The sequence below is a fragment of the Anopheles arabiensis genome, chromosome 3, assembly GCF_016920715.1.
Source record: "Anopheles arabiensis isolate DONGOLA chromosome 3, AaraD3, whole genome shotgun sequence".
Classification (NCBI taxonomy): domain Eukaryota; kingdom Metazoa; phylum Arthropoda; class Insecta; order Diptera; family Culicidae; genus Anopheles; species Anopheles arabiensis.
In genome coordinates this window covers 54,324,137-54,396,225 of record NC_053518.1, presented here as the reverse complement: position 1 = coordinate 54,396,225, position 72,089 = coordinate 54,324,137, and the positions used below count along the sequence as shown (strand labels likewise).

General features: G+C 40.4%; 2 protein-coding genes and 1 long non-coding RNA gene across 12 annotated transcripts; all 3 read left to right on the top strand.

The window, feature by feature from the left end:
• Nucleotides 1–16,469: 16,469 nt before the first annotated feature.
• LOC120902520 lies at nucleotides 16,470–18,238 on the top strand. Its single transcript, XM_040311338.1, has 3 exons — nucleotides 16,470–16,679; nucleotides 16,744–17,149; nucleotides 17,214–18,238. Exons 1-3 carry the CDS (start codon nucleotides 16,586–16,588, stop codon nucleotides 17,269–17,271), a joined length of 558 nt encoding a protein of 185 aa, XP_040167272.1. The 5' UTR covers nucleotides 16,470–16,585; the 3' UTR covers nucleotides 17,272–18,238.
• Nucleotides 18,239–24,644: 6,406 nt separating this feature from the next.
• On the top strand, nucleotides 24,645–60,645 carry LOC120902600. 10 transcript variants are annotated; one of them, XM_040311460.1, is made up of 5 exons: nucleotides 24,645–24,723; nucleotides 53,756–53,929; nucleotides 54,010–54,122; nucleotides 58,176–60,148; nucleotides 60,230–60,645. In XM_040311460.1, exons 2-5 carry the CDS (start codon nucleotides 53,777–53,779, stop codon nucleotides 60,463–60,465), a joined length of 2,475 nt encoding a protein of 824 aa, XP_040167394.1. In that variant the 5' UTR covers nucleotides 24,645–24,723; nucleotides 53,756–53,776; the 3' UTR covers nucleotides 60,466–60,645. The 10 variants fall into 10 exon arrangements, with proteins under 10 accessions (XP_040167394.1, XP_040167393.1, XP_040167391.1 ...); XM_040311459.1 differs by having other exon boundaries at nucleotides 60,227–60,645; XM_040311457.1 differs by having other exon boundaries at nucleotides 58,176–60,163.
• Nucleotides 60,646–70,047: 9,402 nt separating this feature from the next.
• Nucleotides 70,048–70,657, top strand: LOC120902601. The gene is made up of 2 exons (XR_005739439.1): nucleotides 70,048–70,241; nucleotides 70,303–70,657. It is a non-coding gene; the product is annotated as an uncharacterized LOC120902601 (long non-coding RNA).
• The last annotated feature ends 1,432 nt before the right edge of the window (nucleotides 70,658–72,089 follow it).

Here is a 72,089-nt window from a genome sequence, read left to right as displayed (position 1 = left end):
ATTCAGGTGTTTAGTATGCAACAAATCGCACTGTTATACCTGCTCTTGGGGTGCTATAATTATAACTGCTAAAACTAGGGGTGAAAAAACTACCAAGGCTCGCAAGCTCTTTAATGTGAGGGCTCTGGGGCGGTGAACTTGTATGCCCGCCATGCAATTGACAGCGATTTGCGAGGGCGCGCGAGGGCTCGCACGCCATACAAGTTCACCGCCCCAGAGCCCTCGCATTAAAGAGCTTGCGAGCCTTAGTTTTTTCACACCTAGTTTTAGCAGTTATAATTATAGCACCCCGAGAGTATAATGCGATTTGTAGCATACTAAACACCTGAATTTTGAAATTTTATTTTGCAAAAATCCACTAAACTGGATATGGTTATCTTTTCGACGAATAACACGGCAAAAAATATAATTTATGAATAAAAAATAATATTGTTGAAAATACCATAAGATCTCAAGCAGATGATAGAACTCGCAACCCTCGCAATGTTTGACGGGTGGCGTGCGAGCCTTCGCGCGCCCTCGCAAATCGCTGTTGCGAAAGATTTTATGTGCTCGAAATCTTATGGTATTTTAAAAAATCCTTGATTTTTATTCAAGGATTATTTTTTGTGCTGTAATATTTGGCGAAAAGATCACTATTTAAATTTTTGTGGATTTTTGAAAACTAAAATGTCAAAATTCAGGTGTTTAGTATGTTACAAATCCCGTCAAACATTGCGAGAGTTGCGAAAACTTTCATGTGCTCGAAATCTTATGGTATTTTAAAAAATCGTTGATTTTTATTCAAGGATTATTTTTTGTGCGGTAGTATTTGGCGAAAGGATCACTATTTAAATTTTTGTGGATTTTTGAAACCTAAAATGTCAAAATTCAGGTGTTTAGTATGCTACAAATCGCACTGTTATACCTGCTCTCGGGGTGCTATAATTATAACTGCTAAAACTAGGGGTGAAAAAACTACCAAGGCTCGCAAGCTCTTTAATGCGAGGGCTCTGGGTAGCAGGCTGCTACCGACAACGTTTGTTGGGCCAAAGAAAAAGAAGAATTAATGGCTGACGCCTTACGCTGAACACTCTCAAATCTGGCCATCGCCACCGAGCCGAGGTACAATTTGTTGGCATTATTAAGGAAGTGTTCAATATGAACATTAAATGATAGCGTATCATCTAGCCGAAATCTTCAAAATCAAAATGTTACACGACTAATATGAGTATCGCACTGTAGTTGTGGACAATACTGTGGGATCTGACAAACAAATTAACAAAACATTAATCCGGGACATGTTTAATTTTACGGGATATTGCAAATTATAACTTCATATGCGAAATAACCCCGCAATTAGAAGTAGTTTTAGATCTATAAAATTATTTTTTCATTTATGTATTTATTGTTCAGTAGGGACGGCCCATCCGTATTGTTTTAGTTATAAAATTATATGAAGTTTAAAAAAAAGGTATTTGAAGTCGTTATGCTACGGTACAGGCTTGTAGGTGTTCCATAATATAAACTATTTTGCAACATAATGCAATATTTGTTGTTTTTCCCACAGTTTGAACCGGATTGCAATAACGAATCTTTATACTACTTCCTGAGAGAAAAGGCGGAAACACCATATACGTAACCTGTGATACGTCGTATGGAATGTGAAAACTTTCAACGAGATAGCATGTGCGCTAAAAGTAATTAATTTCACACACTCGTTTAGCTTCGTGGCATAAACTAGTTGGAATACTTTGAGGAAGCAGAAATTTCTATTCCGGTTTTATAATGGGAAATGAATACTTTCTGAGTGGGTTTGATGTGCTCAATAAAGCATTTCACGAGATGTGATAGGATGCCTGACCTATTGGGAAAAATCATTATTAGTCTTTCATTTATGTTAAGTAACAGGTGAGTAGCAACGTAAACTTTTTTGTAAATTGCTGCTAAAACATTTAATGATTTTTTATCAGGTTTGTATAACCATGAAAAAAAAAATTAGGATGAGTTGTGTTAAATATGTGCTAAAATTTTAGTGTATTAGATTATGAGAATTAATGGTTTCTAATGAGACAGCTGCTGTAATTTTACAAAACATGGATGAGACGGATTTCTTGTGCTGATCCATCATTGATTTTTGATGATAAAAGACACTTTTTGAACCAAACAACGGTTTGATAAGAGTTGTCCGGACATTCATACATTAAGTGTTGGTTTGGTTAGATTAAAAGTTGTCGTAGAAGCACAATCGATGCATAGGCAACTGATACAAAAATTAACATGCTAAGAGGATCCAGGTGCGCTCACCATCAATCAACAAAAACCGTTTCACAAATAATTAAAAACTATGAAATTGGAATTGAAAACGGTGGTGACACAAGTTGGGACTCGAAATAGGGTTCAACTACCCATGCCTAATCTTCGTGTTTCGCCTCCGTATTGCTTCACGAAATTTTATGTCCCTTCTCTCCATCTCTTTATCGACTTTTATGTGCCACTCCTTATTTTGTCATTTTATTAATTTTAAGTTACTATGTTATACTTAAAAAATAACGAATTTTCACAAAATAACGTCACAAAATAAATGTAAAATGAGCACAACGCTATCAACCATCGATAGAAGAAAGTCTAATTTACTGACATACAAAATCTTAACGCTTGCAACACAGTTGGTCACACAAAAATCCACAATATCAGGCGTTTCGAGTATTAGTCGAACAGATGAGGACAAACAATGTCACTTGGATTGGGTAATGTTCATCTTCTACTTCTTCTTTTGTTTCCGTTCTCCATATTCCTCTATATTTCTATGAATGTTTCAACCACTACTATAGCATTTATTTTTTGTTAAACCATTTGGTAGACAAATAAAGGAAATGAAATTAAATATATACCTCTGTGTTTTGTTATAAACCGTTAAATACTTCAAATTCTTTCAACAATTAACTTGATTGTAATACGTCATTTAAACCCGGTGTAGGATTGATTAAAATTTATCTGCCGGTGCATTTAAAAACAACATTTTGTTTGGTTGTTTTTTTTTTACATAAAATAATATACAATAAATTAAAACAAGTTTTTTAGGCAAATTTATTTTTGATTGTCTGTGGCATTGCAAACCTGTTTTATTTTTTTGTTTTTTTTTTGTTTTTTTTTTAAATCTAATTTCGGTTGATAATTGCAGTCAACCTACTAAACGTATCATCAGACATTGTACCATGATGTAACATTTATGATTTTCTGAACATGGTTACATGGATGATTTAAAGTACAGTGCTCCAAATCCAACGTGAAGAGAGAAAGATAAACAGGAATAGAGAAATAAGAAAAAAATCACCCTAGTAACGAATAGAAACAGGGGAGAGCGAAATCTAGAGCATAAGGTGCATGTGAGAGAATTGTCGAGAATAATGCTCACAAAACACGGCGATGTGACTAGCAATACATTTTCATAACCAAATATAAGCAATTTCAATAAAAAAAACATGTAAAAATAAACAAACACATGAATAAACTAAAATGAATGAAACAAAAACATTTCGGTTAGCCCTTTGAATAAAAAACTTCATATCCTTGCAACTTATGAGGTTATTACATTTTTTTCAAATTACAAATAAATAATTAAACCTTTTTCTTAGGCACTTTCAGTGACTTATTACCATAGCAGGATAGTCAGTCCTACGTATGGGGGCATTCGGGGCTTGAACCCATAACGGGCATGTTGTTAAGTCGTACGAGTTTACGACTGTATCACGAGACCGACCATACAAAAATTAAATACTAATAAAATAAATTGAACAAAACGATCAGCAACAGCACGTGTGTTCATGTTGGATGGTATTTTTCAGACTAGATGATCTCGGTTTTATTTTTTTTATTATTACGAGAAAAAGAAAGTACAACGTCCAAATGATGGAAGATTCGTTCAAGCATGGAGTATTGTTTTTTCAAGCGTATTTATTTTACATTTTGTTCCATAGCACTTATGACAAAACAGGTTTCTGAACGATGTTGCCCAAGGGTTAGTTGTTTCGTTTAATGATGCAACTTATCTGATGTTGACTACAAGTAAAAGTGGAGGAACGGAATAACATGATTACACAACCGATCCATTTAAAGACGTAACAAGAAGAAACGCATGCAGTGAAACTCTCTACGACCTTAACACGTGGTAAAGGTTTCATTTCCTGTGTATGGTCAAGGTTCTTTCTGGTTTTGAAGTTACAGGTAGTCCCCGAGATTAACGATACCTTTTATACGCATATCAGAGATACGTGGTATTCTAAATTTCTTTAGCAATTTGTACTGATTTGACACATCAATTGTAAAATGTCAAATAATTTCCGTTTTCATCGAATGCTAAAAACCATTTCGAAAGGTTTCAAACTGTAATATTTAGTCAGAATCATATCAAATAATTAAGAATCATATCAAATCAAATAATTAAGTGGCTAAAACCACCCCGTACTAGCATAATTTTACGCACATTAGTGATATTTTGGCTGTAAATGACGAGATTCGACTTACCCGGAAATTTGGATACGCTGTATTTTGCGGCCGTTTTTGGTCCCCATTAACCGTGTATGGGGCCCTTTCCGTTTGAAGCTCGTAGGCTGAAATTTCAGCCTGTCAGCTGTTTGCATTGTATAGCAGTTTTCGAGCAGCTATCTAAGTGAGTATAATATACAGGTGGGCTTATCCCAAGGTGTATGAATTTAGAAGGCTGATTTTTATCGCTTCTGCTTCTGAATGAAAATTGTAAGAGTATTTTGAGTATTCGTCAAGCCTCCAGAAAGCTCGTTGGAGCAAAAGTTTTCACTCGTTCTGTCAAAAAGTGATATTAAAATTTGGTTATAAAAAATGCTATGAGACCACCTGGACTACATACACTTTGATTCCAGATTCGATCACCTGATTTCTTCAATGCACCTTGGGATAAATGTAAACAAACCCGTGTTTTCGAGCAGGTACTCGAATCTAATTTTAGCTTTTAGGCTAAAATTTTCTAGACTGAAAATCGTAGGCTAGTTTTTTGTGTGGTTTTGTATGGATTGTTTACATGATTTCAGCCTCCAACTGTCAAACTCCATACAAAAAACTAACTAGAATCGTGAAGGCCCCCTATATCGGAAACCGTCTGTATAAAGATTTCCGCAAATCCTGCTCACCTCATTTCATTTGGTTTGTAGATTGTCTTTGTTACAATTTTTGTAGATTATCTTTTCTACTATGTTCGGGAATCTAAGGCCTATTCAAATAAACCGCAAGATGAATTATTGTGTACATCGTAATGAGGGTTTTGTTGAATCAATTTTATACTTTATATAAATGTACTACAGCTTAAATCCCTAACAGATTAAATCCCATTACAAACAATGGATATACATGTTGTAGCGAACTCGACACCCTAATTTTTTAATCATTCAGCTGGTTACAACTCGGCTTGCTATAATTGCTGCAAATGCTGTGTGGTGTTGTCGGCTGGTGAAAAATAAAATATAATAACCCGCTGCGCAAATTCGAGCAGTTTCCAGCGCAAGAAATGTACCAAAATCTGCGCTGGCCAGCGCAGATTTTGGCCCGATCCCCGCGCTGGACTTCAGCGATTCCTGCGCTGGGTCGAGCAAGTTTAGCGCCATCTGTTGGCGAAATGGATGAACTATTTATGGCGGCGGAGCAAAAAAACGGTCAAAAAATTTAAAAATATTGGCGCCCATTTTTTCGTCCGCTTCTTCTCCCTCCCTCACTCTGCCCTTGCCATACTTGCGCTTCTGCCCGTGTCTTCCGCCGCCAGCTGATTGGCTGTTGCGGTGTATGCGTTGATACTCATACACTGGTGGACATTAAAATAGGAAAAAAAAATTTGTGTGTTTTTTTTGCATACACTAGGTGTGTCATCGCCAACAGTTCGAGGCGTACTGAATTTGTAATAGCCGAATTTTGCCTTTTATACTCTCATTTTTGGTGCGCTACTTATCTGAGTTTTGAGTGCCGGCAGCGTTTTGCGGCAGTATAAAAGGAGAGCCAAACCGTGTTGTGCTTCATTCTTCCATCAGTGGTCAAGGTGAAAGGTTGCTGTTTAAAAATTCCACAAAATCATCATGGGTCGCGGAAAGCACTGCACACCAGAGGAGCGAAAACACATTCAGGGGCTGTATCGTGAGAACGTGCCAATCAAGACAATCTGCAAGGCGTTCGGCCGTTCGCGGACGTTTGTGGACAACGCCATTCGTAGCGAGGCTACGGGTAAATCGACAGGTCGTCCGCGAAAAACAACGGCCGACGTTGACGCGCGGATTGTTGAGATGATCAGGGCGGATCCTTTCAAAACTTGCACTCGTATCAAGCAGGAGCTTGGTTTGCAAGTTTCGGCGAAAACGGTGTCTCGCCGTTTACACGCCGCTGGGTTCTGTGCCCGGAGACTGAGGAAGGTTCGTAAGCTGCAGCCGCACCACGTAGAAGCGCGCATTCGGTTTGCCGAAGAACATTTAGCAGCATCCATCTTTTGGTGGAGCAAAATCATTTTTTCGGATGAGTCCAGAATCAATCTGGATGGTTCGGACGGCATTAAATACGTCTGGCGCTTTCCTAATCAGGCGTATCATCCGAAAAATACGATAAAAACCCTTAGTCACGGAGGCGGCCACGTAATGGTGTGGGGTTGCTTCTCCTGGCACGGCACGGGTCCTTTGTTCCGTATCAACGGGACACTGAACTCGGAAGGGTATAGAAAAATACTTAGTCGTGAGATGTTGCCATACGCCCGACAACAATTCGGAGACGAAGAGCATTACATCTTTCAGCATGATAACGACTCTAAGCACACATCGCGAACAGTTAAATGTTATTTGGCAAACCAGGATGTGCAAGTTCTACCGTGGCCTGCGTTGAGTCCTGACCTCAACCCGATTGAAAATCTGTGGTCAACTCTCAAGCGTCAGCTTAAGAACCAGCCTGCACGTTCAGCCGATGATCTATGGACACGCTGCAAGTTTATGTGGGAACGCATAGACAGAAGCGAATGCCGTAATCTCATCGGCGATATGGCCAAACGCTGTCAGGAAGTGATAGCGAATAACGGTCACCAGATTGACCGTTAGAATGTGTTTTCGCTCAGTGGAACACCGCAACACCTCCTCCCAACAACCACTTAAACAGTCCTTTTCAGGGCTACCAAATATTTCTGACAAGAACTATGTCTTTCGGTCACAGAAAAAAGTTCCTATTTTTATGTCCACCAGTGTATGTGCATTGCGGTTGTGTATTGTTATTGGTGGGCAGAGTGACCAGAAATACCGATTTATCTGTATTCCTACCGATTTTTGATATGCCTACCGATTCACAGATGAGCCCCCTAAAACTACCGATTTTTGATTTATCCTACCGAAAATCACAGATTTTTTCGTAATACTGACCAAAAAAGTCATATTACCATTTCCCAAATCACTTAATGTATTAAAATCTGTATGGAAATCACTAGCAACCAGAACCAGAACTTCAACAGAGACAACTAAGGCACGTGTCTGCACTTCATGAACTCGAACGCGCTGATAAAATTTTATATGTAATTTGACAGATAATGTAACCCGGCGCTCTAGCAGCAATAGAACACGACATCGAACATGAAAAATGTATAGGACTTCCCAAGCGCCACAGATTAAGCTTAAACGACTGGAAAATTGAATATCCATAGAAAAAAAATGAAAGCTCCACGGCTTCATTGGTTTGATCAATAGATGGCGTATTACAACTCATCATTATATTGCTATCCTTATCTTGCAATGTGTTTCGACAAGTTTCATCTTATCATGACCTATATATAGCCTTCTAACTTTCTGAGCAAAAATCTCTATGAATGGTCGTGTGGTCAGATACGTGGGTATCAACACCAACGACCATTACTCTAATCTCACTTGCTTTTCAGTGCTGGTGATTTCCGTTGGTGTTTAGTATTTAAATAATCGTATCGCCGTTCTAGTTCTAGCGATGCATAACTTCAATGCGAAACCATACAACAGTACAGAGGAAATGAGAAAGCTCTCCTCCAAGCGATGAAGCTCAACTGGTTGGGGTATCCCACCAACAGATAGCGCCACCAGCTTTTTCGCTATTTTTAGAATGCTTGAGTCGTTTGCCGTCTGCTAAACGAAGTCTTTCTATATTCCGTTTAGGTAGAGAACTTGAGTCGTTTAGAAGCCGTTTAGTGGTCGTTTAGTGGATTTGTGGCACTTGGGCTACCCGTGTAGGCGGTTGTACATGTAAAGGGTATGTTTAATCTCACTATTTCGGATAATTTATTTTCCGCGTTTCGGTGTAACTTTCAAACGTTTAATAATTACCAGCAGTTATTCGTTGTGCAGCAAAAATGAAAGAGAGATTTTATTCGCGACATTCACGGTTATTTATAAACTACTCGATCGAGCTGAACACTCGAAATTGAACGAAGAATGTTCGTGTTTCGTTAAGCACGATATGAAGTGACAGGGCTGTGCCTGAACATCCTCCCCCCTTGACGCGTGTCAACAATCCAAACAAAAACAATCAAAATGAAAAGAAATTAGGTGCATGTGCTCTCGTCGGCCTCTGCCACAGGTAAGATACAAATTTTTGTTATCGGACGAGTTACGATACCTTTTGATGTTTTCAGTGTTACTACCCGTGTCAGCTTGTCGTCTCCGGTGTGCACATGTACGATACGTGCGAGTGGCCAACGGGTTGGGGGGAGGAAATCATCCTTCAGGATAACCAGTCTGCCAGGTAAGATGCTGTCGTTCCTCTTCGCCATGGTGTTATCGCGTTGCATCTCTTGCAGGTATTCCGTCGTCCAGTGTTTCCAGAAGCGCTGCACCATTACTTGCCACTTCTGCAAGTCGCTGAGGGTGCAGGAACGAAGATGGGTGTAGTCCGGCTCGGGGACAGCATGTATCGATGTGCCCACGAAGAAATGCGCTGGAGTAAGTGCCGATAAATCGTTAGGGTCGTTTGACATAGGTAGGAGAGGACGCGAGTTCATCGCCGCCTCAATCTGATGTAGTACAGTTGTGTAGCCTTCGTATGATAGTCGCGTGCTGCCTAACTACCCAAAAAGGTGTCGCTTGGCGGTCTTCACAGCTGCTTCCCACAATCCGCCGAAATGTGGTGCCTTGGGACGGGTGAAGTGCCAATTGATGCCGCGGTTAGTGCAATCTGTCACAATTAGATGTAGCTGCTGTTCATCGCGAAACATTTCGAACAGCTCGTGAAGCTCCCTCGCCGCGCCTTCCCGTTGTCCGAATGTATGTGTGCCGGTAAACCGCGTCGTGCTGTGAATCTGTGTAATGCAGCTAAAAACCAGCAGTAATTAGATCACTTACCAGCTCCAAGTGTACGGCCTTAGTGGAAAAACAAACAAACACGCAGAGGTAGCATTTTACCGGGGCGGCTCGTTTATGGGGCTGGCTTCAGGTATAATGGACCGGCGTAATCCACTCCGGTAACACTAAAAGGCCGGCTGGGACTGATGCGCTGCGCTGGAAGCTGTCCAAGTTGTTGCTGTTCAAGTGTCGGTCGCTGTCGAATGCACCGAAAACAATTCTGCACAATGTGCTTAACAAGATGCCTTCCATCTAACGGCCAAAACTCTTCGCGAATTCGAGATAAGAGCAGCCTTCCTCCTCCATGACGAAGCACCTGAAACAGGATGCTTCGCTTGGTAGGGAAGTTGAGATAGCCGTAAACGTCCCCCTACACGGATAATCCCTTGTTCGTCAAGGAATGGACTTAGTGCACGTAAAGGTGATTGCCTCATGACTTCGTTTCCCTTTTTGAGCTGCCCGAGTTCAGCTGAAAATGCATCCTGCTGTGCTAGGCGGCTTAACACATTGTTTGCTGTTTCCATGTACTCGAGTGTGACGATTAAAGGTGCGGGGTGCTGTGCTGCTGTTCGCTGAGTGCGTGCCCTTTCCTTAGCGTTACGTGTGAAGCGAATGCAGTATGATACGATACGCAGCGATCGCTTGTAGCTAGAACACAACGCAAACCAAGGGTGATTAGTGGTTGTGTTTACAACGGCAGCACTCACCTGGCGAATCTCTAGATTCGTTTCGTTGGCTGGTTCCGGGTTAGAGTTGGGCCAGATGGAAGCGGGCAAAGATAGCCAATCCGAGTTTGCTTTTCAGGAAATCAGCGGCTGACATGCCTCGTGAAACCAGATCAGCAGGATTAGACGCGCCGGGTACATGTCTCCACTGCCGCGGGTGTGAGTAATGCTGCACTTCAGATACCCGGTTAGCCACAAACGTTGCCCATGTGTTGGGTGTGGCGCTGATCCAGGTTAAGGTGATGGTGGAATCCGAACAAAAGAAAGATTCTGCAACGTTGATCCCCATCGCCTTCTTTACTCGGTGATGCAGGTGTGCTCCTAATACAGCAGCGCATAGTTCAAGGCGGGGTAGTGTGACGCGCTTGAGCGGTGCCACACGCGATTTGGAAGAAAGCAACGTTATGCGAATCTGCCCACCTTCGCCTTCACAACGCGCATAAATGCAGGCTCCATATGCTGCCTCCGATACATCACAGAAGGTATGTAACTGAATACGCGCACCAGGTAGAAGCGCATAACGACTAACCTTGAATTCAGAGATGAGTTGCCAATCCTCTTGTATTGTTTTCCATTTCTTACAGATAGTATCTGGAACATACTCGTCCCAACCAGCTTTCTGCAACCATAATTCCTAAATCATCATCTTGGCCCGAATGACAATCAGGAAGATTAGGCCCAGCGGATCGAACATGCGAACTACGTTAGATAGAATGGATAGCTTTGTCGGAATGGACACATCACTGGATATTGCGGATTCGAAGGATAAAACGTCAGGCTCTGGCTCCCATGAAACACCAAGAGTCTTTACCGTCTCGTGTGGTAAGAATTGCCGCGCTGACTGTGTGCCGATTTGATCCGCATTTAAATCGGCGAGCACCTCGAGCTGATTGGATGTCCACTTTCGCAGCTCGAAGCCGCCTTTGGCGAGCAATTGAGAAAGCTCGAAGCCGCCTTTGGCGAGCAATTGAGAAAGCTCGATTCGCAACTGTCGAGCATTTCCGATGGAATCAGCACCACCGATGAAATCGTCAACGTAGAAGTTAGTTTTCAAAGCAGCTGCAGCATTGGGACAAGAGGCGCCCTCATCGTTTGCAAGCTGCAGCAATGTTCTGGTTGCCAAGAATGATGAGGGGGCTAAGCCATAAGTAACCGTATTCAGCTCAAAATATTCGATTGGCGAGTGAGGCGAAAATCGAAAGCAAATGCGTACAAATTTCCGGTCGTTAGGATGGAGCAATACTTGTCGATACATTTTCGCAATATCTCCAACAACGGCTACCTTATATGTGCGGAAGCGCAAAATTATGTCGAGCAGATCGTCCTGCACGACAGGGCCGACGCATAACGCCTCGTTTAGCGAAAAGCCGGTGGACGTCTTAGCTGAACTATCAAATACCACGCGAACCTTTGTTGTGGAGCTAGCGGCTTTGAACACGGGATGGTGAGGCAGATAATACGCGCGTTCGTCGTCGGAGGGATTTTTTATGCGTAACATGTGCCCAAGCTCCAGATACTCACGCATGAAATCATGGTACGCCGCTTTTACGTTTGGATCTCGTTCTAACCTCCTTTCTAGAAAACTAAACCGCCTTAATGCTGCTGCCTTCGAAAGGCCAAGCTTATCATCGAAGTCTGCTTGTTTAGGTAAGCATACCATATAACGACCAGGTTCATCTCGCTGTGTTGTATCCTTGTAAAATTGCTCACATTTGCGATCCTGAGGAGAATAGCCATTGTTAACCTGTAGTTCTTCTACTTTCCAGAAACGCTCTATTGATTCGATGACGATTCGATTGATTGAAGTGTGAAAAGTATTGGATGTTGCTGGCTGAGAGGTAGATGCTGATCCACTCACGACCCAGCCAAATACGCTCTCCATCAGGACTGGTAGATTCGATGACATTTTAAATTGCGCCCCGCTTACAAAGAACGTGTGATAGTGCCGGGCACCGAGAATAATGTCGATCGGTGCCGACTTCTCGAAATGGGGGTCGGCGAATATAATATGTGGCGGTAATTTCCAGCCGCTGGTAGGCACATCATGTGCGGGCAGGTCAGCAATAAGCTTCTCGACTCATCAAATCTGGCTGGGAGGCACTATCTAAAAGCGCGTGCAGGATGCATTATGCCATGCGCATCAACAATGTTTACAAGTGCAGTTTGAAGCAGAACTTGTTCCGTAGTTTGCCTCAATGCTGCTTCATAAGTGCGTTGCGTGTTTGCCGTGTGATCGTCTGTGTTGTGTGTGTTGCGTACGGAAGCATTTTGCGCAGCTGACGTGTTCGCAGTGGAAAATGTGCCGTAATTTTGTGAAGAGTGTAAAAGCGAGTGGTGTGTTGAATTGCAGTGTCTGCACTTGTATTGCGATGAGCTATCACGCACAAGGTGATTGTCGCGCAAGCAATTCAAGCACAATTTCAGTGTCATTGTGTTTCGGTACCGTTCCTCCGGTGACATTTGCATGAAACGGGAGCATTTTGTTAAATTGTGATCGGAGTGGCATAAAGGGCATGTGCGTGTGTCGTGTGATGTTTACGGAAAGCTTGCTAAGCGCATAGGCGGAGCATGTTTATGTGCATAGTGCGTTTGGTTCACGGTAGAGGGAGCTTCGGTAATGTTTACCTGTAGGGTTTCCAACACTCGCATACGGCGCTGTAAAAATGCGATTAATCCTTCGTAACTAGGATTTTGGCTAGTTGAGGCATTTTCCTCCCAATCTCTTAATGTGGAGATAGGCAATTTTGTGCACATTAAGTGTTCTAACAAGCAGCTCCATGCCTCCGTTTTTTCGCCTAGATGATTAAGCGTTTTCTTGTGACGCTCGAACTGGAACGCACAACATGGTGAAGGGTTGATGCACTCTCCTTCTTAACGGTGGCCATACCACAAAGTGCTTGAAGATGCCGTTTCTTTAATAAATACTCATTCGAGTGTCGTTCGGTGAGCATTTGCCAGGCTAGCTCGTAATTGGCTGCGCTAATCGTGATTGCTTCGATCACCTTTGCGGTCTCGCCTTTCACGGAAGCTCGTAAATAATGAAACTTTTGTATCGGTGATAGTTTCATGTTTTCGTGAATTAATCCCTCAAAAGTGTCCCTATACGTGAGCCATTGCATGTAATCACCATCGAACTCAGGAAGTGAGATGGTGGGAAGCTTTATACCTGCCAACGGGTTAGTGTTTGGCGTTGTGCTTGCGGATCGCGGAACCTGCACCCGTTTAGCCTTCAAATGGGCTTCAAGGCGTATCAAACGCAAACCAAAATCGTCTCGTAACGCGGCATTGTGACTTATCACTTCCTCGGTGGCCGCTGCATCTTCCAATTTGGCCTGAATTGCTTCCAAATCGACGGAAAGCTTCTGGACCCTTGCAATGCGAATATTGATTTCGATTGCATCCCGTTCCGGGTCAAATTCTGCCAAAAACTTTTCATGCTTAGCCAATACTGCTAGTAAAACTGTCCTTCTGGACGACAAAACGTTTATCGGAGCAGTCATAGTGCGGTTTGACAAAAAACGCTAAATTTCGCGGACACAGTGAACTTGGTCGATTGTGAGGCGACTAAAGCACAGTTACACGAGCGCAAACAGTGATTATCGCGAGAATAATTAAGATTTAGAAAACCAGATTCGTCTTGATCCTGGTCACGGCACCAATGTTTAATCTCACTATTTCAGATAATTTATTTTCCGCGTTTCGGTGTAACTTCCAAACGTTTAATAATTCTTCTTCTTCTTTGGCTCAACAACCGATGTCGGTCAAGGCCTGCCTGTACCCACTTGTGGGCTTTGGCTTTCAGTGACTAATTGATTCCCCTCCATAGCAGGATAGTCAGTCCTACGTATGGCGGCGCGGTCTATTTGGGGATTGAACCCATGACGAGCATGTTGTTAAGTCGTACGAGTTGACGACTGTACTACGAGACCGGCGAGCTACCGCTAAATCCAAAGGTAGCTGAGAGCGATCCAAACGTTGCTGAAAACGATCCAAACGTAGCTGCAAACGATTCAGACGTAGTTGATTGCGATCCAATCTCATGGATTGCGATCCATAGCAACCGGATAAAGATTCAGAGGAAAGTGAGAACAGGTGTAATTTCCAATTTTGGCGACACCGCATTAACCGTAGAGTTGGCAACCAGATTTACACACGTAAGTTGGCAACCGGCATACCCGGGTATTCCACACGTTTTGATGCAAAAAAATAACGATTTTCATAGGTAAACAATGCTTTCTATATTTTAATGCTGTAAGCAAGTAATGCTGACCATATATTTTCTTCTATTTCATTTATTCATTAAGTTTTTTTCATTTTATTATAAAAATAACGGTCAAATTGAAATTTGGAATCGCTTGAATTTGACTCGAAAATAAGCACAATACGAAAAGAGGAAGAAGAGAAACGTCATTCTCCATACAAAATGTAACTTAAAGATTAAGGCAGATGCCGATCTCGAGAATCCCCCCTCCACCCCCCCCCCCCTCGCCAGCAAACCATTACGATGAGTTTGATTCAAACCCAATTGTAATAAAATTCTCCCCCCCTCCCCGCTCGACACCAACAGGGGACCTCAACTCCTTTTACCGCTTAGGGCCCCCGATACCATAAATCCGCCACTGCACATAGCCAGGAAATGCTGTACGAACATGCGCATCATAATTAAAGTTCAGATTTCTAGAAAAGTGTAGCTGAGCAAACTTGCAACAAGAAAAAGGTACATTAATCAAACAATTCAGTATAGCCCAAATATCACATCGTTACCCAAACGTCCAAAACGCGATGAATGGGTAAAACTATGGACCTGAGATGGGGCCCTATCTCAGTACCCAAACTGCCCAGTCAGACAAATCGGACTTAATTTACCCCTATCTTACCGCTAAATTACCGGTAATTTAAGAGTAATTTAATGGTAAATTATCAGTCGTTAATTTACCCATTCGAGCAGTTTTTACAAATCCTATTCCTATTTTTATTTTTGTCGGCCAAATTGTTTATAAATAACACGAAATGTATTATATTACAGTTGAATGCTTTTATTCAATCATTGTCCTTAACTTATACAAACGATTACAATGTATTTTTTTAAGCAAACTCGACTTGAACAGCCGCTTCACCCGGAGAAGGTGGTGCACAAATAGCACTAATAAATGCAATTTCTCGGCTGGTTTTTTACATTTTACAGTTTTAAACACACCGACGATGTCTTCTTCCACTAAAAGATCATTAAAACAATACTCTTTTTGTTCTAATTTACATCTTTTCACTGACAACAAACGACAACACTTCGTACCGCTAAATTGCTCTTAAAGTACTGTTATGACAGACACAAAACTGCTCGAAAGGGTAAATTAACAGAAGGCTGTCTGACTGGGTACTGGGTGGTACCCAAAGGCAGACAATTTTGGACTTATTTTTTGAGAGGGAGCTAAATAAAAGCTGATTCCTCCCCTCTTCTCCACTTCTCTCTAGAATTCCATTTGTATGAGTTCTAGGAGAAGGGGGGAAAGGGAAGGAGATGAGAAGTAAGTGAATTATTTTGATGATGGAGGGGAGGGACACATTCACCAGTCACCGCCAATATCGAGAATTTGACATTGGCTGGTGGTGTTTGGTTCATCGGCGTTCCGTGTGGACCACGGATGCTTAAATAAAATGCCCTGTATATTTCCGTACAGTATCTCATTGCGGCGGAACCTTACAAATGTTATTGCGCGGTCGAATCTGGAATCGCGCATAGGATCGATGGAAGAAGGGAGTACGAACGAGGGGGGAGAAGAGGAAGCACAGAGAAAAACGCTACACATTCACTCATACATTCTTACAGCAGCAGGCAATTCGCGAGAACATGAAATCGGGAGAGTATATTTTAACGCTCGCGAATGAGTGCAAGCAGGTGCGGTATAGAAGATAGAGCAAGACAGCCCAGTTTTTGTTCAAGCTAGGTCCAAAATGTTTCCTTGGGTAAGGATGATTATTGCTAAACAAGTGATAGCCTCTTAAAGGATCGGCATACAAAATAAGCATACAGGGTTTCTCAAGCCAGCTCAACATCGTAACACTATTTTTCGAACACGTTAAACGATTGTCCCCAGGCTGCAAATGACAGCCCGAAAGACCAATACATCTTAATTATAATACATGGTTGACGAGTTCACTTGCTTTTAATGCATATTTGATGACTATTTGGAATGAAATATTAAAGAAAATATTGAAATTTTGATTTGCTATTATTAATAAACACGTTCCGTCTCAATTCGGCTCGAATTTCTTTAGATTTGGCAATCTATACAAAACAACACGCTGTGGCAAACGTTGATCGTGTTTCTTCTTCTGAAAGCTTCATCTTTTTCATGGTGGTATTTTGACCGCAGCCGATTGTTTACTTTCAGATATCATATCACACATAAATTGATAGCGAGCCGTTGTTGCAGCCATATCTTGTAATTGAAGCGATTTGTCATTAAAAATAGTTTTGTCGTCGTTGTTTTCGTGGAAATCACTATAAATAAAAGTTTCTCGAAGCGGATGAAATATAAGTCTTACTTGTATCGCCACCGTGATGGTTTCGAACATGAAAACCAGATAGATGACGGTACCGGCCCTAGTGGAACTTCTAATGGTATGAGGTTTATTGCAATTATGTATTACTTCATTTATAACAACTATTTTGATACGGGTTGCAGTAGCTGAACAAGGTATGAATTCTTCACAAGGCAGTGATGCACTTGCACAGGATAATATCATCGGTGAAACTTTCTACGAAGGGGAAGCTGCTTATCTATCAGAAGCCGATGATGATGTAATCGACTATTTAATGGAAAGTTCGGATGATGATATAGATCCAGCAGCATCAGATGACCCATTCTCTGCTGAAGATGCTTTGCGTCAATGGGCAATATCAACAAACCAAACATACGACTCGATTGCCCAAGTGATAGATATAGTTCGAAAAGAGAGTTCCTGTAACCTACCTAAAGACGCTAGAACCCTACTAAAAATCAATCGAAATATTTCGGCTGATATCCTGACGGTAGAAGGTGGTCAGTACTGGTATTATGGAGTGCAGAAATGTCTCACGAACAAGCTAAGGTACATTCATGAAAATGCTTCTGTCTTACTTTTCATAAACAAACTAATTAATGTCTGTTTGCAGTGATACATCTCTGAATTCGGACACCACACTCTTGCTTAATGTATCCATCAATGTGTAGGAATATGAATAGAGAGAGAGGATATAGAGAGAGGGAGATCGAGACGTACTTGACAGGAGGTAGTTCGGAGACAGAGCAAACGGGCAGACAAGCGTGAGCGATCGAGCGCTACGGAAGTGTGTGCTTCAGCGGCGAATTATACAAGTGTTGGATAAGCGACAGAACAAACAGTGGATTCTACAATTGGCGCAGCCGGTATTCCTTTTTTATATACACATACATAGAACCCCGACGAGGTATGAAAGTAAGTAACGCATGATCGTAATCATCCTAATCACCGGTGAAATAGCTAGAAATAGAGTATACATGTACAAAGTGACAATGGTTGCTAGGAAAACGGAAATTAGGAAAGTTTGCTTTGCATTCGTAAATTGTTCAAACGGGTAAGTTAAGGCTTTGGAAAGCAGTAACATCGTAATGGTGAGACCGGCTTGGCCGTAGCACATGCGATTAGTCCGGTATTACTCACAGCAACAAAAAAATGCTCTGAGTGAGCCTTGTATGGGTGAATGTGACCGCGCACAAAAGACGAGCCCGGCGATAGCCGTAGCGTCGGGGAAAGAAGGTAACGAATTTCGAGAAGTGAGCCCGGTATGACCGAAGCACAAAAGACGAGCCCGGTGGTACCCGTAGCGTGCAAGTGGAAAAAACAATGACACTAATACTCCAAAAGACAAGACCGGTGGAACGTACCCGTAGTGTCAGAAAAAAACGATTCTCGAAAAGTGAGTCCGGGTCAACCGAAGCGCAAAAGACGGGCCCGGTGGTAGCCGTAGCGTCGACGTGAGAAAGCTCACTCACAAGTGAGCACGGTACTATCAAAGTAAAACAGACGAGCCCGGCGATAGCCGCAGCGTAGAAGTGAGAAGGATTATTTAGAAGTGAGAACGAGTATTCACGAGTGAGAACGGCATGATTGAAACCCGTCAAACATTGCGAGGGTTGCGAGTTCTATCATCTGCTTGAGATCTTATGGTATTTTCAACAATATTATTTTTTATTCATAAATTATATTTTTTGCCGTGTTATTCGTCGAAAAGATAACCATATCCAGTTTAGTGGATTTTTGCAAAATAAAATTTCAAAATTCAGGTGTTTAGTATGCTACAAATCGCACTGTTATACCTGCTCTCGGGGTGCTATAATTATAACTGCTAAAACTAGGGGTGAAAAAACTACCAAGGCTCGCAAGCTCTTTAATGCGAGGGCTCTGGGGCGGTGAACTTGTATGGCGTGCGAGCCCTCGCGCGCCCTCGCAAATCGCTGTCAATTGCATGGCGGGTTTCTCACTTCCTTCAACTCACTAATGAACAAGCTCAACTCTCATCTTGCCACGCATACTACTACACCGAGTGCTCATCATTCCGCGATTCCTGCTACGCACTCAACGACCACGAATCCAGTTGCGGCCTCTAAGCTCACCCATCAAGCTGTTGGTGAGAATCCTTCCAAACGTCGATTGATGGATCGCTCTCCCGACCAGTCGCCTACCAATACCGTTACACGCGTTATGCTGTCATCGGGTACAGGGTTGTCCTGCAATAATATTACGACCGTTCCTGATCGCCCACCCCGTACTTGGGTCTTTATCTCCCGTATTGCTCCTGATACTCCGATTGAAGCGTATCTTTTAAAATTGGTGTACCGGATTCGCACCGGGCTATTGCTTTGGCTGCTTCAACCTGGCCTCGCGGGAGCTCTTTTAAGGAGTTCATCGACCTTAATCCCCGCTCCGTCAATGTTTGGCGATCCACTACTGCAGCATCCCATGCACCTTCTGCGCCTATTACCCGTGAATCGGATCATCATTCATCCCCACCTTATATCAACCACACGACACAACTGCGAAACGCTGATTTCACTATTTCGCCCGATCATGGCCCTATGAGCTTGCCTTATACGCAGTACTTTCAGCAAGCGTAAACCGGCTGATCCGGCTGAAGATTTTCATGAACTACCGACTTTACCCGAATGTATGGAAGCTAACCCTGCATCTAATACACACAATCCGTCCGACTCTCTTCCGCCGTTAATAACTTGCAGCGAGCGCACTCCCAGCGCATCTCGCTCTCTCATTCCTTCGATCGATCGACTTAACATCTACTATCAAAACGTAAGAGGATTGCGCACAAAACTAGACGAGTTACGCCTCTCTCTATCTGAGCTTGATATGGATGTGTTGGTGTTAACTGAAACATGGCTCGATGGCTCAATTCCGTCCTCTCTTATCTCGGAGGATGCGTATGTCATCTATCGCTGCGACTGAAATTCTCTCAACAGTAACCGTTGCCGTGGTAGTGGTGTACTCATTGCCTGCTCTTCCGTGCTGAATACGTCAAAATTATCACTGCCGTTCGACTCACTGGAGTCTGTTTGGACAATTGTTATGCTTCCAAACCTTGCAATCTATATCGGCGCCGTTTACATCCCACCCGATCTGCGTTCTTCCGAAGTAGTCCTTGATGATTTACATGAGAGTGTTAGTTTCGTTGCTGGCAAACTTAAACCAAATGATCTTATGGTGTTACTTGGTGATTTTAATTCACCATCACTCTCCTGGCAACCGTCGGCATCGTGCGTTAATCAGTTCATTCCTACTGGTGTATCTCGTGAAAATGTTTCTCTGCTTGATGGAATGTCGGTAAACGGTTTGCTGCAATTATCCGGCATAAAAATTATACGCGGAAGACAATTAGATCTTCTATTTGCCAATGCTGCCTTCTTGGAGTGCTGCTCCCCCGTCATAGCTTCACCTGTTCCACTCGTCGCGCTAGACAATCATCATCCTGCTCTTGAGACAAGCGTGCTCCTTACGCACTCTCGCCCTGCATCCTCCCAACGAATACCTACGGCTCGTATGTTCAATTTTAGGAAGCTGGACTACCAAAAGCTTCATCGTATATTAGCCGATAAAGGTGAAGGACCACCTTTATTGATGCTGACTGTGACATAAATCAAGCTGTAGCAGCGTTTACTAATGTAATCACTTCCGCCTTCCCTTCCTGCTGTCCTCTCCTTAAACCCGCTCCTAATCCTATGTGGTCGAACAGAGCTTTACGTCTATTAAAATCGAACAAAAACCGCGCTCAACGCGCCTACCCTTTAAATAATACTTTACACAATCTTCGTGTATATAAATATGCGGCTAAGGCTTATCGTCTTCTTAATCGCCATCTGTATCGTCGCTACGTTCGGCGTCTTCAAATGCGCTTCACTATTGATCCTGGGTCATTCTTTCGTTTTGCGAACTCTCGGCGAGGCTCTGCTAGCCTTCCATCCACCCTGTCTCTTGATCTGTCCTCTGCTACGTCCAATCCTGATATATGTAACCTGTTTGCCAAACATTTCTCTAGTGTATTTGTCGATCCTAGTTCTTTTAAGGTTCCTTTGGACGTAGGCTTGTCTTACACGCCCTCTGATGTGATATCATGTAATTCAGTCGTTGTAAGTGAAAGCCTAGTAAAATCCGCTTTATCCAAACTTAAAACTTCGTTTTCACCAGGCCCCGATGGCATCCCTGCCTGTGTTTTGAAAAAATGTGGCAATACCCTCACTCCTATTCTCACTCGTCTTTTTTCTCGCTCGCTTAGTGTAGGGATTTTTCCTAGTCAATGGAAACTAGCTTGGCTTGTTCCCATTTATAAGAAAGGTAACCGCACACTAGCATCAAACTACAGAGGCATTTCTATTATTTGTGCGTGTTCTAAAATCCTCGAGTCAATTGTCCATTTATCTGTAATACCTTGTGTAAAAACATATATTTCTACGGAACAACACGGCTTTATGCCCAATCGCTCAGTGTCCACCAACCTAATGTGTTTTTTGTCTTCTCTATATCACTACATGTCTAGTGGTAAGCAAGTAGACACTATCTATACCGATTTCAAAGCGACATTTGACAGTATACCTCTATCATTACTTGTTGCTAAGCTTCGAAAACTAGGTTTCGGTGGCTCTATATTGCCGTGGTTCAACTCCTATCTTGAGAATCGTTCATATGCAGTTAAAATCTGTGGCTCTTTCTGTGAATGTTTTCTTAGTTCTTCGGGTGTCCCTCAAGGTAGTGTCCTTAGTCCCTTACTGTTCATTCTCTTCCTCAATGACTGTACTTCGATCCTTCCTCCTAACGGCTTCTTGCTATATGCGGATGACGTTAAAATTTTTCTTCCTGTATCTTCTACAGCTGATTGTCTAGTCCTTCAATCCTGGCTCTGTAAATTCTCTAAATGGTGTGCTTCTAACGGTTTAGTCCTGTGTCCTGAAAAATGTTCTGTCTTGTCTTTCTTCCGATCCTCTACAAGTATAACTCATGCTTATAGTGTCTGTGATGCCCCTATGATCGTGTTTCTGTGTTAAATTTGGTTCCATAGTGCACATTTTTATGTTCTATGTTATTGTAATCCATTGTAAAGAACTCATTGTAAAACATTGCTAAAATGGTTCGAGAGGGCATTATTGTCCATCGATAGACAAATAAACATAAACATAAACATATTCCCCGTGCGTCCTTGTCTAAGTATCATGGCGTCTTCTTTGACCCGAGCCTTTCTTTCAAGGAGCACACGGACTATGTCATCAACAAGGCCAACAAAAGTCTTGGTTATATTTGTTGCATGTCCACTGAAATTCGTGATCCTTTTTGTCTTAAGTCCCTTTATTGTTGTTGGGTTCGTTCCGTACTGGAATATGCCTGTGTCATCTGGTCTCCTGTCCAACTATCTCTGCTCCAAAGGATTGAGATAATCCAGAGACGTTTTACAAGGATCGTATTTCGTAGGTCGCTGGGTCATCACTCTATTCCGCTTCCTTCGTATGACGATAGATGCACTCTATTAGGCCTTGCCAAGTTGGAGCACCGCCTCTCGGTCGCTCAGGCTTCTTTCGTCGCTGGCATATTGCTCAATACAATTGATACTCCTTCACTTCTGTCGCGCTTACATTTGTATGCACCTTGTCGCACCTTACGTTATCGTTTTCGTCTCCAGTTACCTATATGTCGTACATGTTTTGCTCGCAATGAGCCTTTTGTAAGATCTATGTCGTCTTTTAATAGTACTTCTGATCTGTTCGATTTCAACATATCCTATCCTGTCTACCGATCCCGTCTTCGCTCCTTTTCCGTACCATAAACTCCTTCCAACTCCTTCGTGAATAATTGTATACTATAGTCAGTAAGCACTATTGCTGTAACCCAACGTGGCCGAGCAATTAATAAAATAAAATAAATAAATAAATAAATAAATAAATAAATAAATATCTATCGTTGAACTGGAACTACCTGTGTGGTACGTCGGACGAAATGGGAAAGCCACAGTGTAGGACCCCACCTGTGAGTCCTCCCACAATAGCCGCCCGTTTTTGTTGGCGCGGACGTTGCCCCATTCCTGATGAGGCGCGTTCAGATCTCCAGCTATGATGAATCTAGCTGATCTACGTGTGAGGATACGGAGATCATGTTGCAGCATTTGTGTTGAACCATCAGCGTCACGAGCCTGCTTCGGGCAGTAGACTGAGATGAAATCAATGTTGCCCTCAGCTGATGGCACTTGAATCCCAACTGCCTCAATAAGCTGTGTAGGGAGAGGTAGGGAGAGTGTTTTGCTGCACATCAAAGGTGTGTTATTGTTTCAAGTTTCGACAGGAGCCCACAGCATTGATCTGTCAAAAATCAACATTTACCGTGGTCCTATTTTCGGCAGTATTTAGAATGAATAATTATTTGTTTTTCGTGATTTTAAAATTCTTAACGGGCTAGAATAAACTATGCAACCATAGAATATTTCATTAAAACCACACTTTCATTGTTTTACTGTTCTGGTTCTCTTAATAACGAAAGCTGAAGAACTATTGGCTGACAGCAAATCTTCCGAAAAATTGTTAACTTTGCACATTTTGTTTGATATTTTGAAAAATATGCTAGGAAATGATGTGATATTGCGTATCTTCTTCTTCTATTTGGCGTAACGTCCTACGCGGACATGTCGGCCTATACAGGCTTTCGAGACTTAATTCATTACCACACAGTCGGATAGTCAACCCTTGCTACGGGAGGACGGTCCATTCTGGGCTTAAACCCATGACGGGCATGTTATTGAGTCGTTCGAGTTGACGACTGTACCGCGGGACTGCCCCTGATACTTCGTATATTAATAATAAATAAGCATATCTTTATTTAATAAATATGCGTGGAGACTATTTTCTACGCATTTTTTGCGTAATTACACGTTTTAGTTACCCTGCCGAAAACAGGTACACTGCCGAATACTGGTACAGTTACCCTATTAGGAAAATTATTTATTTTTCAAAATAAAATTGTTGTAGTACAAATCACTAGAAATAGCACAAAAATATCGTTTGTATTGGCTGTAGAAAAAACTGAAACAGATAATTTCTTTCCATGAACTTCCTTAAGGAGGTAATTATTTGAGCTTTATTGAAAGAAAATTATCACCTACTATGCGAGTTGTCTTTTGTCAGTTTTCCGGAATTTTCACCGTGGTGGATAAAGACATGCATGCAGGCTTGTTTTGAAGATCTACCTTGATTTTTCCGATTTTTCAGTTCTTCTTAAGTTTTCGCGAAAAAAATTGTTAAAGTAGAGATTGATTGACGTAGCGAAGCCTGTGGGCCCGATTTCTGCTTCCTGACAAGTTTTTTGGAACCATATGTTGCTCAGAATCGTCAGCCATTCGGTACCGGGTCTTCTTTCTGTGCTCTGATTATTGTCTTATAGTGTCAAGATGTTGAAGATGCCGAAACTTAACGACGTCCACAAACTGACTCACGGAATCCGTTCTAGACGCTACGGGATGCAGTTTTTTGATCGCGCAGGCTTCTAAACAAAATTGCTTCCCTTTTTTGCCCACCTGATTTCAACTGATAGAGGTGTTTAATATTGTCAAATTAAGATGTTAAGATTAAAAACAAGTTAAGGTGCTTCCATAAAAAATCAACAAATTTTTGTCAATGTTAATCAAACGCAAACGCAAATGCAAACGTTAATAAAAACTTGTTCAAAGAAACCGTTTTAAATGCGGGTAATGGAAGCATATTAGGTATGGGAGTAAAAAGCATTAGAGTAAAAAGCCGGTTTACTCCCATGGAATCACTTCCAATCTGCGCCCGATTCAACCTGTCTGCTACGTCTATCTCATCCTATGGCACTGTGACATTATGGAAAACTCTCGCGACACGCATATCAGAGGAGCCATTGAAAACATTCACCCTCTGCAGTCTATAAACACCTTAATAGGTGTATAAAGTCTCTCTCTCTCTCTCTCTCTCTTTCTTTTTCTCTCTGTCTCTCTCTAAGATGCACAGCATCACTATTAATCGGTTGCCGGTCTGAAAGAAATGTTTAAAATACTGTGGCCCATTAGTTCACGACCATTTCGTGAGAAACCTTCACGGTATTAACACGGTACGCTGTGCAACAGACTTTCACGTCTTATGGTTAGTAAAAGGTGTTAAACTAGTGTTGTGATATTAATCTAAAAGTGACTACTGGTGAAACGGGGTTTAAATAACAGTTCGCTCAAAGATACAACAAGCTTCAGTTGTAACGTAAAATGAATTAATAAAAAAAAATTGTTAAAATGGACAAAATACTACGAACACAAATGTCTGGTTTAGCATACGGCCTTTTTGGACCGTTCCTCCTGAAAAAAAAGTTTGGTTTAATGGAAATGTGAGATTTTAGATTAAAAAAATTAACATCTAATTGCATTATGGTGCAAATTGTTCAAAGTGACTTAAAATGTGCTGCTAATCATTATATGTTACAGTGTTTCAATATTTTTTAAGACGCTTAAACTGTTGTGACTAAAAACTGTTGTAAGTGTTATTATAAATTCTGAAATAACAGCTGTATGCAATGTAAGCCATAGTAAAGTATTTGATTAGTTTGTTTGTGACGCATACAATTTGATCATTTTATATTTCTGTTACATTTAATTAAAAGTATTGAGATTATTTATAATAAAAAATCCTTTTGCTTTGAATTTCAATTTTACTTCATAAAAGATTACCTACTTAACATTTGTTCTAAAAACAATGAATTTCTTTTTTTATTATTGAACATATTTTGTAGCTTTTTTTCGTGAAAGAACTGATGATATACAAAAAAGATTGTAGCGTTTATTTATTTATAGAATTATTTTTATAAGTAAGATAAAAGTGTCAATTCACTAAAGCAAGAATATGTGTAAGATAAGCAAGATTAAAGTATAAATCTTACAATGTTACATTTATTGTTGGAAATAGGTACAAAGCATGAAAATACATGACACAATGAAAACCATTGTTGAGGGCAAAGTTAGACAGTTTTTAGTCAACTTTTAGTTTGTGTTATTTTGATGGACCGAATACGGCTCTCAATTCGTTGTTTTCAACATCTATGCTAATCATGTTCTATGTGGAATAAGTTTGGAAGATTAAATATTGCAAGATTAAACCATTTACTTAAGCAAATTTGTGAGGAAAACGAGTTTGGTTGTTACTATTGGTATTCGTTGAAACTTTCTCGTAATTCAAGAGATGATTACGCAAGTTTGATTCCGGTGGCAAACAGCAGATAAAAAGAGATGCATGTGGTGTCTTTCTTTTTATACTCTTTACCTTTACGTGGCGTCGTATAAATGAAAAGTAAAAGGTGTGACCTACCAAAAGAAAGTCAAGCATCGAAAGTAAACTTATACTTTAGTACTGTAAACTGTTACCGCCATGTGGAATGAAGTTTAATGCAATCAAGTTCGGAGAATTTTATATGCTTCTTTATATGTCAAACAAACGAAAATTAAAAGGTGTGACATATCAAAAGAAAGTTAAGGATCGAAACAAAACTTAAACCTAAATACTGTTAACTATTACAGCCATGTGGAGTAAAGCTTTATGCAAACGAGTTCTGAGAAATTTATATGATTCTTTCCGGACCGGTAAAACGAGTTATTCCCAAATTATTAAATAATACCATCTCTGCTTTGTAACTGGAGATATATGAGGAAGCATCGTAAACCGCTAGGCATTTTTCATCGAGTATCAAGTCGGGCGCACGTCCTTAAGTTGCATGCTAAATTACTAAAAATCTAACTGGTTGGGCCATGGAGTACGATAAAAAGAAACTTTGTATAAAATACTTTACGTTATTCGTGGTCCAATCCTGGCGAAATTTCATGAAAGTTTGACATTTGCGGGGTTATAGAAAGTCTTCAATCTATTCTCATAAGATGTGTCTATTCTCGAGATTTATACGTGTGTATAAAATAATACGTATGTAAAACATATATATATATATATATATATATATATATATATATATATATATATATATATATATATATATATATATATATATATATATATATATATATATATATATATATATATATATATATATATATATATATATATGGTGGTGGGAGGAAAAAAATATCGGACTAGGATTACAATCCTTAACTATGTATGTAACAACAGCAAATATTTAGATTCTGCTAAAAAATCGTTGTTGAACTTTTTGTGTCGCTTTTGTTTGATCGGATCAATTTTGAACCGTTGTTCACAAAATTGATAAGGTTCTCATGTAAATTTCAAAATAATTTTTGAAAAACTTTTCATATACTTTAGTTTGCATTTTTAAAACAATAATTACAGGTAAAAAAAATTTTTGTGTGAAATTTTTTGATGTTCGAAAAAAATATATTTTGATAATTACTCTTATAAAACTCATAAAACCTTAAAATAAGTTATAAAAACACTTTTTAAAATCGTTCAAAAATATATTCTTTAAAACCTTTGTATAATATGTTATTTCTATTTTTGAACGATTTTTAAATGCGTTATTTAGCACATAAAACCTGTTTTTCGAAGTGTCTTTAGAGTTGTGGTACGACCATAAATTAGTTTTTTCGTCATAAGTCGTGTAAAAATATGTTGAAATTTTTTAAAAAAATATACAAATATGTGAAATAGTATTCTGCACAACTCATGCATTCACTGTTTTTATCTATCTCATATGGATTTTCCGCAAATCGCGAGAAACGACTGTCCATATAGTTGTGGGCAATATATATATATATATATATATATATATATATATATATATATATATATATATATATATATATATATATATATATATATATATATATATATATATATATATATATATATATATATATATATATGTATATATATATATATATATATATATATATATATATATATATATATATATATATATATATATATATAATATATAGCTACCAATCAATTTGTATGATGCATTCGCTGATATTTAGTGCTCATGGGTTTTGTTTACAATATACGAAGATGTGTTAAGCTGATTAATAAACCTCTTTGTAAGGAAGATGGTGGTACATAAATAAGATGGTGGTGTAGCGAAGATGGTGGAAGACGGTGGACCTCTTAGCCGGTCTGGTGGTACAGTCGTCAACTCGAACGCCTTAACAACACGCCCGTCATGGGTTCAAGCCCCGAATAGACCGTGCTCCCATACGTAGGACTTGACTATCCTGCTTATGGTAACAATAAGTCACTGAAAGCCAAGCCCACTTTACTAGTGGGTACTGGCAGGCCTTGTCCGGCAACGGTTGTTGTGCTAATGAAGAAGAAGGGAAGATTTATCTTAAATTGATTAAAAGAAATGTTTGATTGATTAAAAGAAATCTTCAAAAATTTTGCAACCTCCAACTAATTTATTGATAACAAATCTTTTCATTATATATCTATAGTAATGTAGATTAAATAACTTGGAAATAACATTAAAGTACTTATAAGCAATTCATACATTATTTGGAGGTTTTTTGCACAATTCTTTGTACCTCCCATAAGAATATCATTAGTAAAAAAGGTTTTTGAATACTTTCAAGAAAAATCAGAAATAGGCATTTAATGTTGTTTTTTAACAAGTATGCTTAACTAACGCTCTGAAAAAGTCAATTCTCGGTTAATTATTGCTGCGATCTTCACAAAATCGATCTGTGGTTAAATCTCTATTGCCGAGACCAATCTTAGATTTGAAAACAATAATTTTTAATGTGTATTGATTTTAGTTGCGAAATATTTAATTTTATTTTAGTGAAAATTCAAATTAAGATGTGAAAACAGACATTAATTTATATTGGGTGGATTTTACAATTATTTTTAAAACGGGTTGTTTAAATCTTCACATTACATCCATGATATTTACTTATTACCGGTCTCATGATACAGTCGTCAACTCGTACGACTTAATAACATGCCCGTCAAAGGGTACACCAACTAGACCGTGCCGCCATACGTAGGACTGACTGTCCTGCTATGGGGGTAATCTAAAAGTCACTGAAAGCCAACCCCACAAGTGGGTACAGGCAGGCCTTGACCGACAACGGTTGTTGAGCCAAAAGAAGAAGAAGAAGAAGATTTTCTTATTACACCATTACTTTTTGTAAAAAATACTTACTTTTTTAGGGATTCAAAAATTCAAAAAAACATCATTCTTATGGTCTTGAGCAGTGTTGCGAACGGCGACGTTCATCGACATAAAATTGTAAACATTCATTCGATTTGAAGCTTCCCATTCCCATCTCTCTCTGTCATTTGACATTCCCGTCAAAAAATGTCATTTGACATGAAGACATTTTCAAGATACATTCATTTGACATTCGCCAACCTGTATGAATCGTGAACTGTGTCGTATTGCAAACGGCCGTATTCATGTCAAACTACAACAGAGCGTGCGGTGCAAAGGCTTTCGTTTCACTAGTTTTTGCTATTTCACTAGAATCCCTATATTCAGCGACGACCCAAGCGACAAAATCGACATGCTTTCTCGCTCTCTCAGGTTTACTGATCTATTGGGTAGAATGAGAAAGCATGTCGATTTTGTTACTTGGGGATATACTTCATAATCCTCCGATCGTATCAATTTGTGTTGTTCAAAAAATGTCAAATGACATTCAGACTACATTGTTTACATTTCATGTCATCGGATCAGCCCTGACGGTAGCGACACGAATGAATTTCGTTTAATGACAGTCGTGTCGTGGAAGCATTGAATGTCATCAGCCAAAAATTATTTTGAACGGCTGTTTACGGTGACTGTCATGAAAAATGTCAACAGTTAACAACACTGGAGGGGAGAAAATGAACGTCGGTGTGAAGTATTTTACGGCCAATATGATTTTTGCGCCAACACGATTGCGTCTCGAAGCTTTTTTGTCAGAAAGAGATAAACACAGACAATGCGCTCTCTCGAACGACGCTCGAAACGCTTCAATCGATTAAGAGCTTTGATCGGTTCTTCGGATGTTTCTGCTCGCTTTCTCGATCGGTTTAGGCGGAAAGCGAGCTAGAAAGCGAACTCATAAACTGCTCGATTTTGTTGTGCGGGAGGCTGAGAAGTTTTCGATGTGTTTTTTGCAAATATTTTAATTATTTGTAATATTTTAAGCTCTTTTTGAATTTCCTTAATGTTCTTAATGCATTTTGCATAAAATTTGTGCAAGAGATGCCGGTTTAATAACAAAAAAACATTAATGCAAAACTCTGTGGCAATATTTTTCAACCCTCGAACTGGTAGCGTAAACAATTTTCCATAGGAATTCGCAATACGCGAAAACTCGAGATAACCCGCTGCGCAAAGCGATCGAAAACTCAGCGTCTCGCTCAATGTAGCTAGAGAGCAAGAACCAATAATGATAAAGCGAGGTGAAAGGATGGGGAAAAGGAGAAGGAGGGGAGAGAGATAACATGGGTGTGAACTATTTTTTTATTATCATTTTTGCGCCAACACGGTCGCGTGCCAGAGCCTTTTTGTCAGAAAGAGACAAACACATACAGCGCGCTCTCTCGAACGACCGTAAACGCTTCAATCGATCAAGAGCTTCGATCGGTTCTTCGGACGTTTCTGCTCGCTTTTTCGATCGGTTTCGGCGGAAAGCGAGCAAGAAAGCGAGCTCAAAAACTGCTCGATTTTGTTGTGCGGGAAGCTATTGTGCTCGGTCCCGTACGATAGCGTATATCGGATAGTGACTGTACCAAAGCATTCAAAATACATAATCAATCAGCTGATGACGGAAGGCACGAACTGGAGCGCAAGTAAGGCAAAGTAGGGTTGAAGAATGCGAGGAAGAGGAAGATGGTGCTTTTTTTATTTTTTGACCATTGTTTTTTGCTCCTTAGCCTGAAATTGTTGCGCAGATTTTGCACCATTGCTCGAGTTCACGCAGCGGATTAATACAGCGCAAGTTATAACTTACTCAAGACCAGTGTTGTTAACTGTTGACATTTTTCATGACAGTCACCGTAAACAGCCGGTCAAAATAATTTTTGGCTGATGACATTCAATGCTTCCACGACACGACTGTCATTAAACGAAATTCATTCAATCCCCCCAAATGTGCAGAATGTGGAGGCAACCACTCTACCCTAGACAAAGAGTGCCCGATATTTAAAGATGAATATGAAATAAAAAGAATACAAACTATAAACAGAATCACACTCAGAGAGGCTCGAAAAATACGCAGAGACGCAGTGCCTGCAATTCCTAGGACGTACCTAAAAGAAACTTTCGCGAATACAATAGCTAGAAATAATAGGGAACATACCAACACAACAACTAACAACCAACCAGAACCAGAAAACGAAGAAGAACAAAACAACCAAAGAATAATCATAGAAAAAGTAACACAGACTCCAAAGAACCAAAAATCAATACAATCGATCGAACAAAACGAAACGGATCACATAACAACAAAATACATTGTAAACAGAACAGAAAATAACACAGAAAATGAAAATTACATAACAAACAACTACCAAGAAAATGAACAAACAATAAGAAAAAGAACAAGAAGCGAAACAATAAATTTCAGTGACACAGAGGTATATCTGAGTGAATCAGAAGTATACCAAAGTGACACTGAAAATTCTAGATACTTAAATGCAGCAGAAGAGTTAACCCCACCAAATAATTAATAATTTGATTTGACAAGGTGTGAGCAGGAAAAATGATTTTTTTCAATATTATCCAAGCAAACATACAATCACTGAGAAAAAACAAAGAAGAACTTAAACATCTCACGCAAACACAAGACATTCATGGAATATGCCTACAAGAGACATGGACCAAAAAAAAAAAAAGAATATTAAAATACCAGGGTACAACACCATTAAAACAGATAGGTCAGATGGCTATGGAGGAAGCTGTATCCTTATAAAAAAAGGAATAAAATACAAAGAAATCAACATCACAAATCAAGTAGAAACAATTCAAACCACAGCAATAGTAACACTCAAAACAAAAATGACTATTGTATCAATATACATAGCACCACAGGCAAGCAATATAGAGATAAAAAATACAATAGCCCAAATAATACACAATACCAAAGACATGAAAAAAGTTTTTATAGTGGGCGATTTCAATGCGCACCACAGAAATCATCCTGGAAGAATTTGAAAATTCAGAATTAATAATCCTACATAACAATACATACACATGCATTCCAACAGACAAAAACAAAAGAAAAACTTCAATAGACCTATCAATAATATCAAAAGATATATTCCTAGAAACAAACAAACAAATCACAGACTATCATATAGGAGGCAGCAACCACAAAGTAATAAAAATTACCCTAAAAATTAAAAACAGCTGCTCACCCACATTCGTTATAAATAAAAATAAAACATATAAACAAATAAATGAACTAGATCACACAAAAATTAACACAATAAAACAATGCATCAATAAAATCAAACAGATAACTAAAAATAATACTCACCGAACAAAACATAAAATAAAAGTATGGTGGAATGAAGAATTAAAAACTACCTTTAAGAATCGAAACATAGCCAGAACTTCCTTTAATAATTCACGCACTATAAAAAACTCAATGGAATGCAAGAAAAGAACAGCTATCCTGATTTACAAAATAAAAAAACATAAAAGAGAACTATTTTACCACACTCTAGATAGTATAAACTCCCAAACTAATACCAAAGAACTATGGGACTTAGTATACAACATTAACAATAACAAAAATCATGCCAAAGAATCGAACATTATACACAATGATAATAAAATAGCCAAAGACTTTTTAGATTTAAACTTCGAAAAAAATAAATTATCCAAATTTAGAACAGATACAAACAATGCAACCCAAATAGACATGGAATTTATTAATAAGGAAATATGGACGGAATTACTAAAAAACAAGAAAAATACAGCACCAGGAATAGACAAAATAACTTACGAAATGCTTCGTAGCATAAACGAAGAAACACTCAAGATCATCATAAAAGATGCAAACAATATGTGGATGAAAAGAAAAATACACAAAAATCTAAAACAAATCAAAATTATAGCCATACCAAAACCAGAAAAAGATCCAAACAATATAAACAATTACAGACCAATCGCACTCATTCCGACTCCTACAAAAATTCTAAACTCTGCAGTACTCCTCAAACTAAATAGACACATAGAATTAAGAAAGATTCTACCAGAAACCTCTTTTGGATTTAGAAAACATAAAACAATAAATCAATGCATAAATTACCTAACAAATCAAGTATACCAAAACAAAAGGAAAAATAACATGACCGGGGCAATATTTATAGATTTAGAAAAGGCATATAACAAAGTCAAAACCAAAACACTGATACAAAAATTAATAGACGCTAACACACCAAACCAAATAACTCTATGGGTTACTAATTTCCTTAAAAATAGAACAGTAGAGATAGAAAGTAACACAAAGATCAAAATGCTAGTCACTAACGGATTACCCCAGGGAGATGTAATGTCCCCAACTCTATTTAATCTATATACCAAAGATATACACAATAAAGTAACAAATGAAAACATAAAATTAATACAATATGCAGATGACTTTGTGATAATTGCCAGAGGAAAGGACCAAAACGAATTGAAGACCAATCTTCAAACATCTTTAAATTCATTCATAAACGAAATAGAAGAACTAAATCTCCCCATAAACACGGACTAAACTAAATATATGATATTTAACAATAAAAACCAAAATTTCAATCTCAACATACGAAACACATAAATAGAAATAACCAACACATGCAAATACCTCGGCACCATAATAGACAATAAGCTTAAATTTCATAAACACATAGAATACCTGAGAAATAAAGCCATAGATAGACTAAACATTTTAAAAATACTATGCGCAAAAAATAACAATCTAGACCCACAAAAAGCTCTAATAGTATACAGGTCAACTATGCGAAGCATATTTGAAACGGGCTCATCATACTTAAACAATAGCAACAAAAGCAATAGGAAAAAAATAAATACAACAATTAACCAAGCGATACAGGATGCACAAAAACGACACCCATCAACACCTTGCACGCTATTGCAGCCGAGATCCCATTCCAATTCAGATCTAAATTCATAGCACGTAAAGAACTAGCAAAAATAATAGTATATTCACACATATTAAGAAAACAAATAAATAAGATAAAAGATAATAACTACAATAATAAGTCAAAATCATACCAAGAGAAAATATATGAAGAAGACTACAACATTTTAAAACATCTATCCATTAGCCAAATGAACAACATTGCAACAAAAATAAACATAGACACAACACCTAATAAAGAAATAGGTACCAAAGCAAACAAAAATAAAGAGACAATTAAATCAATAACCGTAGAAAAGATGAAAAACTACAACAATAATGGACCAACAATTTTTACGGATGGTAGCTTAAAAGATAATCAGGCGGGAATAGGAATTTACATAAAAGATAGAAAACATAACATATACAAAGAATATAAAATTAAAAACATAGCATCAATAGCAACAATAGAACTGATAGCCATCGAAAAAGCTCTGGAGATAGCTAAAAAATATAAGATGAAAAACATAATCCTATATACTGATAGCCTGACCTCATGCAACATCCTAAAAAAAGCACAAAAAGAACCACAAATAGAAGGAATTATATATAACATATTACAAAGATGCACCAGCTCTAACACACAAATTGTTTGGATACCGTCGCACGTAGGTATAAACGGAAACGAAGTCGCAGACGAATTAGCGAATAAAGGATGCCTAACAAGTGTAGAATTAGACAATAAAATAAGGTTTACTGATGCCAAAGATTTGTACCGTAAGGAAATGGAAAAACAGGCTACAGAATGGTACACAAATGAGTCCATTACTAAAGGACAGAAATTCCTAAATTTCCAAACTGAATTCAAAACTGAAACTTGGCACAAAAACATAAAAATTAGCGGGAAACAAATAAATATAATGAACAGAATATTATCCGGGCATGACTATTCAGATTACTGGCTAGCCAAAATGAAAATAACCCAAAAAGGTGAATGTGAAGATTGCAGAAAATCAAATACAGGATGGCACATGATCTTTGAATGTCCCAAATACAATAATAATAACAATAACAATAACAATAGAACAAAATTTGAAGATTTCCGAAAAACATGGAGAGAACCCTCTGGAAAAACAATAAGGCAAATTATAAATTTCATAAAACAAAATCACATAGAAATATGAAAAGAATGAGAGGAAAAGGAGAAACATCTTTTATCTCTTCCTGCAATGGAAGATCATTTAAAGAAAAAAAATCTCTCTAAAACCTCAAAAAAAACAAAAAAACAAACAAACAAACAAACAAACAAACAAGAGAAAAAAAACAATAGCATAGATAACTATAATTAACTAGAGAAATAAATGGAACAACACAAACAGATGGAAACTAACTGAATTTTGTTTTCAAAACCCAGTATAGTTACCCACACACACATACACACCAAATTAAAAAAAACGGACACAAAAACAACACCCAACAGACAACACAAAACAATCTGAGTATCAAACCCCGTGAAATAAACGATGTGACAACCAAAGACTGAAAGAAGAGAAAAAAAAATAAAATAAAGAGAAATAGACTGCAAGGTCTCTCTAACAATCAAGATGGTCAACCTCTGATTATGGTGTCCCACAACATCATAGGAGGACAAACCCCATCACCCAAAGAAGAAGAAGAAGAAGAAATTCATTCGTGTCGCTACCGTCAGGGCTGATCCGATGACATGAAATGTAAACAATGTAGTCTGAATGTCATTTGACATTTTTTGAACAACACAAATTGATACGATCGGAGGATTATGAAGTATATCCCCAAGTAACAAAATCGACATGCTTTCTCATTCTACCCAATAGATCAGTAAACCTGAGAGAGCGAGAAAGCATGTCGATTTTGTCGCTTGGGTCGTCGCTGAATATAGGGATTCTAGTGAAATAGCAAAAACTAGTGAAACGAAAGCCTTTGCACCGCACGCTCTGTTGTAGTTTGACATGAATACGGCCGTTTGCAATACGACACAGTTCACGATTCATACAGGTTGGCGAATGTCAAATGAATGTATCTTGAAAATGTCTTCATGTCAAATCACATTTTTTGACGGGAATGTCAAATGACAGAGAGAGATGGGAATGGGAAGCTTCAAATCGAATGAATGTTTACAATTTTATGTCGATGAACGTCACCGTTCGCAACACTGCTCCCCTCCACTTCTCTTCACCATCCTTTCACCTCGCTTTATCATTATTGGTTCTTGCTCTCTAGCTACATTGAGCGAGAGGTTGAGAAGTTTTCGATCGCTTTGCGCAGTGGCACCCACGTTCTCTTTCTCCCCTCATTCCCCTCTACCCCATCCTTTCACAGCGCTTTATCATTATTGGTTCTCGCTCTCTAGCTACCTTGAGCGAGAGGTTGAGAAGTTTTCGATCGCTTTGCGCAGCGGGAAGCTGCGCTTATATTTCATCATTTATCTTAAATGTGTGATTTGCTGCTTTATTTGAATGTTTTTTTGCTGTATTGAACATCAGCAACGGGATCCATGCAGTTAAGCGGCTATTTGAAATACGACGATTTTTTTTAAATATAAAGAATGTGTGTGGTTTGCAGCATGATTGTGTGAAGCTTTGTATAAAAATGTGCTTTTATTTGCAATAAAAGTGATAAAATATAAACCAAGTTTATGTGTTCGGGTGCACCAAGTCCGTGTGAAGGGAAGCGCACAGCGCGCTACGAAAGAAACGAGTGGGAGGGGGTGTAAGTCCAGCGCAGCGCAACTCCAAAGAATCAATGCGACTGCGTGATGATGAATTAAGTCTCGAAAGCCTGTATAGACCGGCATGTCCGCGTAGGACGTTACGCCAAATAGAAGAAGAAGAAGACATCTTGGCACTATTAAGCAACAATCAAAGCAGCGAAAGAAAACTCAGGTTAATTTTTGAGGTTCCAAAAGGATCCAGAGAAAATGATGACAGAGGAACAAGTGGCTACATTGCTACATTAGCTTGCCCGGGAGGTCGGTGCAACCGGAAAAACAGTGGGTGGAATCGCAAACCGTAACGAATATCGTTATCATTAATTTTTGTATGGGTCTCCTAGCAATATACTTCTTTACGACTGTCGTCAGAGAAATGTCAAATACGAACCAAATTCAATTGACGATCGTTTATAGCCTAGCGACAGTCGTTAATCATTCCAGCGCAGAAAATGCACCAAAATCTGCGCTGGCCAGCGCAGATTTTGGCCCGTTCCCCGCGCTGGACTTCAGCGATTCCTGCGCTGGGTCGAGCAAGTTTAGCGCCATCTGCTGGCGAAATGGACGAACTATTTATGGCGGCGGAGCAAAAAAAAACGGTCAAAAATTTTTTAAAATATTGGCGCCCATTTTTTCGTCCGCTTCTTCTCCCTCCCTCACCCTGCCCTGCCTTACTTGCGCTTCAGCCCGTGCCTTACGCCGCCAGCTGATTGGCTGTTGCGGTGTATGCGTTGATACTCATATGTGCATTGCGGTTGTGTGTTGTTATTGGTGGGTGTTAGCATTTATTAATTTGTGTGTGACCTTGAGACGCTGTGGGAGAAGCTGGATTGGGATTCAAAGTGTTATCGGTGTATTGATGGTTTATTTTATTTCGTGCCGCTGCTGATGAGACCATTCGATGCCCCTGCCAGTTGAGGGTGAAGAAGCCTATTTAAAACAAGCGTAGGAGAACGTCTAACACTAATCTAATATTTTTTATTTGAACATGTTTGATGCTTCAACGACCTTCTGAGCATTATTTAGCACAGTGTAAAGTGGCAATAATTTTTTTTTTAAATATGCCTAAATCTGTCTCGAGTTTTCGAGTCACGACACACACACACAAAGCGCGGGGAAAGTGACCGTTCACTCTATCATGTCGCGATTCCCCACCCCGCCCGGCGCTAGGGATGAGGATGCGTTATATGATAGCTGATGATAGCGGAAGGGGAGGGGGGGTTTGATGGGGGTGCGTGCTTGCATGCGCACTTTCGTAGGTGCGTTCTCGCGTGCGCGCTTTCGTGCGTGCGTGCTCGCGTGCGTGCGTACGTGTATGTGTGTGTGCGCGCGTACGTGCATGTGTGTGTGTGTGTGTGTGTGTGTGTGTGTGTGTGTGTGTGTGTGTGTGTGTGTGTGTGTGTGTGTGTGTGTGTGTGTGTGTGTGTGTGTGTGTGTGTGTGTGTGTGTGTGTGTGTGTTTGCGCGCGTGTTTGTGTGTTTGTGTGTGCGTGCGTTTGGAAACCCCAAAACTATTTGATTCTGATGCTTACATTTTCATCCGCTGCGGCTACAAAATACCACGCATTTTCGATCTCGCTACCTGAGAGACAACACAACCATTGGCATTGGCATCTTTGCGGTCGGCTCTGCTGTTGGGGGTATTAAAAACACGTGATCTAAGCAAACGTGCGTGTGATATGTTGCACATTTATTTCTAATTCAGCTAGCGGACGCAAGTGGAAACAACATTTTGAATTGAATCCATACAAAAGAGGATTCTGGATTTGTTTATTGCGGTGCGCGTATGATACTGCACCTGTCCGTCAAGGATCTGATGGCTTGTTGGTTTTGAGTCGGTATCATGACGCCGTGCGACCGGCACTGCCTTGGAATGGGTTCGGATCGGTAGGTTCATGTCCTTTGGTCAAGTGTATTCTGTGCATTTGTCGCGCCACAGCGGTAAACCCGGCAGCAACAAAGTCAAGACAAACTCTTACCCGGGTGTGGACTGTTACGCTAAGTTCTTTTTATTATTATTATTATTATTATTATTATTATTATTATTATTATTATTATTATTATTATTATTATTATTATTATTATTATTATTATTATTATTATTATTATTATTATTATTATTGGCGTACTAGCCAACGCGATCATGCCGGCCTTTTCAGGACTTGAGTACCACGTAGCCGGATAGTCAATTCTTGCTACGACGGACGGTTCATACGCGGTTAGAACCCACGACGGGCATGCAGATGTGCGGAATGATGGCGGTGTCGCGGACCCGCTCCTATCCAGTGTGCAACTTGCATACTGCCACACTGTCTCCTGCTCGATGCATACGCTGCAGGCAGGGGGAAGGATGCACCTCCACAATAAAAAAAACACCGTCATGAACCAGCGGCGGATCTAACGGTAGACGGACTAGGCGGTCGCCGAAGATTTAGTCTGTAGTATGCCGTACACACTTAAAAATATTTCACGACCTCGGTTAAAAAAACTGCCGAAATCCGACGGCTCTTTCGATTCTTGCTGATATGTCAGTTGAAAAATCCCAGTAGCCGAAAATCAGTACCATTTAAAACTGAAATATCAGTTAAATAAATATTTGAACCGAAACTCGGCAACACAACATGCCGAGAACATACGTTAACACAGCTGTCACCGAGCTCGTCCGTCAAAATAACCGAGATTTCAGGTTTACTATTTGGATTAGCCGAGGCTCGGTATTCCATCTGTCATTCGCCATTGTGTTAATCTCGTGCTAATAAAACGAAAACCTTTCGGAGTGATGTTGTGATGCAAAATTAAAAGTGTAAAAATATAAGTGAAAATGAGTCTCTCAGCGTGATAAAAAACCGAGTATCAGTAGCGTGCGATCGAGCACGGGTATGGAACGGGGTTGGGGTTAGGAAACTCCATCAGCGCACGCAATCGGTGCTCTTCAGAGCGTCACTCGGAGCAGTCCCTATTGAAGGATCATATGTGGAAGCTAATCCGATTGGTTCAACCTTAGCCAGGCCGTTCAGACTTCCAGGATTCATTTCCAGTCACCTACACGAGTAAGTAAGTATCAACACTCGACCACGTAAAATCTAAACAGGGTTCACTCAGACTTGTTTCACTCTGCCCACTTTACAGAACCGTGCCTGTACCAGTGCCCGCTCCTTGCCCGGCTCATTTTCCTGTACATATACCACATCCAAACGCTGTGCCCCATCCGGCGGTTGAACCGACGCCTGTCCCTACGCTTCCCATCACACCAGAAATCTCATAAGATTAAGGTGACTTTCTGCCGTCCTGCTACAGTAAGGGGCACGATGGTGACATCATGCTGCAGAAGGTGTACACCGGCCATCATCATGGGCTCAGACTGCTATGACTATTTCTCAAAGTAAATAATATTGTTTATTTATGTTACCTAAATAAACCCACTTGATACGCAAATAAAACCACTAAAATAAAGATAAAATGTTTTTATATTTAGCCGAAATCTCGATTTGCTCTAACCGAAAATCTCGGTTAAACGTAAACGTCAAAACAAAATGTCATTAACCGAGATGTCGGCAACAGAAATTTAACCGAGATCCTTGCCGAGATCTCAGTTGTGCAGATCTCGGCAAAAATTAACCGAGATTCGGCAAAATTTTTTAAGAGTGTATGTCTACAAGTGAACTGAGTATTAGCGACAAGGGCCCCGGGAAAGATGGTCGTTGGGGCACCATGGCTGGAGAACCATTTGCCCCCCCCCCAACCCCAACAGCCCGGCAATGACGGCAATAATTTTAGGGCCTGTGACCGATGATCGTAGGGGTCCCATGGCCGAAGCCTCCCCCCCTCTCCTTCCGCTATTTAAGCATACTGTTCAATTTCCCAACAGCTGTTTGCCACTACCCCCTCCTTCCGGTCATCAGCTATCATTTACAGGGGCCTCAACTCGTCTTTCCGCCTAGGGCCCCCGATTTCCCTACTCTGCCACTGTCATGAACTCCTTCCTTTCTTTGACCGATGGATCATAACATTCCGGAAGAAAACACATTTGGCTAAAGTGTTGCACACACACGCACACTCACACCCATGCGCAGACGGCTCAGCATATATGTGTAATCTACAGCATACAAAAGCAAAAGCTTAGGGTAACAAAGTTATGCTTAATGCTTAACTCGTCAGTTCGATGGCAGGCCCCAGGAACTGCCAGTGAACTTTCCAGCCTGCGTTCTAGGTGCTGGTGGAAAGGAAAGTTGATGAAAATCAGCGCCGGGATGAACGTGTTAATGCGAATTAGGGTTCAGCGCGTTGCACAGCAAACCCTCCAGCGTAGCGATTCCTTAGTCATTTTTATATTGCAGTGTTTGAACTCATTGCGATTTTGTGGTTTGATTTGTAAAAAATCAACTTCATCGCCGCAATGTTTGTTAACGGCATTTTTAGGCGCTACAACAGCTCGCGAGCATTGACCACACGCGAGAAAGAGATAGCGCTATAGAGGGAAAAAGCACGGACGACGGCTGACAGCGATTGGCCGTCTGACGCACCAACACATCCAAAGTGGGTATAGGGACTAGGTGGGCTTATAGGTTTGGCGGGAACGCCATATTGGAGAAAAATTTGACAGGAGGGGATTCGATTGCGATACGTATCTATTCACTCATACTACGAAACAAAGTGGGTATAGGGACTAGGTGGGCTTATAGGTTTGGCGGGAAGGCCATATTGGACGAACGAATGACAGGAGGGGATTCGATTGTGATACGTAGTTTTTCACCCACACTACGACACATCATCCAAAATAGCCATAGGAATTCACACGCATACATCAACAAATGAGAGAATCCCCTCCTGTCATTTCGTTTTCATTTTTCTACAGTACGGCTGTCAATTTGTTCGGGATAAGCCCACCTGTATAATAAATCCACTTTGAACACATCAAAACCTTCGGCAGCGCGTTCAGGCGAGGGGTATGAGGCGGAGCCAGGGACGGGCAGCTCGACGAGCTGCTCGACAAATTTGCCGTTGGAGAGAAAAAGAGGGCATGATAAAATTCTCAGAACGCCTTGATTTCTTCCGTCGCTTTGCGCAGCGGGGTGGAAATGGTATCTATACGGCTGAATTCATCGAACGCGTTCGAACTGGTGTTCGATCTGTGTTCTTTTGGTGTGTAAATCGTACCTACACAACTGAATTCATCGAACGCGTTTGATCTGATCCGTTAGTGTTCGATCTGTGTTCTGTTGGTATGTAAATCGTAGCTACACAACTGAATTCATCGTACGCGTTCGATCTGATCCGTTAGTGTTCGATCTGTGTTCTGTTGGTATTTAAATCGTACCTACGCAACTGAATTCATCGAACGCGTTCGATCTGATCCGTTAGTGTTCGATCTGTGTTCTGTTGGTGTATAAATCGTACCTACACAACTGAATTCATCGAACGTGTTCGAACTGGGTCATTTGCGTTCGATCTGTGTTCTGTTGGTGTGGAAATTATACCTATGCAATTCAATAGATCGAGCCCGTTCAAACGGATTAGTCATTGTTCGCGAATAAACTGAACTGAATTGATTGCGCTCATCATGTTGATCCATATTTAAGTAGTTTTTTTAAATAGAATCCTTAAGTGTGTATAAGGCATGGGGTACAAGATATGCAGGAGACATTTTTGCTCGTATTAGTTTTTTACATGCTTTTTTTTGGTCGGTTTTGCGATGGATTGTGTTGATCAGACAGCCGAGTGTTTAATGTTTTTAAATGATTGGTTTGGTTAAATGAAAAAGATAACGAGGGTTCTTTGTGAATAAAAACCTCATGAAACAAAGAACGAAAGAATCGTCGTTCGCGTTCGGTTCTTTTTGGTGAGCGAACTAGTTCGTTCGCGTTCGGTGAAAAGAATCGTTTTGCCCATGCCTAATCCATATCATCGAGGCAAGATTCACCATGTGGCAGATATTGGGAAAAATAAAGACGCATAACATACCATCTATTAATTGACTTCAAAGTTGCATATGATAGCATAGCCAGGGTAAAACTATACGACGCTATGAACTCTTTTAGAATCTCGGCCATTCTGATGAGGCTAGTTAAAATGACTATGACCAACGTCACTTGCCAGATGAAGGTGGATGGAAAACTCTCAAGGCCTTTTGCTACCACCAAAAGTCTTCGCCAGGTGGACGGGCTTGCCTGCCTCCTATTCAACTTGGCTCTAGAGAGGGTCTCATTCGCGACTCGAGGGTGAAGACTACGGAAACAATCTTCTATAAGTCAACCCAGATCTTGGCATACGTCGATGATATAGACATCATTGGTCTCGGCTCTCATCATTATCGGCTCTTCTATGTAGCAGAAGCCTACCAAGGGATCGAGCAGGCAGAACATTTGAAGTCGTCTCACAATTCACCTATGTCGGTGCAAGGGTCAATTCCGACAATAGTATGGATGAGTTGTGAGCAAGGACGCTGGCTGTCAACCGTTCGTTCTACAGTCTAAAATAGCATTTCACTTCAAAGAACTGTAGGGATCGAGAGCAGCAAGGAAAATAAATATATATCATAGATTAGAATAATGCAAGTAACAATCATTTAATGATGATCAGATAATCAGATAATCAGATAAGAACATACAAATATAAGTTTATTAAGTAGAAACATGAACACAGTTAAGATAGAATAGCGATTAACGAAAAGTATCGGCGCATTCAAAATAAAAATCAGGCTAGTCGCAGAGAGAGTGAGATAGCGAGAGGCGATACATCCGTGCGTACGGAAGTGTCAAAATACGAGGCTTTTCGGGGAGAGGAGGAAAATCGACAGTCTTGTGATTGATCTTAGCAAAGATGGACGCGACTATTCGATTGGACGAAATAAAAAGTTGTTATTAATAAAAAAAAATATTTCGGAAATCACCACAAGAACCTTGCGACAGGTTCTGGCTATACGCTCAAATACGCCTCTGGGTTATGGGCACTGCCCAAATATGATGAAACCCTTATGGCCGCGCTCGAGAGGATGATGCTCAGAAGGATTCTTGGCCCCGTATATGTAGAAGGATAATGGAGGAGCCGTCGACGACGAGCTATACAAGATGTAGCGGAATTTGGGGCAAGTGTGCCACCTTAAGCATTTCAAGTTATAACTCACTAAAACGTGTTTTTCAAAAGCCGATTTAAATCTCATAACCATTTTACATCTAATTCCTCACTTATAAATGAGTTTCGCTTGAAAAAAGTGCAAACAAAACAGTTTTTGAAGCGTTTGAAAAAGGATCCAAAAAGACGTTTTTTTTGGGCTATGGGGCAAGAGTGCCACTCGTATGGGGCAAGACGGCCACCTGGTTAAAATAACCGTATTTCTTAGATAATTGGAAATATTTACGTTTGTGGCACTAGTGTATGTATTCCTACATGTCTTGAGTCACCAATGAACCCCTTTTCATCACAAACTGTATCGCAATATGGGTTGTTGCTGGTCTGTTTTCCGGAGTAGACCCGCCATGCAATTGACAGCGATTTGCGAGGGCGCGCGAGGGCTCGCATGCCGTACAAGTTCACCGCCCCAGAGCCCTCGCATTAAACAGCTTGCGAGCCTTGGTAATTTTTTCACACCTAGTTTTAGCAGTTATAATTATAGCACCCCGAGAGCAGGTATAACAGTGCGATTTGTAGCATACCAAACACCTGAATTTTGACATTTTAGTTTTCAAAAATCCACAAAAATTTAAATAGTGACCTTTTCGCCAAATACTACCGCACAAAAAATAATCCATGAATAAAAATCAACGAGTTTTTAAAATACCATAAGATTTCGAGCACATGAAATCTTTCGCAACCCTCGCAATGTTTGATGGGAACCCGTCTTCAGCTATACGATGGTGTAAATATTTTCTCGGTTGATTGTTCGCATGATTTTTGAGAGCTTATTTGGTTGGATTAAAAAATTATAATATTCTGCTCAATTTTGAAACTCAACATAAATCAGTTCAAAACAATGGGAAATTTCGATTGGTCTATTCTGTCTATTGGTAATTTCATAATTGTCGGCTCAGTATACCTAGTCATTGGAAAACAACCAACTGTATACACAATTGATCATGAAACTAAAGTTTTTAAGGAAAAATGTTTGGTGGCACTCTTGCCCCGTATGGCATACTTGCCCCAAATTCCGCTACGGCGACCTCACTGTCGTGCAGCGTATCAAGGTCGCCAGGCTCCGGTGGGCTGGCCATGTTGTTTAATTTTTTTAAAGCCCAATATTAGTTTAAGATAAGTAGAAAGATCAACTTAATGGTTCGTTTCTAAGGCAGTTTTAAAAAACTGTTTAACTGCTGGAGCAGGGATGGACAGTCGATGTTACTTTGCAGTAAACCACCCACAAACAGTTGTTGCGAGGTACGGCGTCTGATGTGGAACGGATGCAGTCCGAGAAGCTGAAGTCGCGTTTCATAAGGTGGTAACTGACTGCCAGGTGGCCAAGGTAACAAGCAAGTTGCGTATCGGGATGAGGGACGCTGTATCGATTCCATTCTCTCAGAAAGTCTTTGGGTTGAGGGCTTCCAGACAACACAGGCGTATTCGAGTACCGGGCGGATAATACCGCAGTATAACGCTTTGATGCAGACTGGGTCTTTGAAATCTCTTGTTATCCGAAACAACATGCCGAGCAATTGACTACCTCGAGTAATCACCTCCTCCGTTTGCTAGTCAAATGACAGCTTTGAATCAAGTATGACACCGAGATCCTTCGTAGCATTAGTGCGTTCAATTGGCAAACCGTTAACTGTGTAGTTGGTGTTCCTAATTTCTCGTGCTCGTGTGAATTAAATGACTCGACATTTGTCGATGCAGAAGCTCAGGCGGTTTCGATTGCACTATTGGTGAAAATCGAAAAGGTATTGCTGACATTTTGAAACGGACGACTCAGCCCGTAAAGTCTTTTTAGACCACCCACAAGGACAAAGCGGGCGTGGTAGACCCAAATTGTGGAGGTAAGATGGCGTTGAGCCGTTCGCCATTAAAGAAGGGATAACGGATTTGCTAAGGAAAATGCCAGACCAGACGGTTTCGGACACTCCTGAAGCAGGCCAAGACCGTAAATATCAACGAGGGCTTTAACTACCACAGCTATAAAACTGGTTTTTGAGCATGCTGTGTATAAGTACTGTGTACTAGTACTGAGTCAAATGATTCATTTCACGACGCAACCCGAAGTCGGATGCGAGTCTATCGGAATCGATTCCGACCCAGAGGTGCAGCTTGACCGTAAGGTCGGTATTGAAATAAATTGATTTCACAAGCACGCAACATTTTTTTCACGTCGTTAATGTACAAAGTGAATAAAATTGGACCCAAGACACTTCCTTGCGGAACTCTAAGTGTGTTTTTCAGCGGATCTGATACACTATTCATAAAGGATGTCGTTTGTGTTCTTCCCTCAAAATAATTTGCGAAGCAGTGTGCTTTAACTCCTTGAATACCAAATTTGTTTAAAGTTTCCCGTATTAAGAGTCTTGATATAGTTTCAAATGTACTTTTAAAATCCAAAAATACTGCCAAAACTTCGTGCTTTTGCTCTACAAAACTTTTCCATTTTGACAAGAGTAGATTTAGTTCCGTTTCAGAGGAATGTCCCTGTCTGTATCCAGATTGTTCTGGAATTAATACATCATGTGTGTTACGAATGTTGATCAATTGATTTTTAAATACTAACTCTAATATATTTTCAAAAACGTGAATAATGTTAATTGGACGAAATTCATCAGCATTAACTACCCCGGCCACTTTTGGAATTGGTATAATTTTAGACACCTTCCATACCTTGGGAAACGTTACTCCTGAATAAAAATAAAAATACCTTGGGAAACACACCAGTTACTAATTATTCGATTATTATGGATAATGATTTGTCTCCTATCACGTGGAAACTGTTTTATAACTGTATTATTTTCTTTTCATTTTGTCCGGAAATTAAATATTTGAGTTGGCTCTTCAGTATCTACCAACTCAATATGTTTAGAAACATCTGGTATATTCGAATTTTTCTGGACCAGCATGATGCATAGTTGTAATCCAACTATTTAGTTGCGAAAAATTATGAACAATTGATAAAAATTTTAGGTAGAAATTAAATCATGCCTACGCATGTGATGATTCGTCCGCCATGGCCAAAGTTCCGGATAACTGACGAAAGTTCTAGATTTATATGGGCAAGTAAGCTTAAATATTTGCCTTTTAAATGATGTGCATATAAATAAATTATCTGTCGTATTTTTTTTATCTATTTTTCTTCCATTTAGCTGAATAGTCAGCCCTTTGCGGGCCATATGGCCTAATAAAGATGGGTTACAATATTTATTTATTTATTTATTTTCATACACAACCGACGGACCATCGTGTCTAATCGGCAACCTTATAATTAAATTAAGATATATATGACAATGATCATTTATAACATATAAATAGACCTCTAGCTAACATTAAATGTGACGTAGACGCAATTTCTCCTTGAACGTAGAAGTAGACATACTAAAATCGAACAAATCTAACACTTCATTGAACTCGAGGGACATACGTATAATGGGGTGTCCCTGGCTATGGTTGTTGCGGGTACGCGGTACACGGAAATGGAAATTGGATCTAAGAATCCGACAGGGAGCGAACAAATTGTTGCTGGCTAGTAATGCCGGGGAATCGATCTCTCCGTTAAGGAGCCGGAATATGAAAAGGCATTGGGCGTTTTTACGTCGAGAGCAGAGTGGTTCAAGTCCGAGAAGCAGACACCGCTGATGGTAGGTGGGCCGAGCGTGGTGGGATTGCCAAGGAAGGAGACGAACCGCGTACCTGGTGAGTCTCCGTTGAATGGCTTCGAGGCGATTGATGTCACCAACACCAAGCGGGCACCAGATCGGACAGCAGTACTCCAGGCACGACCTTACGATGGCACATAAGATAGACTTGACGCACATGGGATCGGTAAACTCGCTGCAGGTCCGCGTAATTAGACCAAGTAGCTGATTTCCCTTCGCAACAACGCTATCAATGTGAGGGCGAAATGACATCTTCTGATCGAGTAGCACCCCCAGATCACGGATACATGTCGTGCGAGCCAAAGCCGTGTTGAGCATAGTGTATGTAAACGTGATGGGGTGACGGGCTCTGCTGAATGATATACACTGGCATTTATCAGCACACACTTGGAGGGCGTTTCTGCTGCACCAGCTATCCAGATTCTCAAGGATCGTTTGAAGGCGTACACAGTCACTGTCGTTTCTAACTGGAGCGAATATTTTTACATCGTCGGCGTACATTAGGTGTTGGCCTGGCGGTAAAACGAAAGATAGATCATTTATATAGATGAGGAAGAGTAGCGGTCCCAAATTACTCCCTTGAGGCACACCAGATCCTATGCTTATGTAGTACGAACGACCAGTTATATAAGAACGCAGCCAGGTGATGTGCCAGTCGAGGAAACCGAGTTTTTTTTAGCTTCGAGAGTAGAATATGATGAGAGATACTATCGAACGCAGCCCTGAAGTCGATATATACTGCATCAACTTGAGTACCACGATCCATGTTGTCGAAGCAGAAACCAACAAATTCAGCAAGATTTGTGGTGGAAGATCTCCTTGGGAGAAATCCATGCTGACTAGGGCTCATATAGTTTTGAACTGCTGTGAGTAGCGGATTGTATAGAATGAGCTCAAACACCTTTGCACAAGCGCATAGAGAAACAATGCCACGATAATTACTAGCATGAAGTCGACTGCCTTTTTTATGGATAGGAATCATTCGCGCGTGTTTCCAGGACTCAGGATACCTGCCACGCATAAGGGAATCATTAAATATTTTGGCAAGAATGGGTGCAAGTGATTGACGGCAGTGCTTCAATATGTATGCGGGAATATTGTCAGGTCCAGATGATGTAGATGGTTTTATATCGTTGAGTGTGCGCGCAATTAATGCTTCGTCAATTGTGGGTATAATAAAATCGATAGCATCCGATGGAGTATTGCAAGTGGCCTCTGCTAGTGTGTTAGGATTGTGAACAGGAAGGGTGAATGCATCAGCGAAACGATTGGCGAAAGTGTTGCAAATATCGGATGTATCGATACTAGTTTGGCCATTGTAGCTCATTGACGGAGGGATACTTCTTATATTGCGCCGTTTGTTCCAGAAGCTCCAGAACCGTGTCGGCTTAGAAAACAGCTGCCTTTCAGTACGGCGAATGAAGGAGCGGTAGAGCACACGATTATGTCGACGATAATTGTTCAGTGCATCGAAAAAAAATCTCCTATGCAGCGACGATCTCGTTCTACTGTAATCCGCGTAGGCTTTTGATTTTATTTTTTTCAACCGTCTTAAAGATGCATTAGACCAATCGGGGCCAGACTTTCGTTGAGCAACAGGAACGCAGGAATTAATCGCTGAGCGCATACAAACGCTAAAGCAATCGGTGGCTTCGTCGATAGTGGAAAAGTTGGAGCATTCAAAATTGCGGTCAAACGACACAATACGGGCATTCATACGTTCCACATTCGTTTTGAAGAAATTTCTATTGACTGTACTGCGAGTGTGACTGTTGGTGGTGTGGGATAGTTGTACGGGATAATAAATCATCATATCCAATGAAGGATGATGAAAGTCCTCACTGAGAAGTGGAATACTACAGTGTGTTACGTATGGGAGGAAGTTCTCTAGAGCCGAAGTACCATTCACAGAGTGCAGAGGTGTGATTGAGTCGCACAAAATATTGGTTGCGAAGACCAGATCCAATTGACGCCCAGATTGATTTGCAATTCCACTCAACTGAAATAATCCGGTACTATGCAACCCATCAACGAAATCGGTATTAGCCACGGAATTGCATAAAGGTGCATAAATGCATGACAGAATAACATGGAGAGCAATCGGTGGCTTCTGATGTATTAGTCAGCTCCCATCTGATATCAGGTTTATTGAAATCTCCGAAGACATACAATAAATCGCTCTCTTTAATGCGGCTTGAAATTTCACGTACACTATCATGTAAAGCGTTCATCACTGCGGGGTCATTCGCATGACTAGGCGGAATGTAAACAACGCCGATGTAAACAGAGACACCTGGCAGCAATGTTTTGATCCAAAGTTGTTCCAGTATGGTATTAGGCGATGCGATTTCGTATGTTGGTATTGAAGAGGAACATGCAATTAAAACACCCCCACCGCGTGAGAGGGCACTGTTGGAAAGATTCCTATCGCACCTGTAGATATGATAGTGATCGTCAGTGAGGAGCGAAGAAGGTATGGACTGAGTAAGCCAAGTCTCGGTGAGAATGATAAAATCATATTCTGATTCTGATAGCGCCAGGCGAAGATTTGTAGTTTTCGTTCGTAGACAACGTACATTTTGGTAGTAGATAGAGAGACTGGGTTGAGCTGAGCGAGGTGCATCGCCGGATGCAGTGCAAGATTGCTATTCATCCGATGGGCCAGCGTCAGCAGATTCATCAGTCCGTTTAGCGTTTCGCTTCGGTCGTTTTTTAGGAGCGGCTAAGCATTCGGGAGGTGACCTGGTAGGTGTGGTGGAAACAAGCATTCGCTCATTAAGGTCAAGATGTGGTTCGTTTGTAAACAAAGCTGTGTCTGTAGTGGTCATGGCAGGTGAGGAAATCGTAACGGGCTGTGCGAGCGTATCTGTTGTAGTTGTTGTTGTAGTATCTGTTGTAGTAGTTGGCATCGCGGCACTCCTTCCAGAATGTGAGAGAGGATTATGATAAGTGTCGGTAGCGAGAGTAACGTTTTGATCGAGCATCGAATTTGTTTCAGTTGTTGCACAGGTATTAGTGTTATAATTATTGGTCCGATAGTCACGGAACTCACGGTACGTTAGAGCGGAGGGCCATGTCTCAGGTGAGAGAGCCTTGCTGCGTAGAGTGACTGGTATGCCCACCTTAAATGAGACAAATGAGAGTGTACTGGTGTCAGCGCCAAATTTCGTCAGACGGTGAACGAACACATCCCGCTTGTCGAGTGCTAGACGTACTTGCACCATGTGTGAGATTTGCTCAGTGGTGACCGATGGAGCAAAGCGTGTAAAGAATAGCCACATTCGCGTGTCAGTGTGTGGAATGATATCCAATGAATCCGAGTCAAGCGGCGATCCGGATCCTCTAAGTAGTGGTGATAGCGGCTTAATAGGTGGTGGCATGGTAGTGTTGGACGACGGTCCGCTCGCACTTACACTAAATGAAGCGGCCAAGGATGGAAACTGTTGTGATGATGTAATATTGTTTACCCCTGAAGTAAACAATCCTGGATTCGATGATGCTGGTTTGCGATGAATGGGTTGTTGTGACGGCAATTCAGTGGCGATGTTCGACGAAAACAGACAAGAACGGATCTCGTCCTTAAGCACTTTCAGGAGCTCGCGCTTATTATCTGTGATCTGTTGTGACAGCTCGTTACGCAGGCTCACTTTGAGGTCGGCTATGCTGGACAGTAAGTCGACAGAAGTGAGAGTGTACGGGGTGGATGACCTCAACACGGCCGTACGCGGATCCTTGTGAAACTTTACACAGGCTTTACAGGCACAAAAAAGTTGTGCACAGGACTCTATAGTAGCGGACAGTTCCTCAGAAAGTCCGCTGCATGAGAAGTGAAACTCAGAGTTGCACCAACCCTGGCATTTCACAATGCGATCAGCAGCTACGATGTCGTTAGCGCAGGCGGAACAAATACCAGCCATTGCTTTGTGGATGAGCGATTGATTGTGATGTTGAAGCGACGTAATGATTGTGGGCCGGAAAACGTTTCCAGGTGATTGACGATGAATAATCCAGTTGTTAAACAACACCAGGCAATGGAGTCACCTACACCAGCAACAGGTTCAGCAAAGATACAGGTTTACACGGAATAATATAGAAAATAGTCGGAGCGCAGAGAATCTTCGACCAGTCACAGTGACGTTTGGAGTGAGAGTGGAGTAATAATAATATAAACATAAGTATAAACATGACGTTTGGAGTAATATAAACATAAGAAATTCAAGATTATTAGCTGAGTTGAAATACTTCGATGTCGATGATGATTTTAACATTTCATTTAAACCGATTGATGATTTTAACATTTGATTATGATTTTAACATCTCATTTTATACATTTGTATTTGTTGTTAAGACGGCTACTACTATATTTTCATGAATAATATTTTAAAGCATCGATTGCCGTCAAATCATCAGTGTAAAGTGATTTACCCATTAGGAAACAAAGCAAACACCGTCACAGAGTTATATTCTAACATTCGTGATAAATACTACTACTACCTACAGGGATATCTACTACTACTTTTAGGGCTTATTCATTCCTTGTATGGACCGTTGCCCTAAGCAAGGATTGGCTATCCGACTACGTGGTACTTTATAAGTCACGAAAGCCTGTGTGGTAGGTTCGGCCATGCTTTTCAAACCGTTTCGGTGAGTCAGTGGAGTCAGCGGAGCGCAGTGAAATGGTGTGGAACAAGGAAGTGAATGTATACACATTCGTTGCGTATCGGTTACGTCAACCCGTTCACACTTACGTTAAGTTCGAAAGAAGCACTTGCTATGTCAGCAGAATCGCGGACTGGATCGACCTTGCGCGTCGAGTGGATCGGACAACGTGGAAGAAGTTGGGTGGAACTAGTACAAGTATGCACTTTACTTCGATGAGGGTAATGCTGATCGGTCAACTGACTGAACAGCTGATAACCAAAAGTTATGCAATTGGGCAGAACCTCCGGCGGAATCTGAAAATTGATGAGATGCACCAGAACACGAGTGATCTATGTGTCTGTGGAATGTGAACTGACTTCGCCATCAGTTCAAGCATTATTTATAGCAAAGATGGTGTGAAAGTTGTGACACATTTGGCAACCAGATGTTTGTCAAATGTGAGCTTTCGTTTGGTTTTCCGGGTACGGGTTTTTTACAGGGGTTTCTTAAATTATACCTAGCGTGCCAGTGTTTTATCAACCATCCGTGCATTGTATATGCGGCAAACGTTTTCCTGTTTATGCCTGGGTTTTTACGGAAGTTTTATTGTTTATCTATGACGCGTTTTCCTTATTTATGTTCTGGGGTAAAACACGAGTTAAATTTGATCTACTATTAGCAGTAAATCTGCTATACGTCCACCCTTGGGAAGAATAACGTAACGAAATGAAGATATTCTGTCATATTTTAATTGCTCTATTTTTGTAAATTTTCCGTGTGACTTTTACTTTACACGGTCCTTTATATACGGGATCTAGTTTGGTTCTGTTCTCATTTGTCAGTGCTATTTGATCTCCTATTTGAAAATTAACCTGGTTGATGTTTTGTTGCTCTTTCAGTATTTTAATTTTTTCTTGTTCTATATGCTTTCGAGTCTTTTCGTGAGTTTTATTCTGTATTTAATTTGAACCATTACCCCTAAAAGAAGGTTGTTTGTTGCAGTAACGTTGTTGTTGAACTGTTGTTACAACATTTCCATACATCCGGGCCTAAAGTGATGGGCACCTAAAGTAGGAGGATATTCTGACTTCCTGAATAGTTCCTTGAACCACTTTCTGGAAAACTTTTCTTACACGTCGTAGATGACATTCTTTAGCTATATTTAAGCTAAAATTTAGGCATGTGTGTGGAAAAATCTCGAAAATCACGGAAAATGATTATCTGTTAAATTCTAAGTGTAGTTCGTATCATTTTTCTCCATACCTTTCAAAACACCAAAAACTAAGCCGGGGTTGCGTTTTGCATAACCAAATCGGTTGCCATTGCATGGATGTTAACTACTGTAGAACGTCGATTATCCGGGCAGCTCGGGACCGAACGGTTGCCGGTTAATCGATTTGCACGGATAATGGTCCAAGAAAAGTTAAAATCATGTAAAAAATATATAATTCACTAGTTTTATGATTAATTCACTTTGAATCAATCGATTAATAGTTAGTATATTATTATTTTAATCAAAAACTATAGGTTTATAAACTGTTCATGATCAAAACTGAATTTCGAAAATATCACTAGACGCTACAAAGCTGCACAAAAAAAAATGGTTGTCCACTAGACTATCGCTGCAAATTTTCGCCGTACGTTTGAACAGTTGTCACATTTATGCGCACGGTTAAGCCGCCCGCCGGTCAATCCGCTCCTGGATAATTGACGTTCTACTGTAAATAAAAAGCATCCCAGCTTCCGCTAAGAATTAAAGCTAGTCAGTCTTTACTAGAATTTTATTTTCGCGACTAGAAATTTATTACAGAGATAATAATTTTGTAAATCGGTCAAAATTTATTAATTTTTCATTTTAGAATGTTATCAATTATTAATGTAAAATAAAGCTATTCAATTTAGCAATTATAATGATGTTCGTAACGTCTATCTCCTCAGCCTAAAACCACTTAAAACAGGATGCTGGTGTTACTTACACTACTGTGTTTATCAATATTGCGGTTCGATGTCATAGCGGAGAACTTGGCCGTAAACGAACACAATCAAACGGATATACATCTTCATTACTCACCAGAACCTTCAGTTCCATCAACAATTGAACCTTTGCACCAGGTGATATACATTGTTTATAACAATATTGTTTCAAACTGATCTAATTAAGCCAAGCATAATTTTACATTTTTTACATTAAGACTCACGGCGTTGTACGGTATCAACATATGATCAACAACTCTCCTAACAGCAATTATGTTGTATACTACACTGATAGCAATGCTTACGGACAAAGTTCACAACAATATCAAAGGTAAGTTTTAAATATTTTATGCTTTTTGTTTACATTTGGCTATGCTGACACACACCGTAATCGATCTTAAATAAACAGTGTTATGGTGCTTTTGAACATTGTTCATCTATAAGTAAACATTTGACGACCAACTGAAATTCTGATGCCTTTCTGAACTTTGTTCAATAGCCGTTTCACACGGCATATTCTGCTAAATCTGGAGATATCTCAAACTTTTTTACATGCCCGCTAAGCATTGCAAGATACTGTATTTTGCTGGACTAGTTTTACAAATTTTTGGTTTTGGGGTCCTTTCCGTTTTAAGTTCGTAGGCTGAAATTTCAGCCTGTCTGCTATTTGCATTGTATAGCAGCAGCTATCTAAAGCGGCGTCCTGGCACCAATCGAGCACGACATTCGACACGAACAAACCCATATAATCATCTGGTGGTGCACTGTGCAGTTGATACATAAGACCAAAGTGGGTATAGGGACTAGGTGGGCTTATAGGTTTGGCGGGAAAGCCATATTGGACGAACGAATGACAGGAGGGGATTCGATTGTGATACATAGTTTTTCACCCACACTACGACACATCAACCAAAATAGCCATTGGAATTCACACGCATTCATCAATAAATGAGAGAATCCCCTCCTGTCATTTCGTTTTCATTTTTCTACAGTACGGCTGTCATTTTGTTCGGGATAAGCCCATCTGTATAATAAACCCTCTTTGTATAAGACATCGAACAGCTGATTGAGCACCTATCGAACAGAGTCATGTTTGTTTGCGCCGCCTAAGGCAGCGGTCTAATGTTGTTGCGCGCAACATTGTTACTCGGAAACATATCGCTGAGGTGGTCTATGAATGTTGCTGGCAACATTTCACTTTGACATTGTTTAGCGTCAAAAATTAACCAATTAACAGCTCAGAGTTTATTTTTTATCATTCACCTGTTGAAATAAAATATACAACAAAAAATGTATTATAAATGCACACTGATGCTGTATCATTTCATACACCCGATTACCATGACCAAGGTAAATAGAAAATGTTGCCAGACAAAAATCAAATTGGTTTGAATTTGGCTGGCAACAAAGTTGCGCTAGCTGTCAAAATCCATACATTTTGCCTGCAACAATGTTGCGCGTAACGTAGACCAGTGCCTAAGTGGGTATAATATACAGATGGGCTTATCCCAAGGTGTATGCATTCAGAAGGCTGATTCTTATCGCTTCTGTTTCTGAATGAAGATTTTAAGAGTGTTTTGTGTATTTGTCAATCCTCCAAAAAGCCTGTTTGATCAAAAGTTTTCACTTGTCTAAAAGTGATATTCAAATTTGGTTATAAAAAAACATGCTAATGAGACCACCTGGACTACATACACTTAGATTCTGGATTCCATCACCAAATCTCTTGGTTTTCGGTAGGCGCATCAAAATTTTATAGATTGTTTTCGGTACCAGTTAAAGGTTTTTTCGTTAATTTTCGGTAGGCTTTGAAGATGAAAGCTGAGATGGAGATGAAAGCTAATCTGCCCAACGAATGTTCATCAGCACGAGAAAATACATCCTCTATTTATTTAAAGGAGATAGTTAGATTTGGTTCATAGCGGTCACATGAGGCCTTCCTGAAGTGTCGATTTGAAAATTACTACTACTAGGGAAGCTAACCTAACGAATGATTGAGATGCACATTTGCTTCAGAGCGTTGAGAACTCCCTTTTCGGGGCTCCACGCGGCAGCTTAGGACAGTGCAAATCGAATGTACCGTCAACAGCTATTTCGATTAATTTTCTGAATTGGTAATTTTAATGATAACAAAACATAAATTAGAGATTGATTCTAAAAATTCTGTATAAGTGACTTCTGAATTGATTCCATCGTATGACAAAATCGCACGTCATAGGCAGCGCTCTAGCAGCAATCGAACACGACATCGAACATGGAAAACATGTATAGGATTTGACATGTTCGATTTGATAACCAACAAATCGAACATGTCAAATCCCATACATTTTTCAAGTTCGATGTCGTGTTTGAATGCTGTTAGAGCGCGGGGTTACATTATCTGTCAAATCCCATGTAAAATTTTACCAGCGCGTCCGATTTAATAGCATCTCATGAAGTACAGACACAGGCCTTAGTTGTCTCTGTTGAACTTCTGGTTCAGGTTGTTAGTAATTTCCATATAGAGTTTAATACTTTGAATGATTTGAATAAGGGTTTTATGACTTTTTGATCAGTATTATCAAAGTCTATATAATACAGAGGTCGAGTCGTCCAGAACATTTGATCAAAAAGCGTGGGAAAGTTTTGACAGCTGGATGAAAAAGCTTCAATAGTTTCATCGTAGCATACATTGAGGTTTTAGTTGTTGTGCATGCAGTGGTCTGAAAGCATTTCGGCCATTTTTACATCGTTTGTTTATAATATTGTACTTTAAAAAGTTGAGGAATATCAAGAAAAGATAGAATTATAGTGAAATTATCAATTACAACAAGATCAGTGCCCGAAATTACGACGAAATCTTGTGCAGCTCAAGAGGGTCAAAGCTAAGAGGCCAGATTTCTGATTGTGGTCATTTTTAAGTGATGAATCACTGAAAAAACTACTCCATACCACGTTCATGAGAAAGAAATGTATAGTTAAACTAAGTTTTGAGCACATAATGCACAATTAGCCCTGAAAAGTGTATGGTTGTTTGGAATCGTTTGTGAACGCTTTTTCATCTAACTGTCAAAAATAAGCTTTCAAAATGGTGGACCAAAATCGAGCTATGCATCGACCTCTGTGTTATATGGACTTTGAGTATTATGAAAAAGTCTGTGATTTTCGGTAGGATAAATGAAAAATCGGTAGTTTTAAAAGGCACATCTGTGAGTCGGTAGGCATATCAAAAATTGGTAGGAACAGAGATAAAACGGTATTTCTGGTCACTCTGATTACGAGTAGTATCGCCTGCTCGAAATCTTAAGGTTTTTTAAATAATCTTTAATTTTTATTCATACTGTTTTTTTTTTTATTGAAATTCGTCCAAAAGATAACTATTTCAATTTTTATGTATTTTTGCAAAATAAAATATCAAAAATTCAGGTGTTTAGTATGCAACAAATTATACTGTTCCCGTTAAATATTGCGAGGGTTGTGAGTACCCGTTAAACATTGTGAGGGTTGCATGTGGTATCATCTGCTCGAGATCTTATAGTATATGAAATAATCTTTGATTTTTGCTCATAATTTATATTTTTTTCGGTGGTATTCATCGAAAAGATCACTAGATCTAATTTTGTGGATATTTGCAAAATAAAATGTCAAAATTCAGGTGTTTAGTATGCTACAAATCGCACTGTTATGCCTGCTCTCGGGGTGCTATAATTATAACTGCTAAAACTAGAGGTGAAAAAACTGCCTATGCTCGCAAGCTCTTTAATGTGAGGGATATGAACTTATATGGCGTGCGAGTCCTCGCTGTCAATTGCTTTGCGGGTTTGCAAAAAAAAATCCTTAAAAATAGAAATAGTAGTCTTTTCAAAAATACCTTAATTTGACTTAATTTGATACCCTAATGTATTTAACGGGAAGTCAATGTGACAGGTGACAAAACTACTCGATCGATTTTTATATTGGTCGAAGTAATTTTGTAGACTGGTTAGCGAAATGCGTACGCGATACAAATTCGAGTAGATAAGTTAATTGGACGATATAACCAAACCAGCGGAATTTGTTTACGGGCTGCTTTGGCTATAGACATCATTGTACTAATTCAATAGTCAGTTATTAATTTTGAAGATATCGGGATAAATTATTGGCCAATGATTTCAAACTATTTTCGTAAAAGAAGGCACAAACAAAAGGCTAAACTCAAACAAACAGTATACAGATCAACTCAGGCGTTTTACTTGTTTAGTAACGATTGAACGAAATACAGATGGGCATCAATTAATTGTAAAATGTTTACTTACAGTTGAACAAAGTTCAAAAGCAGCCTAACATTGTTTATTTGGGTTCGAAATCTGTGTAATACCTTTTTTTAATGAAATTATCAGTTTAAAATAATATTTTTTCGATGCAGTATGCCCCATAGTGAGCGGTTATCGAGAATGATTACGCACAGCTCGCAACCAATTTCTGTTCAGTTACTGTCACTAGTTCAACCAACTGTGAGTAACGATTACTTACTCAATGAGTTTGGAAATGAAGTTATAGATGTAACCAAGACACAAAGACTGCTTTCGGATACTCAGAATTTAGTGAGATCCGAAGATTCAGTTGATATCAATTACGCCCAAGAAAATGCCACAGACCGTTCCCAAGGGACTATCAGACAATATTCCAAATCAGAAGACAGTGTTCTAAGTGGAAGCGAACACACTGTAAACAAGGCAGTACTGGCAAGCTTTAACGCGCCGATTGTTGTCACCGATAATGATGCTGCGGAATCTAGTGATATTGAAAGCCGTCGACTCAATAGTAGTAGATCATATGTAAAACAAATAAATTTCGAAATTTTTGGCGAGTCCATGGATCATAACAATGGGCAGTATTTAAAGGAAACTACAATTTTATCCAGCAAACCAGCAGAGCCATGCGACAAAAACAACAACGAAAAAGAAATTCTAATCACTAAACAAGAAGTCACATCAATTAAACCTGGAAAAGTATCAAAACTCCGAGCATCAACAACTGCACGGTTGAGCACGAGACACAAGGGTACTTATACGACTGATAAACCTACACAAATCATATTAACCACAACCACAACCACTGTTGGTAAAAAATCTGGATTTTCAAGATATTTAGCACCATTTCAGGCAGGCTTACGTCTATCTGATTCCGGTAAAAAATACTCGAATCAAGATTGTTTTGATGACAATACTCTTATTGAAGAGCGTAGTGTTGTAGACGTACAAAAGAACTTCAATATTAAGGAATTATTCATTAATAATACAACCCCGTCTACACGGTATTTTGATGTCGACACAAAAAATATTAAGCAACCAGTGTTTGCAGAAAAATCTATCGATCGAATTGTAAAGCAACCAGTATTTATTGAAAACCCAGTTTTAAGGATCATAAAACAGCCTACTATCGAGGAAAATCAAGAAGAACGCAAACAACCAGTTGTAGAAAATTCGGTGCCATTAGTCATTGATCGAATTGTAGAAAAACCTATTCATCATATTGTTGATCGACCGATAAAGGTAGAAAATAATGTACCTGTAGATAAAATTGTCAAAACTCCAGTAGTGGTAGAGAAAATAATCACGAAAGAATTGAAGATTCCTTATCACGTAGCACACATCCTTGATCGACCTGTAACTGTGGAGAAAATTGTGGAAAAGCCTGTAGAAGTTTCACATTACATTGATCGTCCTGTGGAAATAAAAATTGAGCGTCCAGTTGCAGTGGAGACCACAGTAGAAACAAATATTGAAAAGACTATTAATCGACCAATACCAATACAACATGTAATTGAAAAGCATGTACAGGTCCCGGTACCAGTAACATTGGAGAAAGTTTTTGAAAAGATTATAGATCGTCCTGTGCCTTACACGGTCGAGCAAATTATCGATCGCCCGTATCCAGTGGAAAAAATTGTTGAAAAAATTGTTGATCGACCCTACCCAGTGCAAGTACCCGTAGAAATACCAGTACACTATCCTGTACAGGTTCCTGTGGCTATACCAGTACCATATCCAGTAGAGAAATACATAACTCTACCATTGCATGAACCAAAACCTACACATTCAATAATTAAAACTATTCATTACGAGCATTTAGATTTAGGAATGTTTTTGGCTCAGAAAAAGAAATATTTAGTTGATCATTTCTTCCCAAAATCTCACCACTACCCAAAAATTGATTGCGCGAAACCAGGCGAAATGCATAGTTTCTATCCAAATAATCGGTATCCTGTAAATGATTTACACAATGCAGCGTCGTCATCAATTCCGGTAATTGTGGATAATCACCATTTTAATACTCAAGCAAACAACTTACACGAAAAACAACCATTGGAGATTCTTAACGACGATGCTTATGCAGGTATGTTTCCAATATGTATGTAATATTAAAAAGTATTTCTTTTCTATATGTGCACCTAATCAATTTAATTATTTCAAGCAGGGAATTTTGCTTCCATTCAACATGAACCAGTCATGAAGGACTATTACATAGGACCAACTCCATTATTGACGGATCATTGGGCTAAAAGCGACGTAAAATTCCGACGTAATCCTAGCTACGGAAAGGGTCATCGCATCGAATACGGAGGATTTAAGCCACCATTAGTGCCATCGGTTGAGATAGATGAGCATGGCACTCCACTTTTAAAAAAGAGCCTTCCTGTGCTTTCTTGGTAGTATCTTCGGTAGAGAATAATTATTTAGACGTAAACTTTCCTGTTTGATTCAACGTAGGTTATATGTTTTATTTACTAAATTATTTATTGCTTTTAAAGTCATAAAAAACGTTTACCAATTGAGAATTTGTAGATGAAATAAAGTGGTAGGAAAAAATAATAAAAAAGATTTTAAATACTATGTGTCAGACTTTTGAAATCGTTCAGGTAAAATAGTTAAAAACGGGATGTTAATCGTAAAAGCTTTATATTTTCAACTGTCAGCGTCCACGTTTTCCAAGTCGGTAACCGCCAATTCATTTTTTCTCTTCGTCGTTCATTGCTCCTATCACGCTGTCAACCGTAAGACGTTTGACCCAGGCGCTAAATCCTAACGTCTTCCTGTTGATTAGACGGAACATCTTCCCCCCAAGGATGACTATCAAATGAAGCTCGAAACTTCATTATCCTTAATACATGATTGATACAGCGTCGATCTTAAAGTCTTAACTTCAATAGCTCTAACTAAGCCATCTTTCCCCGGGTATACAACTGCAATCCGGTCCAGTTGCCATTCGAGCGATGGCAGATTTCGGTCATGCTCAACAACTATCATTCCTTCACGAACGTTGTTCCTGATTTGCTGGTTCTTCTGCCAGGGCTGTTGAGAAAACAAATAGTCTCATTTCATTTCATTTATTGAGTCCAATTTCCGCCATCAAGGCTAAATAACGCAGACTTAAAACTAATTAATAAGCAACAAATAAACAAAATCATTCATGAAAAACTAAGCCTAACTAAACTAGTCCTGACCTAACTTAGTGAAAAAAGGGAGTAAATGAAAACTAAGAAGAAGAATTAAAGAGAATTAGAAGAAAAAATACGGTTATGGAAAGAGTTAAGAGAGAAGTCGAAATCAAAGAGATAGTAAAAGTGGTTAAACAACCTGAAACAGGATAGAAGAGAATCATTGAAAGTATAAAGCGTATGACGTGTTTCAATTGACACAGGATCACGAATAGAACGAACGTGAACGAATAGAACGAGAGGGAATATACAGCGATATGGACGAGAGTAAATCAGAAGCATCAGTAGCAGAAAGTAATAAGCCATCAGTAAAAAATGCCTGAAACACTCGGCTGCGAAAGGTTAACAAGTGAAGATTGAATTACTGAAATCACTTTTCATAGGGAGGTAGTGAGGCAGCACCAAACAAACGACGAAAAGCAATCCTGGTAAAGAGGCGCTGAATATTTTCAATTCTTAACAGCCATCAATAGTGGGAGGATTCCAAATTTCGAAGGCAGCTTAAATCTCTAAAAATGGAGGTGAAACGTAAAATAAACCCAAAAGTTCTATTTGCTTTTAGTAGAACCTCATCAAGCCCTCATTTGTCCCTCAGCGTTCAACCACCACCAACCTGGTTGAGTTCGTTAGCCTCTGTCACAGGACCATCGATGCCGGCTCGCAGATCGACGCAGTCTACACGGACATCAAGGCTGCCTTCGATAGCGTTCCGCACGCCTTGCTGCTCGCAAAGCTCGAAACGCTTGGTCTGCCTGTGCAGCTGCTGGCCTGGATGCGCTCCTATCTTGCTGGTCGCACATACTGCGTGAAGATGGGACCCCATACGTCGCGCCGTATCGATGCTTCTTCGGGGGTGCCGCAGGGGAGTAACCTTGGACCGCTGCTGTTTGTCATTTTCCTGAATGACGTAACACGGTTGCTCCCTCCTGACGGCCACCTACTGTATGCAGACGACGCGAAGCTGTTCCTGCCTATCCGTGACCGGTTAGACCAACTCCGCCTTCAAGCCACTCTAAGTGCCTTCCAGTCATGGTGCTCTTTGAACGGTCTTGAATTGTGCGTCGAGAAGTGTGTTGTCGTTACGTTTGCGAGAAAGCGGTGCCCCTTAGTGTATGACTATGCGTTAAATGAATCTACCATTGGTCGCAAAAGCTGTGTCACGGATCTAGGAGTGCTCCTTGACGAAAAGTTGAGCTTCCACGACCAGCTAGAACACGTTGTCACTAAGGGTAACCAATTGATCGGCTTACTAAAACAAATAGCACGTGACATCACTGACCCGATCTGCATCAAGACGCTATACTGTGCTTTGGTGCGACCAGTGTTAGAATACGCTTCAGTAGTATGGTGGCCTACAGCTGCTCGCCCCCTAGCTCGTTTAGAGTCAATCCAGCGTAAATTCACGCGGTTCGCTTTGCGCTCCTGGAGTGTCCAACTTGACTATGAGGGACGCTGTGCGTTGCTTGGCATCGAGACGCTGAAGCAGCGGAAATGCAACGCTCAGAGGCTGTTTGTCGCGGGACTTCTTGACAATCGGATCGACTCGCCCGCGCTTCTTTCGAGGCTCAACATGTATGTCCCGCCGAGATCGCTCCGAGCTAGATCGCTACTTGACGTGGAGGAACGCCGCACTCGCTTTGGCTCTTCTGATCCGTTTATTCGTATGTGCCGTGAGTTTAATGTCATTTGTGATCGTCATCAACCTGACATGTCGCGCACCGCATTGTTAAATAGTATTCGTGTCGTGCGACCTTTTACATGTTAATTATGTTACTTAAGACTAAGCGTGACAAATGAATGACCCGAATGTGACTACGTTATAATGAATGAATGTAAATGCATTCGCTTCAAGTGGGCCATTTGCGGTCCGTTGAATTTTAATTAATAAATAACAAAATAACAAGCTACAGTTTAAACCCGCTGCGCAAAGCGATCGAAAACTTCTCAGCCTCTCGCTCAATATAGCTAGAGAGCAAGAACTAACAATGATAAAGCGTGGTGAATGGATGGTGAAGAGGGGAAGGAGGGGAGAAAGAGAACGTCGGTATGAAGTATTTTTCGGCCATAATCAATTTTGAAGCAACATGATCGCGTACCGGAGCTTTTTTGTCAGAAAGAGTCCAACACATCCCGCTGCGCAAATCGATCGAAAACTTCTCAAACTCAAACTGCAAACATATTTCACAGCGCATCCCGCTGCGCAAAGCGATCGAAAACTTCTCAAACTCAAACTGCAAACATATTTCACAGCGCATGGCTGTGAAATATTTCGCATTCAAAATTGTTGCAAATTAATAATGAAATATTTCGAAATTTTCAGCGCTGAAATTTTTGGATTGATATATTTCTTTGATCGGAATCCAAGCGTTTTCCCTGACATTTCTGCTCGCTTTCTCGATCGCTTTTGGCGGAAAGCGATCGAAAGTCCGAGCTACAAAACTGCTCGATTTTGTCGTGCGGGATGGCTGTGAAATATTTCGCATTCAAAATTGTTGCAAATTAATAATGAAATATTTCGAAATTTTCAGCACTGAAATTTTTGGATTGAAATATTTCTTCGATCGGAATCCAAGCGTTTTCCCTGACATTTCTGCTCGCTTTTTCGATCGCTTTTGGCGGAAAGCGATCGAAAATCCGAGCTACAAAACTGCTCGATTTTGTCGTTATATGCTTTGTCGTTATATTTTATATACTATATGCGTTAATACTTCATCTGAAACATGTGAAGACTTCGGGTGGAATTATATCCAATGAAAATTTGTAGCATTAGCCACGTCTCTATAAGAGGAATTAATTTTTGTGCCTGTAATACATACGCTAGTTGAATAAAAAAACAGAACAAAATATATGAAACCTTCTTTTAATTTTGTTTATTTTAATTCACGTCTTAAGTTATTTTTATAAGGGATAACGTTTAAAAATATAAGTAAGTTTTCGTTTTTATCCGCAGTTCTTATGCAGATTTTAATTCGCTAAAGTTTTTTTTTATAATTATAATTAAACATTTGTAGTCAATGTGGATGAGGTACAATGTATTTTAATTATTAATTTATAACGTCAAAATAAAATATCTCTCATCGTCCATTATTATTACTTTAACATTTTGCGGTATGGCTTGACGTTCGCTTCGTATTATAAATATGTATGCGTTCAGCAGCATGTCTTAAATTTTATGTAAGTATAAAGCTACATAATTAGTAGCCAGTATTAATGAATTTAAGATCCCTATTTCTTACTTATTTTCTTATCCGGCGCTACAACTGCTTTGCAGTCTTGGCCTACCTCAGGAGTGTCCGAAATCACTGGCGAGCTTGATACGCTGTACGACAGTGAGGTCGCCGTACATCTCGTATAGCTCTTCATTATAGCGGCTCCTCCATTGTCCTTCCACACATATGGGGCCAAGTATCCTTCTGAACATCTTCCTCTCAAACGTGGATAAGAGGGTTTCGTCAGATTTGGGCAGCGTCCATAACCCAGAGGCGTATGTGAGTACCATAACTATATAGGTACTATATATAGCCAGAACCTGTCGCGAGGTTCTTTGAAGTGAAATGCTATTTTAGACTGTAGAACGAACGGTTGACAGCCAGCGTTCTTGCTCACAACTCATCCATGTTATTGTCAGAAGTGACCCTTGCACCGATATAGGTGAAATCCCTTGGTAGGCTTCTGCTACAAAGGAGAGTCGATAATGATGAAAGCCGAGACCAATAATGTCTATATCATCAGTGCATGCCAGGATCTGGGTTGACTTATAGAAGATTGTTTCCGTAGTCTTCACCCTCGAGTCGCGAATGAGACCCTCTCTAGAGCCAAGTTGAATAGGAGGCAGGCAAGCCCGTCCACCTGGCGAAGACCTTTGGTGGTAGCAAAAGGCCTTGAGAGTTTTCCATCCACCTTCATCTGGCAAGTAACGTAGGTCATAGTCATTTTAAATAGCCTCATCAGAATGGCCGGGATTCCAAAAGAGTTCATAGTGCCGTACAGTTTTACCCTGGCTATGCTATGATATGCGGCTTTGAAGTCAATGAAGAGATGGTATGTGTCGTTTCTGTATTCAGCCATCTTCTTCAAGATCTGCTGCATGGTGAAGATCTGATCAGTGGTTGATTTTCCGTTTCGTAATACCCTTTGATAGTTTCCGACTATCTCTGCGTCGTGTGGGACAAGGCGATCGTGATGGATCAGGGAGAATATTTTATAGACGGTATTCAACACCCCTGGAGTTGTTGCAGTCCAACCAATCTCTCTTCTTGTATATGGGGTAGATGATGCCGAGATTCCAATCACAAGGCATCGATTCGCTATCCAACACCTCAGTAACGATTTGATGAATCCCGTTTACTAGTCGTGCACCTCCATTCTTGACCAGTTCGGCTGCAATTCCGTCGGTCCCGGGTGCCTTGTTATTTTTCAGCCGAAGGATAGCATTTCGTGTTTCTTCTTTGCTAGGTGGCAGTAGCATGACACTATCTGCTAGTGGCGCTTCTAGCTGTTCGTTAAACTGGTCGTTGAATAATTCATCAAAGTTCAGATCCCACCGCGAGAGGACCTCTGGCTGGTTACCAACCAGATATCCATGCGACAGCAGGTTACCTTAGGTACAACATTTTTGCGTTACCTGCTACCGCTTGGTAAAACTTTCGGGTCATCTCTCTGGTTTGCTCGAGTTCCCGTATATTTTGCTTTTCCAAAGCATGTTTCTTTGAGCGGTAAACTTGTTTCTCTTCGCGTCTAAGCCGTGAATATTCCTCTGCGCAAGAACGCGTTCTATGCCGTTGTTGTATTGCTTGGTATGCAGTATTCCTACGTTCGGTCACTTGTCTGCATTCTTTGTCGAACCAGCCAGATTTGGTGTTGCCACGACGTGGTGGGAGAATATTTCTTGCACAGTTTATTATTTTTGTTTTTAGAGCGTTCCACCTCTCGCTCGTAGTTTCGTATCTGTATCTGTATCGTATCTGTTGACGGTGGTAGAGACTCATCTAAAGCGGCTTTGAAATTCTGTTGGACAGTAATTGTTATGGGCCAACCTGATGGTCCCGTAGATCGCCACCGACGACACTCATCGGGCGTAGATCGAAGTGTGTGTGCGATCTATCGGGAGGTCAGCGAACGCGCGCTCGGCACGATAAGTGAGTGCCGATCGGGAGGAAAAAAGATATAGCGCGCTTGAGAAAGGTCGTGTAACAAAGTGGTAGCAAATCCCCGCTGCGCAAAGCGACGGAAGAAATCATGGCGTTCTGAGAATTTTATCATGCCTTCCTTTTCTCTCCAACGGCAAATTTGTCGAGCAGCTCGTCGAGCTACCCGTCCCTGGCTCCGCCTCATACCCCTCGACTGAGCACGCATTTGGATGTGTTGGTGCGTCAGACGGCCAATCGCTGTCAGCTGTCGTCCATGCTTTTTCCCTCCATAGCGCCATCTCTTTCTCGCGTGTGGTCAATGCTCGCGACGGTCAATGTGGCGTGGTGGTCAATTGTGGCGCCTAAAAATGCCGTTAACAAACATTGCGGCGATGAAGTTGCATTTTCACAAATCAAACCAAAAAATCGCAATGAGTTCAAACACTGCAATATAAAAATGACTAAGCAATCGCTAGTTTACGCTGGAGGGTTTGCTGTGCAACGCGCTGAACCCTAATTCGCATTAACACCGGTGAAACCGGCACACTGGAAAGCTCACTGGTAGTCCCTGGGACATGTCATCGTGCTGAACGTGTTAAGCATTAAGCAAAACTTTGTTACCCTAAGCTTTTTCTTTCGTATGCTGTAGATTACAAAGATATGCTGAGCCATCTGCGCGTGGGTGTGAGCGTGCGTGTGTGTGCAACACTTTCGCCAAATGTGTTTTCTTCCGGAATGTTATGATCCATCGGTCAAAGAAAGGAAGGTGTTCATGAATGGTGGAAAGACGAGTTGAGACCCCTGTCAATGGTAACTGATGACCGGGAGCAGGGGGTACTAGCACACAGCTGTTGGGAGATTGAACGGTATACTTAAATTGCCGGCGGATGGGAGGGAGGGGGCCATGGGATCCCTACGATAATCGGTCACAGGCCCTTAAATTGTAGTAGCCATGGGGGAAGGGGAGGTGCAAATGGTTCTCCAGCCACGGAGCCCCAACGACCATCTTTCCGGGGGCCCTTATCGCTAATACTCTGTCCAATTGTAGACATACGGCATGCTACAGACTAGAGATCATCGGCGACCGCCTAGTCCGCCTACCGTTAGGTCCGCCGCTGGTTCATGACGGTGTTATTTTTTATCGTGGAGGTGCATCCTTCCCCCTGCCTGCAGCGTATGCATCGAGCAGGAGACAGTGTGGCAGAATGCAAGTTACCCGCTGGATAGGAGCGGTCGCGCGGCAACGCCATCATTCCGCACATCTGCATGCCCGTCGTGGGGTCTATCCGCGTTTGAACCGTCCACCGTAGCAAGAGGTGACTATCCGGCTACGTGGTACTCAAGTCCTGAAAAGGCCGACATGATCGCGTTGGCTAGTACGCCAATAATAATAATAATAATAATAACACACCCGGGTTAGAGTTTGTCTTGACTTTGTTGCTGCCGGGCTATCGCTGTGGCGCGACAAATGCACGGAATGCACTCGACCAAAACATGAACCGACCGATCCGAACTAGAGTTGTGCCTCAAGTAACAGAGCTGTACGATTCATTCAATTCATCCTAAAGAACGAACGATCTACGTTCACCTAATCAACGTTCATCGATTCTTTAAAAATCATAATGCACTGAGTTGATCACCTTAATAACGTCCTAAATAACACCACCAAAATAACGAACGTTATAGTACGCCAGGTCGTTCATTTTCCCCATACAAATATGAACGTGAACCGTATGTCCAGGACATTCACGAAAAGACGACCTATCCGTCGAAATAAAGAACGTCCTAGTACGCTAGGTCGTTCATTCCCACCATACAAATATGAAAGTGAACCGTAATACCAGTACGTTTATGAAAAGAACGTGCTACCAATCGTAATAAGGATCTTCCTGGTCTGCCTAATAATGTTCAAGATGCAAAACAATTTACAATTTGCAATAAAATAAAACAATTTACCATATTTTCTTCAACTGAAATGAACGAATGAATCGCGATTCACGTTCAGTTCATCTGAATGAAAGAACTAGTACGTTCACGTTCATGGAAATGAACCGAATTGCCCAAGCCTATGTAGCGCATCCTCATCCCTAGCGCCGGGCGGGGTGGGGAATCGCGACATGATAGAGTGAACTTAACCCGCGCTGTGTGTGTATCGAGACCCGAAAACTCGAGACAGATTTCGGCACATTAAAAAAAAAATTATTGCCACTATACACTGTGCTACATGATGCTTAGAAGGTCGTTGAAGCATCAAACATGTTCAAATTAAAAAATATTAGATTAGTGTTAGACGTTCTCCTACGCTTGTTTTAAATAAGCTTCTTCACCCTCAACTGGCAGGGGCATCGAATGGTCTCATCAGCAGCGGCACGAAATAAAATAAATACACCGATAACACTTCAAATCCCAATCCAGCTTCTCCCACAGCGTCTCAAGGTCACACACAAATTAATAAATGCTAACACCCACCAATAACAATACACAACCGCAATGCACATATGAGAATCAACGCATACACCACAACACCCAATCAGCTGGCGGCGGAAGGCACGGGCTGAAGCGCAAGTAAGGCAAGGCAGAGTGAGGGAGGGAGAAGAAGTGGACGAGAAAATGGGCGCCAATATCTTTAATTTTTTGACCGTTTTTTTTTTGCTCCGCCGCCATAAATAGTTCGTCCATTTCGCCCACAGATGGCGCTAACCCTGCGCAGGCCTGCGCAGGTATCGCTGAAGTCCCGCGCAGGCGACCACCCGCTGCGCAAAGCGATCGAAAACTTCTCAAACTCAAACTGCAAACATATTTCACAGCGCATGGCTGTGAAATATTTCGCATTCAAAATTGTTGCAAATTTATAAATGAAATATTTCGAAATTTTCAGCGCTGAAATTTTTGGATTGATATATTTCTTCGATCGGAATCCAAGCGTTTTCCCTGACATTTCTGCTCGCTTTCTCGATCGCTTTTGGCGGAAAGCGATCGACAGTCCGAGCTACAAAACTGCTCGATTTTGTCGTGCGGGCAACCAAAATCTGCGCTGGCCAGCGCAGGCTTTGGTACATTTCCTGCGCAGGAAACTGCTCGAATTTGCGCAGCGGGTCGTTTAAGAGCAATCAATTATAGCCCGCTGCGCAAAGCGATCGAAAACTTCTCACACTCAAACTGCAAACATATTTCACAGCGCATGGCTGTGAAATATATCGTATTCAAAATTGTTGCAAATTTATAAATGAAATATTTCGAATGTTTCAGCGCTGAAATCAAGGTTAGTTGAGGATAGAGGTTGAAGCATCCAGTGTAAACCCGTCAAACATTGCGATGGTTGCGAAAGATTTCATGTGCTTGAAATCTTATGTTATTTAAAAAATCGTTGATTTTTATTCAAGGATTATTTTTTGTGCGGTAGTATTTGGCGAAAAGATCACTATTAAAATTTTTGTGGATTTTTGAAAACTAAAATGTCAAAATTCAGGTGTTTAGTATGCTAGAAATCGCACTGTTATACCTGCTCTCGGGGTGCTATAATTATAACTGCTAAAACTAGGGGTGAAAAAACTACCAAGGCTCGCAAGCTCTTTAATGCGAGGGCTCTGGGGCGGTGAACTTGTATGGCGTGCGAGCCCTCGCGCGCCCTCGCAAATCGCTGTCAATTGCATGGCGGGAATTGACAAGCAGCTGTGGGAAAATTTTGACAGTTCGGTAAGAGGTTGTTTATGTTCTCAGACCTACGGCATGTGGATGTGGACTCGTGTAGAAACAAACATTGTAAATCTGTGTCGCGCAATAGAGTTGCGAAAAATCACTAAATTTGTACAAAGCATATCGTTTATATTGATCTAAGTACATTGAACGGCTTTCTAAAAAGGTAAATTTTTGATTATTATGTGTTTTACTGCAACAAGCCTAATTTATGTTTGCTATTTCAGTGTGCATCATGTCAACCTGCGCTGCATCCTTTTGCCAACACAGCCGCTACATGGTGAAAAAAATGGGTCTGGATGTAATTTTTCATAAATTTCCAACAGACCCAACGCTGTTACGCAAATGGGTAGAATTTTGTCAACGAGAGGAAGCTTGGGTGCCATCGATAAGCAGCATTTTATGTTCAGCACATTTCAACAAAACTGACTACCAGCTAACCAATTCGCCTTCGAAGGCTAATAGAAAAATTTAAAAAAAGCTTAAGCCATCTTGTAAGTTGTCATGTAATGTCCCACACTAATCTATACTAATGTAAGCATATTTGATAAAGTTATTAAATTTGAAGGGTTCATACATGTAGCTGCTGTTTCTCCGACGTTTCGCCCAACGTCGATGTTTTACTCCGAATCAAGTTCATGTTTTCCTTCGTAGACCATAAGGTTACTCCGACTTTTAAGTATTGAGCGAGTTATTAGGAACGCAATGATAAGCAACCAGAAAGTAAATAATCAAGTTCATTATTAAAACCAGGACTAATTATCGTGAACGATTCGCAAAGACTAATATGATCTGCATACATCATCTACATCAGTGGTCTCCAACCTGTGGTCCGTTGCGTTAACAGACGTGGTCCACGAAAGAATTATTTTTGAAAAAGAAAAGCTTAATACTATAGATTATCGTACACAACCATTATAAAATTTTCAACAAGCATATCTAAAATGAGATTCAAACGTATTTTTGATCAAAAACATTAAGCAAAGTTAAAAAAAAGTATGCACTCATTAGATGTGGGCCGCGGCAAATGTATTTTCAAGCCAAGTGGTCCGCGATCCTAAAAAGGTTGGAGAGCACTGATCTACATCATTGCACACATTTTGCTTTCTCAAACTTCTTCCGCAAATTGTGCCATTAACCCTTAACGTTTTAAATTTTGTTTGCTTCGTTGTTCCCAGTTGCTTCATTAGAATGTGCGCAACATATATTCTTACAGGTCATCCACCACATCCGAAGTTTTGTTTTACTTTATGTGATTTTAGTACTATTTTCAGTTCCAACATCCGTTCAACGCAGGTTTTACAGGAAAGAGCTTCTTTTAAAAATCCTGCCATTGATTTGTTCGTAAAATCCTACCATGTATGCTTCCGCCGTGAATCGCTCCGGTGCGATACTTTTCGAAGTTCATATAGATCTGCACATACATTCATTTATTTTTGGTAATCGATGGTTTGTCCGCCAGTTCACCATCGAACGAATTGTCTTAAGCAGTAATACAACATACATGACGGTATCGTTGCTGTTCGATTCCATTGTAGCAGAAGGCTTAGCAGAAGGTCCCTTTGAAACATTGCTTTCGTTTTTGTTTGATTTTTCTGCAAGAGAAAATGTGGAAGTTGATTCAAGTGGCAGTCCCACTACTCCTCGCGAAGCCGTTGGCTTTGGGTTTGATTCAATTTTCTTGTCTTCTTTTGGTACTTGAATCAGTTTTCCTGTGTGTATCAGATTATTTATTGACTCATTATGAAGCACACTTTGTTACGCACCTTTGTGTAGTATATTTGCAAATAAAAAAAATCATAATTAAACTACATAAATTCTTGTCTTTCCTAATGCCATCGAAGTAACTTTGATTTTGGATACTGTCGCCATGTAGTAGCTGTGAACTTGTGCTCGCCAGAGTGGCCTTCAAACATAGTTAAAGAAGGTAATCGTTGCGAAAGAAGGTTACAAGTTACAAGTTATAAACAGTCGCTTTTTGCGTGATTAGTTGCTATGCATTCTCGATTCACGT

Bases quoted from the DNA above. Each gene is read 5' to 3' on its own strand.
- LOC120902600 (XM_040311454.1), top strand. From the start codon at position 53,777: ATGCTGGTGTTACTTACACTACTGTGTTTATCAATATTGCGGTTCGAT. The intron at 53,930-54,009 runs GTGATATACATT...TTTTACATTAAG, and splicing joins CAATTGAACCTTTGCACCAG to ACTCACGGCGTTGTACGGTA. The intron at 60,164-60,226 runs GTATGTAATATT...AATTATTTCAAG, and splicing joins TGCAGGTATGTTTCCAATAT to CAGGGAATTTTGCTTCCATT.
- LOC120902520 (XM_040311338.1), top strand. From the start codon at position 16,586: ATGAAATATAAGTCTTACTTGTATCGCCACCGTGATGGTTTCGAACAT. The intron at 16,680-16,743 runs GTATGAGGTTTA...TACGGGTTGCAG, and splicing joins CCCTAGTGGAACTTCTAATG to TAGCTGAACAAGGTATGAAT. The intron at 17,150-17,213 runs GTACATTCATGA...GTCTGTTTGCAG, and splicing joins TGTCTCACGAACAAGCTAAG to TGATACATCTCTGAATTCGG.